Below are 72089 nucleotides of genomic sequence, written 5' to 3'. Positions count from 1 at the left end.
AGGGACAGGGCTTATAGGGATAATGGGCCAAATGCAGGATATTGGAAATAGCTGGGTGGGCACCGTGGCTGGCATGGCCATGGACTAGTTGGGCCATGGACTGGTTGAGCCATGGACTGGTTGAGCCATGGACTGGTTGAGCCATGGACTAGTTGGGCCATGGACTAGCTGGGCCATGGACTAGTGGGTGTCTTTGCTGTATTGTTCTATGACTCTATCCATCCATCTGTCCACACGTGAGGCTATAATGTACTGTACAAAGGGAGGAGTCATCCTGGGCTACTTGGAGTTCTTGTAACTGTTTGTTAAATGCCTATTGATATATGTTCACATTTCAATTGAGATTTTGTACCCTGAAATTGTGATGACATGAAGTTCGACATGGTTTTATGAATGGGGTCCATTGGTCAGCCACTGTCAATGGGTGGGCTCTTAAAGTCATCGCCATTGGCCAATGTGTAGCCAAAAATGCCTCAGCAACAATTGACACACCAATCACCACCCAACTGTCCCAGAGTACCTGCTCCCCTCTTGTCACCTCCCAATCTCCCCCATCTCCCTCTCATCACTTTCTCTCTCTCCTCTCCCTCACAAATGTACTGGCCCACATCGAACAAACCCACACATTCCCAATGTCAGTTTGGTACTGCCTCTCTTCTTGAAAGAAAAGAAATACTCAATGTTCCTGTTGTATTCTCGTCTGCACCAGATCACCTGGAATTTGCTGTGCAAAGCTCCATCCACCACCCTTGAGGACAAGGGCAGTGGGCACATGGGAACACCACCACTCACGGGTTCCCCTCCTGTTCACAGTCATCCTGACTTCAAAACACCAGATCAGTCCTCCAGTGTTGAAGGCTGTAAGTCCTAGAACTACCAGACAGGATGCCGTGGCGTTACATGCATCAGTGTTTGAAGGCTGGCAGTTACCACCACCTGTTCAAGGAGCAGTGTATGGATGGGCACGAGAAGTCCAAACCTCATCCAAAATCGAAAGCAGAATCCTGGCACTGGATTCTGAAAGCAGGAACAACGACCCAGCTCAACCCAGTTGACTTCAGCCTGGGTGTTGATGCAGAATTGGGTTGACTTCCGGCCAGCTCTTGACTGTCCATAAGACACAGAGCAGAATTAGGCCATTTAACCCATCGAGTCCACTCTGTCATTCAGTCCTGGCTGATTTATTTTCCCCCTCAACCCATTCTTCTGCCTTCTCCTTGTAACCTCTGACACCCTTACTAACCATGAACCCATCAACTTCAGCTTTAAATGTCCTCAATGACTTGGCTTCTGCATCTGTCTGTGGCAATGAATTCCACAGATTCACCTCCCTCTGGCTAAAGAAATTCCTCCTTATCGCTCTTCTAAAGCAGGGATTCCCAGCCTTTTTATGACATGGGCCCCTACAGTTAACTGAGATGTCCATGGACCCCAGGTTGGGAACCCCTGTTCTAAAGGGACATCCTTCTAGTCTGAGGCTCTGCTCTTTTGTCTGTGACTCTCACACTATAGGAAACATCCTTTCAATTTCATTTCCAATTTCTCTAGGTCTTTCAATATTCAATAAATTTATGAGATTTCACACCCCCCCCCACATTCTTCTGAACGCCAGTGAGTATAGGCCTAATGCCGTCAAACATTCCTCATACATTAACTCTGGTCCAGCCAGATGATGTGAAGCGCCCTCTTCTATTAGGTGGATCTTAAAGGCTGGCACAATATTATGGACCAAAAGGTCTGTTCTATATGCTCCCCGCGCAGCCCTACGGCTCAAGGATGATCAACATTCGACACAATGGAGGTGTTCAGTACCTTGGTCAGCAGCTGGTTCTGCTGCTTCAGTAAGGCCACAGTCCGTTGGTGGGATCGGTCATTCTCCCTCCTCCGTGGGCGCTGACTGCAGGAGATCTCAGTGGATTCGGGGGGCTGCAACACCTGGAGTGAGAAATGTCTGTTCAGGCCAAGCAATTTGGTCTCTTTTTTTGAGGTCCTGCTGAAGGATCCCGGCCTGAAATAAACTGCTTTATTCCCCTCCATAGATGCTGCCTGTCCCCGAGTTCCTCTAGCACTGTGTGCACTTCCCTCAAGAGTTTCAGCATGTGCCGAATCGCATGTTTATTTCTCAGATTATTGGAAAGTCTCCCCATCCTCACAGCTCCTTTATCTTGAAAGTCTGAACCCTCCAAACTGTAGTGTCATAGAATCACCAAGCTCTGAAGCAGGCTCATTTATACCAATTTAGTTTTGTGTTACACTGTCATCAACCCCTTAAATTCCCTCCTTCACCTACACATCCGGGGCAATCTATTGTTACCAGTTATCCTAGCAACACGTTCGTGTTTGGACTGTGGGAGGAAACCGCAGCACCCGAACAAAACCCATGCAAGTCACATGGAGAAAGTGCAGACTCCACACTGATTGTGCCTGGCTCATCAGTGCTGTCAGGTATCACCTCCATGATCAGAGAGGATGGGAAGAGTCAACAGATTGATTCTCAATTCCAGTAATGTTCATCCCAGAGCAATAAATTAGTACTTTGATGTGTGGAACACTTCAAGGTAAATCAATTGTTTCCTGCTACTTTCTAATGGTTGTGATGGATTAATCAGAATCTGATTTAGTTTCACTACATATATGACATGTTATTTGTTGTTTTGTGATAACACCACAATGCAAAGGCATAAAATTTTCCAACGACATATGGGTCGGTTTAGTGCAGGGGTGGGCAAACTTTTTGACTTGTGGGCCACAAAGGGTTCTAAAATTTGACAGGGGGGCCGGACCAGGAGCAGATGGATGGAGTATTTTGGTAATACACCTCATAAGAGAAAATAAAATATCATGGGATATGTAGAAAACATGTGCTTTAATTTCAATTGAAAATGAACAAATGCATTACAACAAAATATCTGTCTTTGAAGTCCCAGGGTATTTAGCTATTTATTGAAATGACTTTTAAAACACTGAAAATTAAATGAATAAAATACAGCTTTTTTTAATAGTAACAGTTATTATTTTAAAGCACTGAAAATTCTGTTATCCTTCAAGATATTATCATCATCACTCTCCTCCTGACTGTCTTTATTTCAAAAACGGTAGGAGATGCAGGTCTACTCGTCCTGCTCCTTCTTATTCAATTGTCCCCTGTGCCAAAACTCAACAACGACCAGCACAAAGACAGAACAGTGAAAGCGCACCAGTATGCGGCGCGCGTTATTTGATCTGGAGCGCATTTTTTATTTTGAGAACGTACGTGCAACTGCGCACTACTCATGTCCATCACTTAACAGAAATGACATATAACATGTAAGGATTATTGAAAAAATATTTTCAAATGCATTTTTACATAACACAACGAAGAAACTTATTTTTAATTTCAGTGGGAACAGTGTTGTTGGTCTCCCTTTTTAGCCAGCGCATCAAAGTCTGGATTTAGTTTTGTTGTGGCGATTCTCAGGATGGATCTGAGGTGTTGGTCAGTTAACTTGGATCTGTGGCTGGCTTTGTTGATGTTCATGACGCTGAACACCTGTTCACACAAATAGGTCGAGCCGAACAAAGAGTAAAGCGCAAATGTGGAGTAATACGCTGCACCTCAACAAAGGTCAATGTATATAGAGTGCGTCATCTATTGGGAAAACGACAGAATTGCGGGGAAAAAACGTTAACAAGGTTTATTAATATAATTTTGTCAAGTTCTGCGGGCCGGATTAAAAAGCTTAACGGGCCGCATATGGCCCGCGGGCCGTAGTTTGCTCATGCCTGGATTAGTGAGTGGTGGGCAAGCAATGTTGGCTCTGGAAGTGTGGCTGTCTCAGTGCATCCTCAGACTGTGCTGGTCATTGAAGCAAATGGCACATTTCACTCTGTTTCAACGTACATATGGCAAATAAAGCTAATCTATCTTTCTTCTAAAATCAAGTAAATAAATATTGCTTTTAAAAAGGGGATAACAAAGTAGCATTCTTGGATTTGGGGATTGTTCAGAAATCTGATGGCAAAACAGAAGAATCTTAGTACATTGAGCACTAGAGCACAGAAAAAGACCTTTCTGGCCCCAGCCAGCCTATTTTTCTGCCTAGTGTCATTGACCCCCACATGGACCATGGCCCTCCATCCCCCTCTCGTCCAAGTACCTATCCAACCTTCTCTTAAATGTTGCAAACGGTGCACCTCCACTTCAGCTGGCAGCTCGTCCACACTCACACCAGCCTCACAGTGAAGAAGTTACCCCTCAGGTTCCCCTTAAATATTTCACCTTTCACCCTTAACCCATAACTTCTAGATCTAGCCCTGCCCAACCTCAGTGGAGAAAGCCTGCTTGCATTTACCCTATCTATCCCCTTCGTAATTTTGTATACCTCTAACATGTCTCCCCTCATTCTCAGTGTGCTCTGTGGTATGGAGTGGGAGACGGAGGATATTATCTCTCAGGAGCTGGAATTGGCCTCATTGTAACCCTAAGGAAACAACAGCCAAGCCCCCGGCCCCCTGTCTGAAACTGCCTCATCTCCAAATTTCAGTCACTCCTTCCTCCTCTGTTTATCAACACTGGGTCAACACTGGGCACCACAGTTAGCGAGATGCTATTGCAGCTTGGGGCATCAGAGTTCGGAGTCCAACTTCGACGTCCTCTGAAAGAAAGTTTGTACTTTCCTCCCGTGTGCGCGTTGGTTTCCTCCAAGTGCTCTGTTTTCCTGCCATAGTCCAAACACATAGTGAATAATAGAGAGATCCCGTACAGAAATAGTCCGTTCAGCTCATCTAATCCATGCTGAAACCATTTAAACTGCCTACTCCTATCGAAATGCACCGGGACCATAACATGCCATACCCCGACTATCCATGTACCTATCCAAGCTTATCTTAAACATTGAAATTAGGCTCGTATTAGACACATGCTGGCAGCTATTTCGACACTCCCACAACCCTCTGAGTGAAGAAGTTTCCCTTCATGTTCCCTTTAAATTTTTCACCTTTCACCCTTAACGCAGGTTGTCTGGTTAGAGTCCCACCCACCTCAGTGGAAAAGGCCTTCATGCATTAACCTCATCAATTTGTGTTGGAATCCGTCTGTCTCAAAAGACAATGAGCGAAGATTATCATCATCACAAGCCAGCGCAGAAGGTAAGGAGATCCTGAGATGCCCAGTCATCAAGATTGCCCTCTCAGCCTCACCAGTGTGGACCAATTCCCAATTCCCATTCTGTCATGTCTGTCGATGATCTCCTCTACTGCTGCGATGAGGCCACACTCAAGTTGAAGGAGCAACACCTTATATTCCACCTGGGTAGCCTCCAACCTGATGGCATGAAAATTGATCCCTCAAACTTCCAGTAATGCCCTTCTCCACCAACACCACACCTCTCCTTCACCATTCCTCATTTGTGTTTCCCTCATTATGTTCCTATCACCTCCCTCTGGTGCTCCTCCCCTTCCCTTTCTTCCACGGCCTTCTGTCCTCTCTGATCAGATTCCCCCTTCTCCAGCCTTTATCTCTTTCACCAATTGACTTACCGGCTCTTTACTTCACCCCTCCCCCCTTCCCATTTTCACCTATCACTACTTCCTTATTTCTCCCACCCCTCCCCCACCTTCTCCCTCTGACCTCATCCTTTTCTCTCCAGTCCTGATGAAGGGTCTCGATTCAAAACGTCGACTGCTGACTCTTTTCCACAGATACTGCCTGGCAAATTAAAATAATAATTCACATCAGCAGATCCAACTGAAAGCAATTCAGTTTACAGTATCACTTGGAAGCAGATTGAAAACACCAAACATGGATGTTTCTCCTTCCTTGCCTCAGAAGACACGTCATTGAACCACACAAAGTGTGAGATAGTTCCTCTAGGACAGGGGTTCCCAACCTGGGGTTCACAGATGCCTCAGTTACTGGTAGGGATCCGTGGTATAAACCTCTGCTCTAGCATTTTGTGAACATACACAAAGTGGTAGAGGAATTCAGCGGGTCAGGAGGTATCCATGGAGGTGCTGTTGTCAAAAGGAGAAATGTAAATAATATTGAAAGAGTACAGAAAAAATTACAAAGGATGTTGATGTTGTGTTTGGAGTGAGCAGCGGAGTGAGAGGTAGCAGAGTGATAGGGCTTTGGCTCAACGGGCTGAGGCGGTAACGGGACGAGATGAGATAGGTTTACCTGTGTTAATTGCGGAAAGGAAGTCATATATGTGTGAGGCCGGATTTCTGTGCTCGATGTCAGGTGTGTGAGGTCCTGGAGTCTCCCATCCTCCCGGACGGCCACATCTGCACCCGATGTGTCGAGCTGCAGCTCCTAAGGGACCGTGTTAGGGAACTGGAGATGCAGCTCGATAACCTTCATCCGGTCAGGGAGAGTGAGGAGGTGATAGAGAGGAGTTATAGGCAGGTGGTCACACCGGGGCCATGCGAGACAGACAAGTGGGTCACAGTCATGAGGGGGAAGGGGAAGAAGCACCCCTGTGGCTGTACCCCTTGACAATAAGTACTCCTGTTTGAGTACTGTTGGGGGGGGACAGCCTACCTGGGGGAAGCAACGGTGGCCGTGCCTCTGGCACAGAGTCTGTCCCTGTGGCTCAGAAGGGTAGGGAAAGGAGGAGGAAGACAGCAGTGATAGCGAAGTATAGTTAGGGGGTCAGACAGGCGATTCTGTGGACGCAGGAAAGAAACTGGGATGGTAGTTTGCCTCCCAGGTGCCAGAGTCCGGAATGATTCAGATCGCATCCAAGATATCCTGCAGTGGGAGGGAAAACAGCTAGAGGTCATATTGGTACATATCGGTACCAATGACATGGGCAGGAAAAGGGAAGAGGTCCTGAAAAAAGACTACAGGGAGTTAGGAAGCAAGTTGAGAAGCAGGACCGCAAAGGTAGTAATCTCGGGATTACTGCCTGTGCCACGCAACAGTGAGAATAGGAATAGAATGAGGTGGAGGATGAATGAGTGGCTGAGGGATTGGAGCGGGGGGCAGGGATTCAGATTTCTGGATAATTGGGACCTCTTTTGGGGCAGCTGTGACCTGTACAAAAAGGACGGCTTGCACTTGAATCCCAGGGGACCAATACCCTGGCAGGTAGGTTTGCTAAGGCTACTGGGGAGAGTTTAAACTAGAATTGTTGGGAGGTGGAAACCAAACTGAAGTGACGGAGGAAGAGGCGGTTGGCTCACAAATAGAGAAGGCTTGGAGACAGTGTGTGAGGGAGGATAGGCCGGTGATACAGAAGTGACACGCTCAGACGGTTTGAGATGTGTCTATTTTAACACAAGGAGTATTGTAAACGAAGTGGATGAGCTTAGAGTGTGGATCATTACTTGGAGATATGATGTGGTGGCCATAACAGAGACTTGGATGGCTCAGGGGCAGGAATAGTTACTTTTAAGTGCCGGGTTTTAGATGTTTCAGTCAGAACAGGGAGAGAGGCAAAAGAGGTGGAGGCGTGGCACTGTTGATCAGAGATAGTGTCACGGCTGCAGATAAGGTGGATGCCATGGAGGGATTGTGCATGGAGTCTCTGTTGGTGGAGGTTAGGAACAGGAAGGGGCCAATAACTTTACTGGGTGTATTTTTTATAGGTCTCTCAATAGTAGCAGGGATATCGAGGAGCAGATAGGGAAACAGATCCTGGAAAAGTGTAATAATAACAGAGTTGTCGTGATGGGAGATTTTATTTTCCCAAATACCGATTGGCATCAAACTAGAGCAAGGGGTTTAGATGGGGTGGAGTTTGTTAGGTGTGTTCAGGAAGGTTTCTTGACACAATATGTAGATAAGCCTACAAGAGGGGAGGTTGTACATGATTTGGTATTGGGAAATGAACCTGGTCAGGTGTCAGATCTCTCAGTGGGAGAGCATTTTTGAGATAGTGATCATAATTCTATCTCCTTTACAATAGCATTTGGAGAGAGATAGGAACAGACAAGTTAGAGAATCATTTAATTGTAGTAAAGGGAATTATGAGGCTATCAGGCAGGAAACTGGAAGCTTAAATTGGGAACAGATGTTCTCAGGGAAAAGATGACTGTTGACTCTTTTCCACAGATGTTGCCCATCTCCCTGAATGACGGGTTTTAAGACGCCATTAACTCGCCTTTGCCCGTTCTCCAGTCAGTAGAAACGGTTCCGCCAGACTTAGTACATAAGCCGCATGTGAATGCCCGGATCTAGACTTGTTTGTCAGAGGTTATTGAAGATATAGACCATCGAGGGCATTTAATAGTTAGTGGGAGCTTAAACTCACTGCTCCCACCCCCCGGCTAAGACAAGCTTAAGGAACCGATAATCAGGTTTATTATCTCTGTAATATGTGATGTGAACAGGATGAGACCTGCTCACATTTCTTCGAACAAATGTCTCCCGGGGGGGGGGGAGTTCTGTGATTCACAGCCTTATGGAAGAGGAAATACTCGGTAGCATCCTCACAGACAGACCTACTGAGGATCTGTTGGTCCTTCTATAGCGGTCTGTATGACCGAAAGGGCACAGAGTGCACAGCCTCCCGAACGTCCTATCATCTATCACGCAGGGGTTAGACAACAGCAAGCGGGAGAGTCTGGACCAGCCACTGACACTGGAAAAGATCCATCCGGCTGAGTTGTGCTCGGCTCTGTTGGACTGGATGGGCCCAGACCTGCTGGATGTGTACAATGCTATGCTGCTAGCTGGCAGAATGTTGGAATCCAGAAGGAAAGGCATCATTACCCTCGACTGCAAGCAGAATGGGAAAGGGATAACATCAAGTATTGGATACATTTTGCTCTTTAATTTAGAATACAAAAACGTGTCCCATGCCATCGCCAACAGAGTCAAGGTGATCCAGGACATTCCAGGACGGGTGATCCACCCAGGCCAAACCTGCGCTCTACCTGGCAGGAAGATCTTTGACAGATTCGTGCTGCTGAGGGACACTATCACCTCCGTCCTGGACCGGGGGAGGAGGGGGGGAAGGTGGTCAGCTTGGAAGAGGGGAAGTCTTTGACAGGATATCACACACGTACTTGATGGATGGACTCTCCAAAGTGGGATTGGGGAGGGAGTCATCAATGGATCCTCTTTGGAATGAACCGATCCTGCACCTTCTGCATTATTCCCAGAAATACCTGCCATTGTTGTTCCACTGTCTTCCCTGCTAGGGTATTGTTCCATTGAACTTTGCCCAGCTCCTCCCTCATAGCTCCATAGTTCCCTTTGTAGATAACTCCCATTAGGGTTTTTCTACCCTTAGAATTTCTCAGTTCTATCCATACTGACTCTACATCCCCTGATTCTATGTCCCCCCTCGCAAGGGACTGAATATCATTCCTCACCAACAGAGCCACCCCACCCCCTGTGCCAGTCAGTCTGTCCTTTCGATAAGATGTATATCCTTGAATATTCATTTCCCAGGCCCTGTCCGCTTGAAGCCATGTCTCAGTTATTCCCACAACATCAAACTTGCCAATTTCCAACTGAGCCTCAAGCTCATCTTCTTTATTCCTTATACTTTGTGCATTCATATATAATACTTTTAATTCGGTACTTCCCTCTCCTTTCATATCAATTCCTATTTCGCTTGGCCATACTGTATGACCTCTTCTTGAGCTTTCTTCTCCATTGATTCTGATGTCCTTTTTAACTTTTCTTATTTTCACTTTCCCTTTAACTCCATCTTTATATTTCCAGTTCATCCCCTCCACCCACTACTTAGTTTAAACACATCCATGTTGCAGTGGCAAACCTGTCTACCAGAATGCTGGTCCCCTGCCTAATAAGGTGCAACCCGTCCCTTTTGTACAATTCATCCTTACCCCAAAACTTCTGTGCGCGTGTATAAATTAGGCTGTGACTATTGTTTTTTGAAAGACTTGGGGATTGCACCATCAGCAAGTTATTCTTCCCTTATTAAGGAGTAATGATATTCTCTAGTCACTTCAAAGTCCGTGTCCAATTTGTTATTGACAACTTCAATTGAAATTCCTTACCAAATTAATTTCCCTAACAGAGCACTTCATGGATGGTAGGGGTATGGAGAGCGATGGTCCAGGTGCAGGCTCATGGGACATAAGAAACAGAAGAAATAGGAGCAGGAGTAGGCCATCCAGCCCATCGAGCCTGCCCCGCCATTCTGTCCGTCTGGTTGTACTCTGAAGAAGTGAATGTGGCAACATGGTTGTGAGCGCCTCTGACTGTTGAAGTAAAATTTGAAGACATTTGAAGAACAAATGTCTGCAATTGTACTCAGATGCTCCTGCACCCCTTACAAAGTTGCAACTACTGCAGTGAACGCAGTGGATTGAGGAAGGAGTACGAGAGGTGTAAGGGCGGCAACCAAGCACTTCGTCGCCGAATCCTCCGTGATGGTCTTCCGTTCTTGGGGTCCTCTCCATGGAGCAGGATGAGACCTGCTCACATTGCTTCTTCCAAAAGGTTCACAGGCGGAGCTCTGTGATCCACAGCTTTATGGAAGAGGAACTACTCAGTAGCATCCTCACAGACAGACGTACTGAGGATCTGTACATCGTTCTAATAGCAGTTTGTAAGACAGAAAGCACACAGACAGCACAACCTCCCGGAAGTTCCTGTCATCTATCAAGCGGGTGTTAGATAACAGCAAGCGAGAGAGTCTGGACCCACCACTGACAGGGGATGAGCTCCATCCATTCCTTTGACTCGAATAAAACTCGCAGCAGTGACGGATTACCGGCTGAGTTGTGCTCGGCTCTGTTGGACTGGATGGGCACAGACCTGCTGGATGTGTACAATGCTATGCTGCTAGCTGGCAGAATGTTGGAATCCATAAGGAAAGGCATCATCACCCTCGACTACAAGCAGAAGGGGAAAGGGATGACATCAAGAGTTGGAGATCCATTTCGCTCTCGAATGTAGACTATAAGATCCTGTCCCATGACATCGCCAACAGAGGCAAGTCTATTCTGGGGTGGGTGATCCACCCAGACCAAACCTCTGCTGTATCTGCCAGGATGATCTTTGACATCTTTGTGCTGCTGAGGGATACTATCACCTACAAGCAGGACTGAGGGGTGGACGCCTCTTTGGTCAGCTTGGAAGATGGAAAGCCTTTGACAGGATATGACACACGTAGTTGATGAACGAACTCTCCAAAACGGGATTTGGGGAGGGAGTCAGGCAATGGATCCAACTGCTCCACACAGATATCAGTAGTGCCGTCAATTCAATGGGCGGGAGGCAGCTAGCTTTCCCATCAAGTCTGGAGTCAGGCAAGATAGCTCACTCTCCCCTGTCTTGTCTGTGTGCTTCAGAGAACACTTTGCAGAATCCACCAGGAAGGAAAAGAGCACAAGAGGACTGACACTGCTGGGTAGTGGAGGGACCCAAATGAACCCCTCCCTGTGCATGAACCGTCTTCTGCTCAGATCTGAGGTCAGTTTGCAGATTGATCAGCATCCTCGCCTAGTTTGAGACAGTATCGGGGGCCTAGGTTAACTACATGAAGGACGAGGCCCTGCTCTTAGGTAATTGTCTCAACTGATCCAGTGTCCTCTTCACCATCAGGTCCGATTACGCAAAGGTGCTGGTGATCTGGTTTGGATGGGTTGAGGTCTGTAACAAGAATTGGCTGGAGTGGACTGAGAATGTAAAACATAAATTGAGACTCTAGGGTTGGCGTTCTATGTCAATATCTGAAAACAACCTGGTCATCAGGTGTGAGGTGCTCTCAGGGCTGCTGTACCTGCTGCAGGTGTGACCCACGTCCTGCTCCTCCAGCTTTGGAATCACCCGAACCGTCTTCAGGTTCATCTGAGGATCCAAGATGGAGCAGACAGATGGATCACCGTGCACAAGTTCCTGGACAACGGGAGTGAAAATTTCCCAATGTTGTCCTCACTCTGGTAATCACCTTTGTGCTTGGCTGCACCAGGCTGTGTGTGGAACCCAAATACGTGCTCACCAAGTACCACTACTTATCAAGGTTCTGTTTGTCACCGGTTTTCCAAAAAATGGGTCTGGCGCATTGCCACACATTGCCCAGTCAGCTGGACAGTGCCACATACCTGTTCTCCATTGAAAAATTAGTCCACACCAACATCTTTGACCACAAGGCCATTAGGCAGTGGTCAGCATGGAACTTCCCACAGACACTGCAGGAGGAGGACTCAATGAACACGGTGGGGTGGTTTCCCTAACAGACTTCAAAACTTCTGGCAGAACTCCTCATCGCAGGCCTCACCAATCGGCCTAACCAACAGGCGCCATTACGTTGAGAGGGTCAGATCATTTCTGCCTGCCCAGACGTTATCATAACAACCCGCTGCCCGCCGGACGTCTGTAGCGGAGAAGAGACAGTAACCCCACTCTCTGCGGACTGTCAGTTTGTAAAAAGGGTCTGGCAGAATATGAAAGGGCCCGAGTCACTGCGTGACGAGGACTCTCTGATCTGCGGCGGTTCCCGGGGACGCACACGGAGACAAACATCAAGCGCTGCTGACAGATCATCAGCTCGTCGGAAGGTGCTCTTTGGTCATCCGGAAACTTGTTGTATCCCAGCACATCGAGATTTCCGAGGAAGAATTCTGACAACTGGCACATTCCAGGCTGCGGGAGTTTGTGCCGAGGGTCGCAGTGAAGCTCGGTGCGGCCATCGCGAGGGCTCGGTGGGGAAGGACCAGGTTGTAGAGTTCTTCTCCTACTGGAGAGGGAGGGGTCGGGTGGGGGGAAGCCCCTCAATGATTGTAGTATTTAATATAAAATACTCGGGGTTGCGTTGCCAGCGGCCGTTGGCGGGGGCGTCTTAATACGCTCGGCAGAGGATGGTGCTCGGAGAAGCTGTGCCGGAGGGGATGCTCGGAGGTTCGACGGACTTGGAGTCCGCTGCAGTCAGGTCGCTTTCAGTGTGTGCTGTGTCTGCGAGGCTGGGTTCGAAGGAGCTTTCATTGTGTGCTGCATCTGCGAGGCTGAGTCGGGTGGCGCCATGGAGGTCCATAGCGGGGGTATTCCCTTTTGCCGCCGGCGTGAGATGACGAGTCTATCGGGACCCTGAGGACTTGTGGAAACTGTGTGGTGGTTTTTTTGAATTTATAGTCTTTTAATATCTTTGGACTATTTTTACTGTGCCGATGGTCTGCTTTTTATCAATTATGGTATTGGTTGCACTGTTGTAACTATGTGGTTCTGTGCAGGTCTTGCAGTTTTAGTTTTTGGTCTTGTTTTGTCTGGTGGATTGGAGCTCCTTTCCGGGAAAAGCGCTAAGATGGTAGCATGATATGCAGCAGCCTCTCCGGACTCTGGGTTGGGGATTGCCAAACGTTATGTGGATTTTCTGGTGTAGTCTGTTTTGTCATATGCTTTTGTGATATCATTCCGGAGGAACATTGACTCATTTTTTAACTGCATTGCATTTGTGGTTTCTAAATGACAATAAACTGAATCTGAAAGTGCCACATGAATGGCCGCTGTCCCAGAACAGTCTGGGAAACATTGACCAATCTGTACGGAATAGAAAGGCATGGAGTGGTTTGTCCTTGTAAATGATTTTATTACGAATAAATTATCTTCTCTTATAACAACAATAAGCGAGAGACCGGGCCCCACAACACTCAGCCCCACCCGTCGTGGAAGGAGCCGCTGCTGCCCTGTTGATCGGTGTGAGGCTGGGCGGCAATTGGGGAAGCCGGCTCTCTGGAGATGAAGGGGTTCACAGGACAGGCCGAGGGAAACGATTTCCACGTGTGGGCACCGTTTCAAACAAGACCGGACCTTTTATTGGAACAGGGCTGTACACGGCTGAAGTCAGGAAACTTCACATGAAGAGCAGTAACAATCAGGACCTCAAGGATAAACTGAATGTTTTCACCCTGTGATGTATAATGTCCAGTCCTGTGCTTTCTCCTGCAGCCACATCTCGGTCATCACCACCGACATCTGTCTCCTCGCAACACAATATACTGTCCCCATCTCCAGTTCCATGGTACTAACTTCATTTAATAGTTGCTGTAAGTTTACACTGAACCACTGTTTTACACCCTGGTCTGACTCTCCTTGGTCCTCCAGCAAAAAAGTAACAGGAGGAAATCAGCGGGTCTGGTGGGATCTCCGGACGGAAATCGACAGCCAACGTTTCAGGTCGAGATCCTTCATCTGAAACATTGACTACCTGTCTGGCTTTTCAGGATTTGTCCCTTTCAGTCCTGCCTTGCAACGAACCAGCCTCTTCTCTCTGTTTCTTTTATATTCCGACCTGTTCACTGTGTTTCTGATCCCACCCTGGTGTTGTAATGGCCGTGGTTCCTTCACATAGAAAACCTACATTACAATACAGGCCCTTCGGCCTACAAAGTTGTGCGGAACATGCCCTACCTTAGAAATTACTAGGCTTACCTATAGCCCTCTATTTTTCTAAGCTCCATGTAACTATCCAAAAGTCTCTTAAAAGACCCTATCGTATCTGCCTTCACCAACGTTGCCGGCAGCCCATTCCAGGCACTCATCACTGCCTGTATATAAAACTTACCCGACATCTCCTCTGTACCTACTCCCCAGCACCTTAAACCTGTGTCCTCTTGTGGCAACCATTTCAGCCTTGGGGAAAAAGCCTCTGACTATCCACACGATCAATACCTCTCATCATCTTATACACCTCTATCAGGTCACCTCTCATCCTCCGTCGTTCCAAGAAGTAAAGGCCGAGTTCACTCAACCTATTCTCATAATGCATGCTGAGAATGCTTAAACACTTACAGAGATATGATGTTCATTCAACACGCACAGAATGTTAGAACTCAGGAGCCCGGGGAGCATCTATGGGAGAGAGTACAGTGGACATTTCAGGCCGAAACCCTTCAGCAGGACCGTTCATCACTGAGACCTGGCGCCTCTAGTGGACAGTCCCGGCACTGCAGGGATTCGGCAGCTCCCCGAAAGTGAAAGCATTCTGAATCAGGAAGTACCGGGAGCGAACATGGCTTTGAAAGGACAGGTCGAGAGTTTAACCGAGGAGGCAATTTGTCCCATCTGCCTGGATTTCTTCACTGAACCTGTCATTCTGGAGTGTGGACACAACTTCTGCCGCTCCTGCATCAGACAGTGTTGGGAAAGGGGGGAGAGAAACTCCTGTCCGGAATGTAGAGAGGAGATTGCGGACCGCACCCTCAGGGTCAATCGGGCCTTGGCAAATCTGTCTGAGAAAGCTCGAAAACTAAACCTGAATCCGAAAGAGAAGGAAAGTAAACGTTACTGCGAGGAACATGAGGAAGAGCTGAAGCTGTTTTGTGAGACGGACAAGACACTGATCTGCGTGATCTGTGCGACTGCGCGGGAACACAAGTCCCACAACTTCATGCCGGTTAAAGAAGCCGTTCAAGTCTACAAGGTAAAAACAAACCACTTTTGCTCGTCTGTTTCTGTTGTGCCATGTATTGTCCAATCTATTCACTCTTTAATTCCCAGGATCGGGTTAAATCTTCCTTCGACTCTCTCACAAAAAACAAAGCAGACTTCGAAGAAATGGAAAAGCAACAGAAGGAGAAGATTTCCGGAGTTCGGGTGAGTCTTCCTGAGCTGATTTTCCTGAATTTCTGATATTGTTTTTTGTAGATTTGTTCCCTTTAGTGTAGGATAGCTGAATATCGCAGATCCAGTGACCTGGGCTCAATCTGACATCTGGTGCTGTCTGCGTGGAGTTTGCATGTTCTCCCTGTGATCACGACAGTTTCAGATACATCTCAGAGACATGTTCTTTGAATGGTTAATTGGTTCCTGTAATTAACTCTGTTAATCACTTCAAAGACTGAACCGGTGATCCTCAGCGACGTTCTGTGTGCCGCTGACCAAACTTATGAATGTATTTCTTCTAAATTACTCTCACTGCAAACTGTAGTCTGAAATTTCCTTTTAAGTGACGTACTATCAAACGTTTTGATTAATTTGCAATTGTTCTATCTTCTGAAGCACTCCGTGTCAAACATGCCGTTCTGTCATGTTTATGTGGACGAAGGTTCATGGCCACGGCCAAAAGAGAGGGAGCAGGGGAGCATTCCAAGCCAGGCCGAAACACAGAGTCATAGAGGCTGAGAGTCATTGAGAAGTACAGCACAGGAACAGGCCATTTGCCCCATCTACTCCATGATGAGTCTATTTAAGCTGTCTACTCTCATTGACCTGTACCTGGACCATAACCCTACATATCCCTACTATGTATCTACCCAAACTCTCTTAAACATTGAAACAAGCTTGCATGGAACACTTGTGCTGGCAGCTCATTCCACACTCTCACAACCCTCTGACTGATTAAGTTCCCCCTTGTTATCCCCTTAAACTTCTCACCATTCACCCTTAAGCCATGACCTCTGGTTGTATTCCCACCCAACCTCCGTGGAAAAAGCCTCCTTGCATTTTCCCTACCTATACCTCTCATAATTTAATTACTATCAAATCCACTCTGAATCTTCTCCATTCTAAGGAATACAGTCAATATTTCAATATGGCCTGTTCAATATTTCCTGAGAACGCAGGGCCTCCAGACCCTGCAGCATCCTTGTAACCTACAAAGTATAACCATAGAACCATAGAACACTACAGCACAGTACAGGCCATTCAGCCCTCCATGTTGTGCCGACCCATATAATCCTTAAAAAAAGTATTAAGCCCACACTACCCCATAACCCTCCATTTTTCTTTCATCCATGTGCCTGTCCAAGAGGCTCTTAAATACCCCTCATGTTTTAGCCTCCGCCACCATCCCTGGCAAGTCATTCCAGGCACCCACAACCCTCTGTGGAAAAAACTTACCCCCGATGTCTTCCCTGAACTTCCCTCCATTAACTTTGTACATATGCCCTCTGGTGTTTGCTATTGGTGCCCTGGGAAACAGGTACTGACTATCCACCCTATCTATGCCTCTCATAATCTTGTAGACCTCCATCAAGTCCGCTCTCATGCTTCTATGCTCCAAAGAGAAAGGGCCCAGCTCTGGCTTTATATAACTTGTTCTCCAAACCAGACAACATCCTGGTAAATCTCCTCTGCACCCTCTCCATAGCTTCCACATCCTTCCTGTAATGAGGTGACCAGAATTGAACACAATACTCTAAGTGCGGTCTCACCAGAGATTTGTAGAGTTCAACATGATCTCTCTACTCTTGAACTCAATCCCCTTGTTTATGAAGCCTAGCATCCCATAGGCCTTGTTAACCACCCTATCAACCTGTGCAGCGACCTTGAAGGACGTATGGATTTGAAACCCAAGGTCCCTTTGTTCATCCACACTCTTAAGTAACTGACCATTAATCCTGTACTCAGTCTTCTGGTTTGTCCTTCGAAAATGCATCACCTCACACTTGGCCGGATTGAACTCCATCTGCCATTTTACTGCCCAACTCTGCAGCCTGTCTATATCCTCTTGTAACCTTCGACCACCTACAGCTCCATCCACAACTCTTCCAATCTTCACGTCATCCGCAAACTTACTCATTCATCCTTCTGCCTCTACATCTAGGTCATTTATAAAAATCACAAATAGCAGGGATACATCCCTGCGGCACACCACTAGTCACCGACCTCCAGGCAGAATACTTTCCTTCCACAACTACCCTCTGCATTTTTCCTTTAAGCCAACTTTTTATCCAAACAGCCAAGGTTCCACTTATCCCATGCCTCTTGACTTTCTGGATGAGTCTCTCATGAGGGACCTTGTCAAATGCTTTGCTAAAGTCCATGTAGAACACATCCACTGCCCTACCCTCATCAATTTCTTTTGTTACCTCTTCAAAAAACTCAATCAGGCTCGTGGGGCATGATCTTCCCATCACAAAGCCAAGTTGACTATCCATGAGCAGACTGTATTTCTCCAAATGCTCATAGATCCTATCCTTAAGAATCCTTTCCAGTAGTTTGCAGACCACCGACGTAAGACTCACTGGTCTATAGTTCCCAGGTTTCTCCCTATTACCTTTTTTAAAGAAGGGAACTACATTTGCCATTCTCCAGTCCTCCGGCACTTCCCCTGCAGCCAAAAAGGATTCTATGATCATAGCTAATGCTCCTGCGATCTCTTTTCTCAATTCTCACAACAACTTGGGGTGTATCATATCCGGCCCTGGGGATTTATCAATCTTAATGTTCTTAAGAAGATCCAGCACTTCTTCTTCCTTAATCTCCACATTGTTGTCATACTGGGGTGTTGTATCGAGACCCAAATGCAGGACGCAGTGACTGTAGTGCTAGGAACAGGGCAGGACGAGGGACTGGGAAAAAGGAGCCTGGGGTGGACTCCGAGCCCGAGACTGGACAAGGACCCAGAACCTGGGTCTTGCCTCGGGCTCGGACCCCCAAACCCAGGCGAGGACGTGACGAAGCTTGGCTAGGGACTTGGGGTCTTGAGGCTTGGCTAGAGATTTGAGGTGGGGGTCTTGAGGCTTGGCTTGAGGCTTGAGTCTGGGGTCGAGGCTTGGTTTGAGTCTTGAGGCTGGGGTCGAGGCTTGGCTTGAGGCTGGGGTCAAGGCTTGGCTAGAGATTTGAGGCTGGGGTTGAGGTTTGGTTTGAGTCTTGAGGCTGGGGTCAAGGCTTGGCTTGAGGCTTGAGGATGGGGTCGAGGCTTGGCTTGAGGCTTGAGGATGGGGTCGAGGCTTGGCTAGAGATTTGAGGCTGGGGTTGAGGTTTGGTTTGAGTCTTGAGGCTGGGGTCAAGGCTTGGCTTGAGGCTTGAGGATGGGGTCGAGGCTTGGCTTGAGGCTTGAGGCTGGGTTCTTGCAGCTTGGATAACTCGGAGGCTGGAGCTAGGAGGCAGACTAGCAACTGTACATCAACATGGAGCCGGGACTTATCTTTCGACAAGCCGGGACTCATCTTTAGCAAGACACTGACATAAGACTGGACAGTACATAGACATAGAGCCGGGACTTATCCACCGACAAGCCAGGACTCATCTTTGACTCCACACCAAGGTGGGGCAGGACCATCCGTCAGGTAACAGCAGAACGGCCGGACTTACCCGATGGAGGCAAAGACAAGACAAGACAGATTTCCCCCACAGGGGAATGGCAGAGCGGTCTGACTTACCCCATGAGGTGAGGACAGGAAGAGACAAACACCGAAGAATGGCAGACAGTTCTGTCTCTGTATCAGGGCTGCTCCGAGTAGCCGTTACGGCCAGCAACCTTGGCTGGCTACGGAAACAACCGGATCCCTACCTAGCTCGGAGTGGCTGATGGCCACCCAGCTAGCCAGGGAAACGACCAAATCCATACCGCAATGACAGCTCCGACTCCGACTCCGACTCAGACAGTAAGGCTCCAAGAAGCAATGGTTCCCCAACGCAACCTAAAGATGGCAAGTGGCTGTACCAGCCATTTGCTCCATGGGAAGCTTGACAAGATGACCTCCCATCCACACCCAATCCCAGGGCCACTTATATTCCCAGCCAACAAGATGTGCATCAGGTGTTTATGGTTTAGTCCAACCAAAACAAGGGACAGCTGGAGGACCCGGAGTTCGGAGCTCGCGGGCCGCGAACCAGAACGCGGACCCTGGACCATGACAATTATCTAGCACACAGGCCCACTCTACTTCGACCTCATCCTGATCAAGAGTCTTTTCACTTGTGAATACTGAAGCAAAGTATTCATTTAGGACCTCCCCAACCTCCTCTGCCTCCAGGCACATGTTGCCCTCTTTATCCTTTAGCTGTTCCACCTTTGTTCTCATCATCCTCCTATTCTTCACACGCATAGAACGTCTTGGGGTTCTCCTTAATCCTACATGCCAAGGCCTTCTCATGCCCACTTTGTGCTCTCCGAAGTCCTCCCTTTTGCTGCTTCCTGGCTACCTTATAATTCTCTTAAGCCACTCCTACTTCCTGTTTCTTATATCTAACGTATGCTTCCTTTTTCCTCTTGATGAATTGCCTCACATGTCTCGTCAGCCACGGCTCCCTTTTCCTACCATTTTTTCCTTGCCTTAGTGGGACAAACGTATCCTGAACCCAGCTCAAGTGGTCTCTAAACTTCTCCCACATTACTTCTGTGCTTTCCCCTTTGAACATCTGTTTCCAATTTACTCTTGCTAGTTCTTGCCTCATCCTTTCAAAGTTCGCCTTTCCCCAGTTAAGCGCTTTGCCGTTTCGTCATATTTTATCCCTTTCCATAGCTATGCTGAATCTAAGGGAGTTGTGGTCACTGTCACTAAAATGCTCCCCCACCAAGAGGCCTGTCACCTGACCAGGTTCATTACCCAGAACTAGATCCAGTATGGCCTCTCCTCTTGTCGACACAGTCCTTCTTGAACACACCTGACAAATTCAGCCCCATCCATCCCCCTTGCACTCAGGAGGTTCCAGTCAATATGAGGGAAGTTGAAATCACCCATAACTACTACCCTGTATTTCCTGTACCATTCTGAAATCTGCCTGCTTATCTGCTCCTCGGTATCCTGAGGGCTATTCGGGGGCCTATAGACTACTCCCAGCACAGTGATTGATCCCTTCCTATTTTTGACTTCCACCCAGACTGACCCCGTGGACACTCCTTCTGCAGCGTCCTTCCTTTCTATAGCCGTGATACTATCCCTGACCAGCAATGCCACTCCCCCTCCTTTTCTACCTCCCATCCTATTCCTTTTAAAACACCTGAACCCTGGGACCTGCATCATCCAATCTTGCCTTTCCTCCAAACAAGTTTCACTAACGGCCACAACATCGTAGTTCCACGTACTAATCCATGCTCTAAGTTCATCCTCCATGTTCCTAACACGCCTAGCATTGAAATAGACACATTTCAACCCCTTTAACTGGCTACAATTATGTTCTGTCCCCTGCCTGTCCTTCCTCATCAACTCAGAACTCTTAGCATCATGCCCTTGTCCTTCTACCCTAATCCCTGCACTCACATTCTGATTCCCACCCCCCTGCCAAACTAGTTTAAACCCTCCCCAACAGCTCTATCCAACCTGCCCGCCAGGATATTGGTCCCCCTGGGATTCAAGTGCAACCCGTCCTTTTTGTACAGGTCACACCCGCCCCAGAAGAGGTCCCAATGATCCAGAAATCTGATTCCCTGCCCCCTGCTCCAATCCCTCAGCCACGCATTTATCCTCCACCTCATCCTATTGCTATTCTCACTGTCGTGTGGCACAGGCAGTAATCCCGAGATTACTACCTTTGAAGTCCTGCTTTTAAACTTCCTTCCTAACGCCTTGTAGTATTCTTTCAGGACCTCTTCCCTTTTCCTACCTACGTCATTGGTACCAATATGTACCATGACCTCTGGCTGTTCTCCCTCCCACTGCAGGATATCGTGGACGTGATCAGAAACATCCCAGACCCTGGCACCTGGGAGGCAAACTACCATCCGAGTTTCTTTCTGCATCCACAGAATCGCCTTTTTGAACCACTGACTGTAGAGTCCCCTATCACTACTGCCTTCCTCTTCCTTTCCCTACCCTTCTGAGCCACAGGGCCAGAGTCTGTGCCAGAGGCACGGCCACTGTTGCTTCCCCCAGGTAGGCTGTCCTCCCCAACAGTACTTCCTCTGTACTCTTTTAGCCTTGTTGAAAACTTTCCTGTAGATAGATGATCAAAACTGCACACAATACTCCAAATTAACCCTCAGCAATTTGAACATAACAACCCATTTCCTGGACTCAAATCATTGATTTATGGAGGTGAATGTGACAAAAGCTTTCTTGATGAACCTGTTACCTGTGACCACTCTCAATGAATCATGGGCTTGTATTCCCAGATTCCTTTGTTCTATCACACTCCTCTGTGCCCAACCATTCACCATGTAGGACCTACCCTGGTCGTTCCCACTGAAGTGCAAAACTTCTGCAAATTTGCTGATCCAGTTAACGAAGGTTTTCAAAGGATTCAAAGGTGCATTTAATGCAGAGAAATGTATGCAATATATATCCTGAAATGCTATTTCTTCACAACCATCCACAAAAACAGAGGAGTGCCCCCAAAGAATGAATGACAGTTAAATGTTAGAACCCCAAAGTCCCTCCAAACTCCCCTCCCTCCCGTGCGTAAGTGGCAGCAAGCAACAATCCCCCCCCACCCCACAAGCAAAAAGAAGCATTGGCACCCACCACCGAGCACTCAAGCGTTCAGCAAAGCAACAGCAAAGACACAGATTTGCAGTTCCCCAGAGACTACTCGTTCACCTGGTAGTCGACATAGCACAGGCTCGCTTTCTCCCTAATAAGAGAGAAAGAGGTGTCTCCGTTTCACAGCGAGAGGGGAGACATAACAAACAACTCACTGGTTTACGATGCTAGAAGTCCGTTGCATCCCTGTAGTACACCACTGGTCACAGGCCTCCAGTCACACTCAACAACAACGTGATTGCACTTTGCACATTTAGTGGGAGACGTAACGTAAAGATTTTTACTCCTCATGTATGTGAAGGATGTAAGAAATAAAGTCAATTCAATTCATTTCAATACTGCCATGCTCTGGCTTCTCTCACAAAGCCAATGTTTAATCCAATTTACTACCTCATTCTGAATGCTGAGTGACTGAACCTTCCTGATCAACCTCCCATGGGGGACCTTGTCAAATGCCTTTCTAATGTCCATGTGGACAACATGCACTGCCTCACCTTCATCACCTTGTCTGGCTAGTTCCTAGATATAGTCCATAAAATCTGTTATCCATGACCTACCACGCACGAAGCCATGCCCACTTTCCTTTAATAGTCCATGTCAATCCAAATACTTGTATCTGGTTCCTTAGAAAACGTTCCAATGGCTTTCCCTCAACTGATGTCAGACTCAGCGGCCTATAATTTCCTCGTTTCTCTTCAGAGCCATTTATAAATACTTGGACAAGATTGGCTATCCTCTAATCCTCTGGTATCTCTTCTGGCACTGAGGCCCTCTGCTAGAATCCTGGCAATTCCTGCACTTGCCTCCTGTCAGGTCCGAGGGAGCACCTTGTCAGACCCTGGGGATTTATCCACCTTGATTTGACTCAGGTTAGCAAACACTTCCTCTTCAGTAATCTGTACAGGGTCCATGAAGTTGATGCTGCTTTGCCTCACTTGTATAGGCTCTGTATCCATCTCCCGAGGAAATACAGACACAAAGAATGCATCTAAGATCTCTCCCATCCACTTTGGCTCCACGCATGGATTACCATTCTGGTCTTCCAGAGGATCAATTTTGTCCCAGGCAGTCATTATGCTCTTAACATACCTGTAGAATCCCTTGGGGTTCTCCTTCACCTTGTCTGCTAGAGCAATTTCATCCCTGCTTCTTGCCTTCCTGATTTATTTTTTAAATGTTCTCTAGCATTTCTTGCATCCATTCACACCTCAGTTATACCTTGCTTATAGCTAGTATGCACCTCCTCTTTTCTCATAACCAGGGCCTCAATATCCCTCAGAAACCAAGGTTCCCTACACATGTTATCTTTGTGTTTTATCCTGACAGGTGCATACAAGCTTGGTACTCCCACTTTCCAAGTACAGCTTTGCTGGAAAACAGAGTGCCCCAGTCCACACTTGCTGATCATTCTGAGACCATCAAAACTGGTCATTTTCCAATTCTGAATCTGAACCCGTGGACCAGGCAGATCTCTTTTCATATTTACTTTGAAACTAATGGCTTTGTGGTCACCTGATCCAAAGTGTTCCCCTACACAAACTTCTGTCACCTGCCCTGTCTGATTCCCTAACAGCAGATCCAGAATCACACACTCTCTTGTCAGGACTTCTGCATACTAATGAAAGAAACTTACCTGAACACACTTGACAAACCCCGTCCCATCTAGTACTTTTACAGTATGGGAGTTTCTTGCAACAAATTTGTTCAGACTGTTGGGTGGTCGTTAATATATCCCCATTAGCATGGTCATATCTTTCTAATATCTCATTTCCACACATAGCACCTCACTGGTCAAGTTCCCCAGTCCATCCTGATGGAGCACTGCTGTGACGTGTTCGCTGACTAGTAACACCACCCCTCCTTTAATCCCTCCCACTCTGTCATGTCTAAAACTAGCATGTGGCATGGGGAATCCTGTGATCACAACCCTGGAGGTCCCGCCCTTTATGTTAGCAGCTAACTCCCAGAACTCCCTTTGCAGAATCTCTTCATTCATCCTACCTATGTTATTGGTACTGACATGAACTACGACTTCTAGCTGTTCACCCTCACACAAGAATGCTCAGGACTTGAACTGGGATGTCCCAGGCCCTGGCACCCGGGTGGGAACTTACGTTCTCACCCACCGAACCCCCTGTCCGTTCCCCTAACTAATGAATCCAGTGTATCCGGTGTAGTGTGGACGTTGCCTTAGGCTTGTTCGAAGAAGACTCTGCCTAATTATCATCAACCTATCACCTACAGCCCCAGGGGTCCCAACACTCTTGCCACTGTCACAACATGATGGAAAACTTACCATTCCATGCCTAGACCATATTTCAGGAAATCTGATCACTTGGCCGTCCTCCTCCGACCTGCATCCAGGTAGAGGCTAAAGAGCAAGACTCCAGAGATAAGGACAACAACAAGGTAGTTGCGGGAGACTGAGGAGCAGCTGCAGGATTGCTAAAGCTGGTAGACCTGGCTGAGTTCAAAATCTCAACAGACAACCTGAATTAATAAATCACGGTTATCACAGACTTTATAAAAGCAGCTGCACACGAGTGCAACACAGAATAATTCAGAATTTTCCCTTCCCAGAAATCTGGATGAATCAGATCAGTAACATTCTGGTCTGGCAAGTTACAAGTTTCAGTGGCTGAGATGGGAGAGATTGCGCATACAACAACCGTTGCCCGGGTGCTTCACCAGTCACAGCTTTATGGGAAAGGGGCAAAGTAAAAGCCACTGAAGGGAAAAAACTCACATGAAATCTCCCCTTGAGTTTGCGGGAGACTTGAGTCAGAGTCAAGTCAGAGTCCAGAGCTCAATCCAATTGAGAATTTGTGGCTGGACTTGAAAAGGGCTGTTCGCTCACGATCCCCAAGCACTCTGACAGAAAATTCATGTCCTAGGTCTCAATACATCTTTGTGCAACTAGATGCTCAATTTTCAGACCCCAGTCAATTCAGTTTAGTAAAAATATCTCTACCATTTCCCCCAGCTCAGGAACACCACAACATTATGTGTTAGTCCCCTGCTCTACTCACATTATGACTGGGAGGCAAAGTGCAACTCCAGTGCCATAGTTAAGTTTGCTGATAACACCACAGTCATTGGGCGAATGAAGCGTGCTGACAAATCAGGATACTGGAGGGACTTGGAAAATATGGCTGAGTGGTGTCATTACAACAACCTCTCACTTAATGTCAGCAAGACCAAGGAGAAGATTATTGAATTCAGCAGGAAGAAACTGGAGGTCCACAAGCCAGTTGTCATTGGCATCTCAGAGGAGGAGAGGGTCAGCAACATTAAATTCCTACGTGTTAATATTTTTCAGAGGATCTGTTCTGGGTCCAGCATGCCATTACAAAGAAAGCACGGCAGCACCTCAACTTTCTTAGAAGTTTCTGTATATTTGGCATGACATCTAGAACTGTGACAAAATTCTATAGATGTGTGGTAGAGACTATATTTCCAGGTTGCATTGTGGCCTGATATGGAAATACCAATGCCGTTGTACAGTAAAACCTACAAAAAAGAAGTGGATATGACCCTGTCTATCATGGGTGAAGCCGTCCTCACTATTGAGCACATCTACTTGGAGCATTGTCGCAGGAAAACAGCATCCTTCATCATGGACCCAAACCGCCTGGGCCACGCTCTCTTCTCACAGCTGCCATCAGGAACAAGGTACAGGAACTTCAGAACCTGCACCACCAAGTTCAGGAACAGTTATTACCACTGAACCATCAGGCTTCTGAACTAGAGGGGATAACTTCACTCACCCCATCACTGAACTGTTCCCACAGAACTAGACTTACCACATTACTTTATTGTCGCCAAACAATTGATGCTAGAGCGCACAATCATCACAGTGATATTTGATTCTGCGCTTCGTGCTCCCTGGACTACGTCGATAGTAAATATAATAAAAATTAAAAATATAAATCATAAATAAAAAATAGAAAAGGGAAAGTAAGGTAGTGCAAAAAAAAAACAAGAGACAGGTCCAGATATTTGGAGGGTACGGTCCAGATACCGATCAGGATCCGTTCAGCAGTCTTATCACAGTTAGAAAGAAGCTGTTCCCAAATCTGGCCGTACAAGTCTTCAAGCTCTTGAACATTTTCCTAGAGGGAAGAGGGACAAAAAGTGTGTTGGCTGGGTGGGCTGTGTCTTTGATTATCCTGGCAGCACCGCTCCGACAGCGTGCGGTGTAAAGTGAGTCCAGGGATGATCAAAGACTCTTCATCTCATGTTCTCTGTCTTTATTGTTTGTTTGTTTATTTATTTATTATTATGGATTTTTTTCTTTCTTCTTGTACTTGGACATTTGTTGCTTTTTCTTTGCACATTGATATTGTCCACCCCGTTGGGTACAGTCCTTCATTGAGTCAATTGTGATTCTTGTATTTAACGTGACTACCTGCAAGAAAAGGAATCTCAGGGTTGTACATGGTGACACGTCTGTACTTTGATAATAAATTTGCATTGAACTTTGAGCTTGAGATGGGGTATGTGACTCAGGTCAGAGTTAATGGGCACGTGAGGTTGAAATGAGTTCAGGACAACATGAGGAAATGGGATTAATAGGATTGTTCTGAGAACCAATATATATTTGATGATTTGAACACACATCTTCCATGTCAGAAGGAAATATATCAAAGGAATATAGTAAATTAATCTTCACCTTTCACTTGACAGGAACAGTCACACATCCTTCAGTCCCACGTCACATCACAGTTTGCTGAACTGCACCAGATTCTCACTGAGAAAGAGCAGCAGGTACTCAGAGATCTCAGGGAAGAAGAGGAGAGGATTCTAAATCCAATGGAGAAAAATCTTCAAGAGATACAAAAGAATTTAAATTCTATCCAGGAGGAGATCTCAAGGTTACAGGAACAGATGGATCAAAAAGAGAGTGTGATATTTCTCAAGGTGAGAGATTATATTTCTTTTGGCTTTTGTAAAAGTAGACAAAATTGGGATCAATATGTTTGAAGAAACTGTGACATTTACAAATGGTTGTGAACTGATTTAAGACAGAAAGATGTTTCAGAAGTTCAGGACTGTTGTTGTCCCAAAACTGGACTTCCACAATATTTGTATGTCACAGGACCATCTGCAATCCTCTTGTGAATGAGTTACTCTGAACATAACACTGAACTGTTCATTGTTTCCTCAATTCCCATATCAAACATCCCTGAAACTCACATTAATATCCAGTTCCAGTCACATGTGTCTGGTACCGTGGGTGAGACGGTCTCTCTGTCAATCAGTGAGAACAAAGGATCAATTCCAGAATGTGACCCACACATCAGATTTATCATCAATAGGGAAATGTGCTTTCCATTAGATTAGAGAATTAAGGGAAACCTACACTGTTTCTTTACATTTTCAGAAATACTCCTGGTCATTTACCAAGTGGTTCTGTGTTGTCCGTACATCCGTGTGACTGTAGGAATGTGAATTTACAACATCTAGTAATGATTTGGATGAAATTCAGGATGAGGACTGCAAGTCTCAGTCTGTTCAGATTTGTGTTTTATTTATTTCAGGAGGAAACTCGTCGGAAGAGGAGGTAAGATATGCTCTTTGCTGAATCTCTGAATGGATTTGTAAACTAGTTCAAAATTGCAGTTCATAACCAACAATTTTGTATTTGCAGAATTACTGACAACATCGAGCAATTGTCAGTAACAGACGGTGCCCTTCCAGTTGAAAAATTCGATCATCTCTATTTATTGAACAGTGCGTTGAGAGAAACACTTGATGACATTAATCGAGGTAAAACTTACACTGATTCATTTGTCCTTGTTTATGAGACACAATTCATTAGAATTAGAAGCAAAGATTGTCTGTAACAATGGACTGAAGGGGAACTGTAGTTTTATTCCAGCTTCAGACCCCTGAACACACCGACACAGGGGCACAATACAACCAGTACACAGGACTGGTAGATTTGTTACGTACCCTGTAACTGGGTTGACAGACCAGCAGAAATAGAAGAATCCGTTGGAGTCTGGTGGTACCGAAAACTAAAGGTGTTTATTAGTAAAATAAGCAAAACAGTATCAATAATACAAATATACATATAAAACAGGTTAGCATTAATAAACATAGAAGTGTAGGAATAATAATCAACAATAAGAAACAAGCTCTATCAATGTCTAGGGGTAAATAAATTGTCATAGAAGAATATAAAGTACACGGGACTGTTAGATTAAACACTGCATCCTGGTTCCATCCAGACTGTACAAACCCGACTGGACACGAGTGTGAATCCGACCACATAAACTGTGGAAGTAATATTGATTTAATGATATTATAGTGAATAAATGGCAGGCACTGTAGCGTAGTGATTAGTGCAAAGTTATTCCAGCTCTGAGTGTCAGATTTCGAGTTCAATTCCAGGGCTGTATGCAAGGATCACAGTTCGTAAGTTAGTTGGACATTGAAAATCGTCCTGTGATTAGACTAGTGTCAAAAAATTTTGGGTTGCTGCTCAGTGTGGCTCATTGGGCTGGAAGGGCCTGTTCCGTACTGTATCTCTAAATAAAATAAAATAAAGCTTGGATCGGAGTGGTATCCAGTATTGTCAGAAAGATGCACACGAGACCCTCGTGAGCCACTGACCCTGTCTGACCTGTCTGTGACTGCAGACTCAGGTCTGCCCCCTGCTGGACTCACATGTCGCGCGGTTGTTATGAAACCACCACATTTTCTCTCGAGCAAACACGAGGAAATCTGCAGATGCTAGAAATTCAAACAACAACACACACAGAATGCTGGTAGAACACAGTAGGCCAGGCAGCATCTATTGGGAGAAGCGATGTCAACGTTTCGGGCCGAGACCCTTCGTCAGGACTGACATTTTCTCTCTCTCTTTATTCTCTCTCACAATCATTCCTTGCCCTCTGGTGCTACACTCCCCCTTTCTTTCTCCCTAGGCCTCCTGTACCATGATCCTTTCCCTTTTCCAGCTGTGTTTCCAATCAACTTTCCAGCTCTCAGCTTCATCCCTCCCCCGCCTGTCTTCTCCTGTCATTTTGGGTCTCCCCCTCCCATTCCCAGTTTCAAATCTCTTACTATCTCTTCTTTCAGTTAGTCGTGACGAAGCGTCCCAGCCTGAAACGTCGACTGTACTTCTTCCTGTGGATACTGCCTGACCTGCTGCTTTCCACCAGCATTTTGTGTGTGTTGCTTGAATTTCCAGCATCTGCAGATTTCCTCGTGTTTACGTTGAATCATTTTTGGATTGAGCCGGGACACACCAACCAGCATTGACCTCGGTCGAGATTTCACCAGCACCTCCTCATTTGTAATGTGATATGTTCCAAAATGTCATTTCCTGAACTTATTTTCCTCAATTCCTTGGTTTCCGTGACCTTCTCCCTGGGAAATACAGATGAGAAATATTCACTTAAAACCACTTCCCTCCACAGTGGCTCCAGATTGTTCCTTAAAGAAAGCAATTGCTAGGAACTTTCAGACTATTCTAGTGGTGTTTAGTAGTGTGGCCTTCCGAAGATTTACAGAAATATTCCTGTGTCGGCCTGATTTTTTTAGTGCTATGATGTGGTGACTTAAGGATGATACCAGTTGTAGACATTACTATTGGGACAATATATTATTATTATTTTTAATAATAATAATACTCCAAAGCCAAAAACAAGCAGTTGGAGGAACTCAGCAGGTCAGGAAGAGTCTGCCGAGACAAAGAGATGGTCAAAATTTCAGGTGGAGACCCTGCATCAGATTCCTGCCTCTCTAATCTCTTGTGAGGCCAAGTGAGACCTCACCAAAGTTTCTGTAGCTGCAACAGGACTTGCCAACTTCCACACTCAATGCCCTGACTGGTGAAGACAAGCTTGTCCTACTCCTACCTGACCATACTCTGCACTTGTGTTGCTACTTGAGGGAGCTGTGCTCTTGGACTTTAATATCCCTCTGTCATCAACGTTCCCAGGGTCCTTCCATCTGCTCTATAACTTTCCCTTACACTTAACCTTCCAAAAGGTATCCTCGCTTACTGCTTCAGGTTAAACACTATCAGCCATTTCTCCATCCAGATCTCTAACTGATTTATGTCCTACTGTATCCTTCAACAACCATCTTCACTATCCACAACTCCACCAAATTTGTGCCAATTCAAGTGTACAGGCCACACATATCACTCACCAACAGAGTTACCAACACTGAACTCTGTGAAATATCTCTGGTCACAGACCTCCAGGCAGAATAAGACTCCTCCACCATAGACCCCTGTCTTCTGTGGCCAAGCTAATTGTGAATCCAATCTACATTCCTCTTTTGTAATATGGATACGTTCCAAGACATAACAACTCATTTGTCTTAATTCCCAACTCCCATACCTGTCCCCATGTAAAATACATAAACAGACTCTCCCATCTCCTGTGACTCCAGATATCAATGACGACATTGATCCTGAATGGGCTGACACCCCGGATCAGGACTGAGAGTGGAATGTGGGTGATGGGGTGGTGGAGGAGGGTTTGTGGCAAAGGGGACAAAGATCTTCTGTTTCCATCTGCATGAACAGTTCATCCACACACTTCTCACCATGGCCCATCCGGTTCTGGTTCAATCTGTCATTCTTCTCTTTCCTAATGGTTCTCATTATCACCTCCTTCACTGACAAGATTCCTTCACACAATCTCCTTGCTCCATCTCCTTCTCATTTTATCCTCTGTATCTGTCTCCCAACTCCAGCCCACACCCCACCCCTCCCCTACCTGGAACAAACTGCCTGTCACCCTCCTCAGTCCACAGTCACCTCAGACTCCTGTCTCATCACTCCCCTTCTCCTCTGTGTACCGGCCATCTCCCCTCTCCACTCCCAGTCCTGATGTAGGGGTTCGATCTGAAGCGTCGACAGTCCCTTTTCTCCCACGGATACTGCTCGACCCACTGAGTTCCTCCAGCAGATTGTGTGAGGCCTGATAACTGGATATATTCAAGGTGGGGTTAGAAAGACTTTTGAAAGATTGAGAGATTGAGGTTTTGGGGATCTGGTACAGAAGAGGAATTGATGCCGGTATCGATCAGTCACTGTCACATTGAATGAAGGGCCTGTTCCTGTGTCGTACTGTTCCATGTTCTCTGTTTAGATGAATGAGAGGAGATTGCAGGGAAACGCAAAATTCTTCCCGGGTTCAACAGACAGGATGCAGGGAGGATGTTTCCCTTGTCTGAGGAGTCGAGGGATGGGAGAACCCTCAGAGAATGGAGTATCTTTGGAATTCTCTGCACCGGAGGCTGTGGGGTCTCAGTCATTCAGTTCACTTAAAGTCACAGAGTCATCGTCTAACAGCACAGAAACAGGCTTTTCCACCCATCAATTCTGTGCTAACCTATTTACCCGTCTATACTCATCCCATTGGCTGGCATTAGGTCAGTCTCCTTCTGTACCTTGTCTATTGAAGTGTCTGTCTGAGTGTCTCTGAAACACAGTGATTGTATCTGATTCCATCACCTCCTCTGGCAGCAAGTTCCAACATCACCCACTCACTGTTCAAATACACTCACCTTTAACCTCCTTCCTCCCACCTCAGACATGTGACCTCTTCTATTTGATCCCACTCCTCTGGGAAAACAATTTCAACCATCTGATCAATCTACTCCCCTCATAACCTCATATATTTCTGACAGATCACCCATCAGCCCATTTACCAGCATTTGGCTGGTATCTTTCTCAACCTTCCCTGTCCCAAGCCTCAACTCCTCTTCTGTGGCAGTTCCACAGGGTCCTCAATTCTCCCGTGTTACAGAAGATGATTGAACTCATTTTCTACCACATTACAGAAGCAAATGTGCTGCAGATCCTAAAATGCAGAAAAGTCGATAAATCCCCAGGTCCTGATCAGGTGTATCCCAGGACTTTGTGGGAAGCTCAGGAAGAAATTGTTGGCCCCCATTTGGAGACGTTTGTTCTGATCCCCCAACATCGGGAACGTGTTTCCTGCTTCTAGTGTGTCCAATCCCTTAATAATCTTATATGTTTCAAACAGATCCCCTCTCATCCTTCTAAATTCCAGTGTATACAAGCCCAGTCACTCCAATCTTTCAACATATGACAGTCCTGCCATCCCGGGAATTAACCTCATGAACCTACGCGGCACTCCCTCAATAGCAAGAATGTCCTTCCTCAAATTTGGAGACCAAAACTGCACGCTATACTCCAGGTGAGGTCTCACCAGGGCCCTGTACAACTGCAGAAGGACCTCTTTGCTCTCATACTCAACTCCCTTTGTTATGAAGGCCATCATGCCATTAGCTTTCTTCACTGCCTGCTGTACCTGCATTCTTACCTTCAGTGACTGATGAACAAGGACACCTAGATCTCATTGTACTTCCCCGTTTCCTAACTTGACACCATTCAGATAGTAATCTGCCTTCCTGTTCTTGCCACCAAAGTGGATAACCTCACATTTATCCACATTAAACTGCATCTGCCCACACACCCAACCTGTCCAAGTCACCATGCATTCTCATAACATCCTCCTGACATTTCACACTGCCACCCAGCTTTGTGTCATCAGCAAATTTGCTGATGTTACTTCTAATCCCTTCATCTAAATCATTAATGTATATTGTAAATAGCTGTGGTCCCAGCACCGAACCTTGCGATACCGCACTAGTCACTGCCTGCCATTCTGAAAGGGTAATCCCTGCTCTTTGCTTCCTGTCTGCCAACCAATTTTCTATCCATGTCAGTACCCTACCCCCAATACCATGTCCTCTAATTTTGCCTACTAATCTCCTATGTGGGACCTTATCAAAGGATTTCTGGCTCTCCCTTGTGCATTTTCATAGTTACATCCTCAAAAAATTCCAGAAGATTATTCAAGTATGATTTCCCCTTCATAAATCCAGGCTGACTGGGACCGATCCTGTTACTGCTATCTAAATGTGCCACTATTTCATCTTTTATAATTGACTCCAGCATCTTCCCCAACGCTGATGTCAGGATAACTGGTCTATAATTCCCTGTTTTCTTTCCCTCCTTTCTTAAAAAGTGGAATAACATTAGCTACCCTCCAAGCCACAGGAACTTATCCTGAATCTATAGAACATTGGAAAATGATTACCAATTTCCAATTACCAAAATCCATGATTTCTAAAGCCACCTCCTTATGTACCCTGGGATGCAGACCATCAGTCCCTGGGGATTTATCAGCCTTCAGTCCAATCAGTCTACCCAACATCATTTTCTGCCTAATGTGAATTTCCTTCAGTTCCTCTGTTACCCGAGGTCCTCTGGCCACTATTACATCTGGGAGATTGTTTGTGTCTTCTCTAGTGAAGATAGATCCAAAGTACCTGGTCAACTCATCTGCCATTTCCTTGTTCCCCATAATAAACACACCCGTTGCTGTCTTCAAGGGCCCATCTTTGGTCTTAACTGTTTTTTCCCTCTTCACATACCTAAAGTTTTTACTATACTCCTTTATATCCTTGGCTAGCCTACCTTCGTACCTCATCTTTTCTCCTCGTGTTGCCTTTTTAGTTATCTTCTGTTGCTCTTTAAAAGTTTCCCAATCCTCTGGCTTCGCGCTCATCTTTGCTATGTTATACTTATTCTCTTTTATTTTTATACCGTCCTTGACTTCCCTCGTCAGCCACGCTCGCCCCTACTCCTCTTAGAATCTTTCTTCCTCTTTGGAATGAACTGATCCTGCACCTTGAGAAAATCTGCGGATGCTGGAAATTCAAGCAACACACACAAAATGCTGGTGGAACACAGCAGGCCAGACAGCATCTATAAGGAGAAGCACTGTCGACGTTTCGGGCCGAGACCCTTCGTCAGGACGAAGGATTCCACCAGCATTTTGTGTGTGTTGTTTGATCCTGCACCTTCTGTATTATTCCAAGAAATACCTGCCATTGTTGTTCCACTGTGATCCCTGCTAGTGTATCCTTCCAGTCAACTTTGGCCAGCTCCTCTCTCATAGTCCCCTTTGTTCAACTGTAATACTGACACTTCTGATTTTCCCTTCTCCCTCTCAAATTGTAGATTAAAACTTATCATATTATAGTCACTACCTCCTTTATCTTCCCTTATCAAGTTCATTACACAACACTAAATTGAGAATTGCCTTCTCCCTGGTAGGTTACCTCCCTGGTCACCTAGCCCTCTATTTTTCTAAGCTCCATGTACCTATCCAGGAGTCTCTTAAAAGACCCTATCGTATCCGCCTCCAACACCCTCACCAGCAACCCATTCTATGCACTCACCACTCTCTGCAGAAAATACACCTTACTCCTGACACCTCCTCTGTACCTACGTCTAAGCACATTATAACTGTGCCCTCTAGTGTTAGGCATTTCAGCCCTGGGAAAAAGTCTCTGACTATCCACACGATCAATGCCTCTCATCGTCTTTTACACCTCTATCAGTTAACCTTTCAGCCTCCGTCGCTCCAAGGAGAAAAGGCCAAGTTCACTCAATCTATTCTCAAAAGGCATACTCCCCAATCCAGGCAACATCTTTTCTATGGTTTACACATCCTTTCTGTAATGAGGCGACCAGAACTGAGCACAGTACTCCAAGTGGGTTCTGACCAGGGCCCTATATAGCTGCAACATTACCTCTCAGCTTCTAAACTCAATCCCACAATTGATGAAGGCCAATGCACTGTGTGCCTTCTTAACCACAGAGTCAACCTGCGTAGCAGCTTTGAGTGTCCAATGGACCTGGACCCCAAGATCCCTCTGACCCTCCACATTGCCAAGAGTCTTGCCATTAATGCTATATTCTGCCATCATATTTGACCTACCAAAATGAACCACCTCACACTTATCTGGGTTGAACTCCATGTGCCACTTCTCAGCCCAGTTTTACATCCTATCAATGTCCCACTGTAACTTCTGACAGCTCTCCTCACAATTCACAACATCCCCAACCTTTGTGTCATCAACAGATATACTAACCAATCCCTCCACTTCCTCATCCGGGTCATTTATAAAAATCACGAAGAGAAGGGGATCCCTGAAGCACACCACTGGTCACAGAACTCCTTGCAGAATATGACTTGCCTAAAACCACTCTTTGCCTTATGTGGGCAAACCAGTTCTGGATCCACAAAGCAATGTCCCCTTGGATCCCATGCCTCCTTACTTTCTCAGTAAACCTTGCATAGGGTATCTTATCAAATGCCTTGCTGAAATCCATATACACTACATCTACTGGTCTACCTTCATCCATATGTGTAATCACATCCTCAAAAAAATTCCATCAGGCTCGTAAGGCACGACCTGCCTTTGACAAAGCCATGCTGATGATTCCTAAACATATTATTCACTGCAAATGTTCATAAATCCTGCCTCTCAGGATCTCCTGTCAACTGAGAATAAGAACTCAGTTATTTAAAACAGAGTTGAGGAAGAGCTTCTTCTCCCAGAGAGTTGTGGAGGTGTGGAATGCACTACCTCGGAAGACGGTGGAGGCCAATTCTCTGGATGCTTTCAAGAAGGAGCTAGATAGATATCTGATGGATAGGGGAATCAAGGGATATGGGGACAAGGCAGGGACTGGGTATTGATAGTGAATGATCAGTCATGATCTCAGAATGGCGGTGCAGACTCGAGGGGCCGAATGGTCTACTTCTGCACCTATTGTCTATTGTCTATTACCAATCACTGAAGTAAGACTCACTGGTCTATAATTTCTTGGGCTATCTCTACTCCCTTTCTTGAATAAGGGAACAACATCTGCAACCCTACAATCCTCTGGAATCTCTCCCAACCCCATTAATGATGCAAAGATCATCGCCAGAGGCTCAGCAATCTCCTCCCTCATCTCCCACTGTAGCCTGGGATACATCTTGTCTGGTCTCGGTGATTTATCCAACTTTATGCTTTCCAAAAGCTCCAGTACATCCTCTTTCTTAACATCTATATGCTCAAGCTTTTCAGTCTGCTGTAAGTCATCCCTACAATCACCAAGATCCTTTTCCGTAGTGAATACTGAAGCAAAGTATTCATTAAGTATCTCTATCTCCTCCGGTACAATACACACTTTTCCACTGTCACACTATATTGGTCCCATTCTCTCACATCTTACCTCTTGCTCTTCACGTACTCGTAGAATGCCTTGGGGTTTTCCTTAATCCTGTCTGCCAAGGCCTTCTCATGGCCACTTCTGACTCTCCTAATTTCATTCTTAAACTCCTTCCTGCTAGCCTTATAAATTTCTAGATCTCTATCATTACCTAGTTTTGTCTCCAAAATGCTCCCCCCTCTGGAGAGATCTGACAACTGACCAGGTTCATTTCCCAATACCGATCAAGTACAGCCTCTCCTCTTGTAGGCTTATCTACATATTGGATCAAGAAACCTTCCTGAACACAGCTCACAAACTACACCCCATTTTAACCCCTTGCTCTAGGGAGATAACAATCAATATTTGGGAAATTAAAATCTTCCACCACGACAACCCTGTTGATTGCCTATATGATTTATATAATTTATATAAATTTACAACCCAATGTGATTTATAGGGAGGCTGCTTGTTCGGTTTTATTTTGGTGTGATTTCCTGCAGGTCAAGACACTCAGAATCTGTAGTGGAGCATTCCAGACTACACCAAGAGATGCATTTGGGGTTGAACTAGGAGAGATGCCTCTTGACCAGCAGAGGGAAATTTTGAGCCTTGCATAGGGGACTTTCGTAGTAAGGTGTGGGACATCCCATTTGATGAATTTGGATTTAATGAATTGCTGGGGATATACTAACAGAGATTGTGAATATTTTGGGTGGGCAAGTAGGGAATAGGTGCGGGAGTATGGTCTTGACAATTTGCAGATTAGCCCAACAATGGCCGGGCCAGGAGGTCAAATTTGGAAATTTCCAGACGTGGAAATAGATTTGTCATTACTGGGGGTAGACAGGGTCTTGTGGGTGGTGAGAGGGTGTCTGGTCATTTATGGCAGCAGTATTTTTCCCTTTTGCCTATGTTCACAACTCAGTCAGTAAATGGGTGGCTCTGGAATAAATATCCCCTGGATTAATGTTGAGAAGGGAAAAGGCTGACAGGTGGATTATCCGTCAATACGGCAGAATTTATGGCCATTATCATTAGTTTGCAATGGGTGGAACAAGTTAAACCAAAAAGAGTTGTGATCTGTTCAGACGCTGCCTCGGAACTGCAGAGTTTGGAAACGAGGCGTTCAAGGAGACCTGATCTGTTGATGGAAGTGTGCAACAATTTGTATGTTCTGGAGAGAGTGGGAATAGTAGTACAGTTTTGTTGGGTCCCAGCACATCTGGGTGTATCGGGTAATGAAAGGACAGACGTTAGAGCAAAGCCAGCACTTACTAAGTCAGAGGTAGATATTATAGTCAATATCAGAAAGTATGAAGCCAAATCTTGTATTAGATTGTTGGGATGAGAAAAGGCAGAATTTGTGGGATAGCAGTGGGACTGGGAGGTGACATTATAATTTGGTTCCATCAGTCTGGGGAGGTTCCTGAAGTTGTCATAGCTGGGGGTGGTAGTGAGGATAAGCTCCTGTTACTTATAAAGCATTCCAAATGGCTTGCATCTCTAACAGCCTCTGACAACCAAGTCCAACTATTGGCCCGGCAGAACTGTTTCCAATGCCAAAGGAAGGGGCAAAGGTGGACTACTGGCTTCTCAAAACCAGTTGCTTCAGGCAGGTGGGGCCCATCTGCATTGGAAGGCCAGGAGAAGGAAAACTCTGGTTTTTAACCTCCACTGCCTTGTGGCCAAACCCACCCATGGGAGAGGCTTCGGGAGTGAACCCTGAGGAAGAAATCCAGAACTGGGTCCCTGAGGCAGTTTGATGTTTACAACCTCACTCTGGCAACCTCTGTGATGACACTGGTGCCAAGTTGTATCGACACTTGTCCTTCCCTTGGACTACATCAGGGATGTGGAGAGGGGGAGCCCACTGCATGGGCAACAGCTAGTTCTTCAAATCTTCCCACCCAGGCTTGCACCCTGGAGAGGACACAGTCCACCAGAGGCACAAACCCATAATCCCCTGGGATTGATGGCTTTCTATGAGTTCAGGGGAGGCACCATTTGGGAAGGAATAGGAGGGAAGATGCATGGTTGGCGAGATTGAGTTTCAGACACACAGATCTGCACTCCACTTTGGCACTTGTTGGTAAGTATGGGAATGAGATGTGTCATTTTGTAAGGTACCAGAAACAGTGGAACATGCATCATGTTGTGACCCAGATATTCGGCATAATGTAGGAAGCTGTTTAATCAATTATTGGGTAGATCTGAGGTCCCTACACTGCAGGATATTCTGGCACCTGAAGCAGGGATGGATAAGTCATGTCGGGCCCTGGTGAACTTCTTAATTTAAAGAGGTTTGGGGGGGTGGGGGGTGCAGGACCTGATTCCCATGACAGCTCCTATCACACTCCAGTCCAGTAGGTGGCGGTAATGCACCGTCCTGATAGGTGCGAGCTGCCATTAGCACAAAAGTCAGTGGATGAAGAAGGTTTGGTGCTCAGTTGTCAGCTGGACTCTGGATCCTTGTCTCAGTCTCGTATCGTGTATAGATTCTACTCTTGGACACTCCAGCACTCGGGTCCTTAACGTCCTCGCCTCGGACTCTCATCACTATACGTGTACCATCAATAGGTATGGGTGAGGGGCCAGAAGACTGGAGGCTGGTTATTGTTGAACATTTATTTAAGATAGACTGTTGGGAAAGCCTGGGATGTACGGACTGGTGAGCCTCACATCAGTGGTGGGTATATTGATGGAGGGGATTCTGAGAGTCAAGATCTATATTCATTTGGAAAGCCAAGGACGAATCAGGGATACCCAGCCTGGCTTTCTGAATGCATGATGGAAATGCAGTAGAGAAAATCTACATGGACTTTAGCGAGATATTTGACAAGGTACTTTATGGTAGAATATTCCAGAGAGTTAGATCACATGGGATACAGTACAATCTGGCCAATAGGATACAGAATTGCGTGGGATGAGGCCTGGGTCCAGTGGTGTTCTGCAGGGATCGGTGTTGGGTCCACTGTTTTTCATTATTCATATGAATGATTTGGAAGTGGGAGTAGGTGACATGTTTTGCATGTTTGTGGAGGACACTAAAATTGTTGGACATTGAGGACAGGAGGTCTTTTATAAGGAGAGGCCGGATAGGCTGGGAATTTCCCTGGAGCTTAGGTGGCTGCCAGAGGAAGTGTAGAGTTGGGTGCTGTTAAATACTTTTAAAGACATTTGAACTGGTCCGTGGGTAGGAAAGGGGTAAAGGAATAATGGGCAAATGGGACTAGCTCACTGAAGCAAGTTGCTCAGCACAAGTAAATTTGGCTAAAAAGCCTGCCTTACCTCCTCTTTGAAACCCTCCAGTGTTCACTCAGCACATCCTCATCTGAATCCAGTGTTGCCCCACCCCTTCCTCACACCAGTTTCCTCTGGCTATCCCCCGTCTTTCTTTCCCTTCCTGAGTATAGAAGAATAGATTATCATTTAAATGGTGGAAGATTGCAGCATGCTGCTGTGCAGAGGGACTTGGGAGTGCTTGTTCATGAATCACAAAACGTTGGCTTGCAGGTACAACAGGTTATTAAGAAGGCACGCGGAATGTTGGCCTTCATTGCTGGAGGGATTAATTTCACGAGCAGGGAGGTCATACTGCCACTATACAGGTTACTGGTGAGGCCGCACCTGTGCAGTTCCGGTCTCCATACTTGAGAAAGGATATACTGAATTTGGAAGCAGAGATTCACCAGGTTGATTCCAGGGATGAAGGGGTTAACCTATGAGGAGAGATTGAGTCGCCTGGGACTATACTCATTGGAGTTCAGAAGAATGAGAGGGGATCTTAGAGAAACATATAAAATTTTGAACGGGATAGATAAGATAGAATTAGGAAAGTTGTTTCCATTGGTAAGTGAGATTAGAACTAAGGGACATTGCTTCAAGATAAAAGGGAAGAAGATTTAGGATGGAGTTGAGGAGAAACAGTTTTCCCAGAGAGTAGTGAATCCAGAATTCTCTGCCCAGGGAAGCAGTTGAGGCTTCTTCACTAAATATATTTAAGATTCAGTTAGATAGGTTTTTACATAGCAGGGGAATTGAGGGTTATGGGGAAAAGGCAGGTAGATGGAGCTGAGTTTACGGACTGATCAGACATGATCTTACTGAATGGCGGGGCAGGATCGATGGGCCGGATGGCCTAATGCTGCTCCCATTTGTTATGTTCTTATGTGAAACATCCACAGTCGATCTCCCTCCACATCTGCTGCTTAAACCACTGTGTTTCTTCAGATTCTGTGTACTCTGCTCACCATCCCAGAGGAAAAACCTCGGGAATGTTTTCATTGTCCATTTGCTGTAAAATCCCGGGAAAGGTTCCTGTCGGCCACCCGACTGTGCCTGAGGCCCAGCGGCCTCTCCCCGATCCCCGGGGCCGCGCTGTCCGAGTCTCCCCCCGATCCCGGGGACTCTCTAATTCTCTGCTTCTCCCCCCAGTCTGTGTCACCCTGGATGTGGAAACGGCGCATCCGTGTCTCGAGGTGTCTGAGGATCGGAAGAGTGTGAGATGGACCGGGACCCGGAGGAATCTCCCTGACACCGGGAAGAGGTTCACAGTCCGGGTTTGTGTACTGGGATCGGAGGGATTCACATCGGGGAGACATTACTGGGAGGTGGAGGTGACGGGGAATCGGGTCTGGGATCTGGGAGTCGCCGCAGAGTCTGTGGAGAGGAAGGGAGGGGTCAAAGTGAGTCCGGAGACCGGATTCTGGACCATCGCGCGGGTTGATGACGAGATGTGGGTTCTCACCTCCCCTGCGCCCCGTCTCCCTGCCGGTCCCATCCCCGGGAGGGTGGGAGTTTATCTCAGTTACGAGTCCGGGACAGTTTCATTTTACAACGCGGAGACCAAGTCCCATCTCCACACCTTCACTGGGAATAAATTCACGGAGAAACTTTATCCTGCATTCGCGATTGGATATGAAAACGAGTGGCTGAGAATCTGCTCCAGTTCCGCTCCGGGTCTGTAAACGGGTCGGGTCCGGGATCGGCGTCCGGAGTAAATCAGTGGAAATATAAATGTGCAGAGAGTGAAATAAACACGATGTGAGAATTATCGATCCATTAATTTTAACTGGTTCACCACATCCGTCAACGGAACAGAAACACGGCGGATTCAGCAGCAGCCGCGGGCTGCGGGTCCTGAGCTCCCCGGCTCCCCCGGGTGCTAAATCCACCGGGACTGACAGGGTAACTGGGGCAAGTGGTGGTGGTGCTGACTGGAAGGGGGAGGTCAGGGTGAATCTTGATAACACGGGACTTGTAGAGTGGTAACACACAAAGCGCCGGATATTCACAGCGTATCTACGAACATCTCAACAACAGTTATATCACTTTGGATACTGTTGTGGGGGATGACCTGGCAGAGGAAAGTCACCGCGTAGGGTCTCTGGCACTGAGTCTGCCTCTGAGACTCTGAAGGGAAACCGACAGAAGAGCTGCGCTGTGTGATAGGGGGTTCATCAGTTAGGGGAACATAAAGGAGGTTCTGTGGGTGAGAATGAGATCCCCGGATGGTATGTTGCCTCTCGGTGTCAGGGACCAGGACATCTCACATCGAGTCGTCAGCATTCTTCAGTGAGATGGTGAACAGCCAGATGTCGTGGTCCACGTAGGTACCAATGATACGGGTATGACGAGTGACAGGTCCTGCACAGGGAACTCTGGGAATTCGGTGCCAAGTTAAAGGGCAGGACCTGAGAACTAGGAAGATGATACAGTTTAACTCGTGACTAAGTAATTGGTGTAGGGGGAAGGGCATGAATTTTCTGGATCACTGGTCTCTCTTCCAGGGGAGGTGGGACCTGTACAGCAGGAACTGTTTGCACCTGAACTGGAAGGGGATTCATATGCTTGGAAGACAGTTTGTTAATGCTACATGGTGGGGTTTGAACGAGAGTTGCAGGGGATGTGGAGAAGTTGTTGAGATAGAGGTTGGTAAGTCCTGGGAACAAGTCAGGAATGAAAATGTTGAGCAGTAACTGGTATCCTGAGCTGTGTAAATATCAATAAATGAAGTGCCGTAGGAAAGGGGAATGAGCTCAGGGCATGGATCAACACCTGGAATTATGATATTGTAGCGTACTGGGAGGGGTGTGGTCGCCTGCTGCTGAGAAATAAGAAAGGTCTTAACACATTAATGGGATTATATCACAGACCAGCCAACCATCCTGGGGATTTAGAGGAACAAATTTGTAATGAGATCTCAGACCGTAGCAACAAATATAATGTTATAGTTGGTGATTTTAACTTTCTACCTAGTGACTGAGAATCCCAGATATTGACTGGGTACCAGAGGACTGCAGGATAAAAAAGCCTCAGGACTCGCGCCACCAAGTTCAAGAACAGTTACTACCCCTCAACCATCAGGCTCTTGATCAAAAGGGGATAGCTACACTCATTGAAGGACTCTGTTATATTGTTATTTCATGCTTGTTTATTGCTATTTATTTATATTTGCACAGTTTGTTTACTGTTTACAGTTACTGTTCTATGGACTTGCTAAGTATACCCACAGAAAAAGTATCTCAGGGTTTGTAAGTGGTGACATGTATGTACTCTGATAATAAATTTTACTTTGAAGTTTGAACACTGAACCAGTTTCCAGTCTGCCCTGATGGAGCATGAGGAGCTCTTCCTCCAATTTATGAGATAAATCGAGCCGGGATCCCAACCGGTTTCCACACAGAATCAGTTACTCTGTTTTGGACCCATTTCATCCCCATGAAATGCAGGGAAAATAACAGCCGATCCAGAGAGAGAAATTGAGTTTGCGTTCCACATCGATGACATCTTCTGGAATTCATTCAAATGCTGCCTGGCCCTCTGTGGCTTTCAAGTATTTCCTGTTTATTTTTAGTTCATTGACCCTTGGATTCAAACAAACAAACTGAAAAATTAACTTTTGTTACAGGGAAGCTACTGGCATTCATAGAGTATTGGCTGAGAGACAGGAGGCAGTAAGTGGGAATGAAGGGGCTTTTTCCATTTGGCTGCCAGTGTCTAGCGGTGTTCCCCAGGGACCGCTACTTTTCACGTTGTCAATGATTTACATAGAAAACATAGAAACAGAAAACCTGCAGCACAGTACAGGCCCTTCGGCCCACAAAGCTGTGCTGACCATGTCCCTACCTTAGAAATTACTAGGGTTACACATAGCAACACACACAAAATGTTGGTGGAACGCAGCAGGCCAGGCAGCGTCTATAGGGAGAAGCACTGTCAACGTTTAGAGCCACGACCCTTCATCAGGACGTCAGTTCCACCAGCATTTTGTGTGTGTTGCTTGAATTTCCAGCATTTGCAGATTTCCTTGTGTTTGAGGGTTACACATAGCTCTCTATTTTCCTAAGCTCTATGCACCTATCCAAGTCTGTTAAAAGACCCTATCATATCCGCCTCCACCACTGTTGCTGGCAGCCCATTCCACGCACTCACCACTCTGAGTGAAAAAACTTACCCCCTGACATCTCCTCTGTCCCTACTCCCCAGCACCTTATCCTGTGTCCTCTTGAGCCAGCCATTTCAGCCCTGGGAAAAAGGACTATGCAGACAATCAATGCCTCTCATCATCTTACACACCTCTATCAGGTCACCTCTCATCCTCCGTCGCTCCAAGGAGAAAAGGTCAAGTTCACTCAATCTGTTTTCATAAGGCATGCTCCCCAATCCAGGCAACATCCTTGTAAATCTCCTCTGCACCCTTTCTATGGTTTCCATATCCTTCTTGTAGTGAAGCGACCAGAACTGAGCACAGTACTCCAAGTGTGGTCTGACCAGGGTCCTATGTACCTGCAACATTACCTCTTGGCTCCTAAACTCAATCCCACGATTGATGAAGGCCAATGCACCGTATGCCTTCTTAATCACAGAGTCAACCTGTGCAGCATCTTTGAGCGTCCTATGGACTCGGACCCCAAGATCCCTCTGATCCTCCACACTGCCAAGAGTTTTACTATTAATACTATATTTAGATAATAGAGTTGATGGCTTTTTGGCAAAGTTTGCAGATGACACAAAGATAGGTGGAACGGTAAGTAGTGCTGAGGAAACAGTGCGATTGCAGCAGGACTTGGACACATTGGAAGAATGGGCAAAAAAACTGGCAGATGGAACACAGTGTAGGGAAATGCACGATAATGCATTTTCGTAAAAGGAAAACTAGCCTGGACTATTATCTAAATGAAGAGATGGTTCCAATATCAGAGGTGCAGAGAGACTTAAGAGTCCCATGAAAGACTCCCAGAAGGTTAATTCTATGGCTGAGTGCATGGTAAAGAAGGGAAATGCAATGTTGGCATTTATTTCGAAAGAAATAGAATATAAAAGTAAAGAAATAATGCTGAGCCTTTAAAAGACACTCGTCAAACCACACTTAAACAACTATTAACAATTTTGGGCCCCACAACTCAGAAAGGACATGTCATTGGAGAGAGTCGAGAGGAAGTTCACAAGGATGATTCTGGGAATGAAGGGGTTAAATATGAGGAGCGTTTAGCAGCTTTGTGGCTGTTCTCAATGGAATTTAAAAGAGTGCGGGTGGATCTCATTGAAACCGATCGAATGTTGAAAGGTCCAGATGGGGTGAATGTAGAGAGGATGGTTCTGCTGGTGGGGGTACAGTAACCAGAACTAGAGGGCACAGCCTCAAAATTGGGGAACGAGATTTGAGAGCAAAGATAAGGAGAATTTCTTTTTTAGCCAGAGGTGAACCTACGATCTTCTGCCGCAGACTGCGTGGAGGCCAAATCTGTGGGTAAATTTACGGCGCAAGTTGATAGTTTCCTGATCTGTCAGGGCATGAAAGGATATGGCAAGAAGGCAGATGTATGGGGTGGAGTGGTGTCCAGAATCAGCCATGACATAATGGCAGAGCAGTCTCAATGGGCTGAATGGCCTATTTCTACTCCTCTGTCTTATGGTCTATCTGACACAAGAGATTCTGCGGATGCTGGAAATCCCGACAATGCCCATCTTACCCATTCTTCCAATTTGTCTAATTCCTGCTGCAATCGCAATGTTTCCTCAGCACTTGTGATCAGTGAGGCCAGGTGAGTGGGTGGGGGAGGGAGCATGAAGGAAGAAGCAGGGAGGTGGAAAAGGTAAAGAGGTGAAGAGAATCTGATGTTGAGGGAACACTGGAATAAAGGGAAGGATGGGGGTTCCAGAGGGAGGTGATAGACAGGTGCGGAGAACAGAAGGGAACAGTGAAACTAGAATGGGGAGTGCAAAAAGAGGGGGAAGTGGGATAAATTACTGGACATTGGAAAAATGGATTTTCATTCGGTCAGGTTGTAGCTACCCAGACGGCGTGTTACGTGTTTCTTCTCCAACCTAAGTGTGTCCTCATCGTTGCAGTAGAGGAAGCCATGGACTGACATATCGGAATGGGAATGGGAATGGGAATTGAAATGGATGGCCACTGGAATCCCGCCTTTTAAGGCGGATGGAGAAAAGGCACCCGATGATATGGTCTCCCATTCTATGCCGGATCTCACTGATGGATCAGGGAGTCGCAAAGAGATAGATCCGAGTGGATAGGCTGGCAGATAATTGGCAGATGGCATTTAATGTGAATAAGTGTGAGTTTATCCACTTTGGGAGTAAGAACAGGAAGGCAGATTATTATCTGAATGGTGTTGAGTTAGGTAAGGGAGAAATACAAAGAGATCCAGGAGTCCTTGTTCATCAGTTACTGAAGGTGAATGAGCAAGTGCAGCAGGCAGTGAGGAAGGCTCATGGAATGTTGGCCTTTATTACAAAGGGAATTGAGTACAAGAGCAAGGAAATCCTCTTGCATTTGTACAGAGCCCTGGTGAGACCACAGCTGGAGTATTGTGTACAGTTTTGGTCTCCAGGGTTAAGGAAGGACATCCTAGCTGTAGAGGAAGTGCAGCGTAGATTCACGAGGTTAATTCCTGGGATGTCTGGACTGTCTTGCGCAGAGAGGTTAGAGAGACTGGGCTTGTACACGCTGGAATTAAGGAGATTGAGGGGGGATCTGATTGCAACATATAAGATTATTAAGGGATTGGACAAGATAGAGGCAGGAAATATGTTCCAGATGCTGGGAGAGTCCAGTACCAGAGGGCATGGTTTGAGAATAAGGGGTAGGTCATTTCGGACGGAGTTAAGGAAAAACAACTTCTCCCAGAGAGTTGTGGGGGTCTGGAATGCACTGCCTCGGAAGGTAGTGGAGGCCAGTTCTCTGGTTGCTTTCAAGAAGGAGCTAGATAGGTATCTTATGGATAGGGGAATCAAGGGATATGGGGACAAGGCAAGAACCGGGTATTGATAGTAGATGATCAGCCATGATCTCAAAATGGCGGTGCAGGCTCGAAGGGCCGAATGGTCTACTTCTGCTCCTATTGTCTATTGGAAAGCTGAGGAAAAGATTCCTACAGAAAGTTGGAAAATTAGTCAGCTCCATTATGGGGACAAGCCTCCGTAGTATCCAAGACATCTTCAAGCAACGGTGCCTCAGAAATGCAGCCTCCGTTATTAAAAATAACCATCAGCCAGGACACACCATCTTCTCAGTTTTACACGCCTGAATGCCCACACTCAGCGATTCAGGAACAGCTTTTTCCCCCTGCCATACTTCCTCTGATTCATTTTTTTTCTATATTTATCATGTATTGCATTGTCCTGCTGTCGCTAATTTCACGACCTGTTCCGGCGATGTTAAACCTGATTCTGTTCCAGGTGAGTTGCAGTATTTGGTGTTTCGGCTCTTCCTGCAGTACCGGTTACCAGCAGCAGGTGGGGATCTTCTCCGTGAAGTTGACCTTCGGGCCGCTCGCTATCCCCATCGTCTGGTTGAAAGCGGTACTGCGATGAACTGAACTTCCAAACATTTTTCAGTTGGATTGGCGGAGTCCTGAATTAAGAGCATTAACAACGGATGACCGAGGTGGAGGGTCACCCTTTCCTCTCACACCCCTCCTCCATGTGATCGGCAAATCAGTGCCTTCCACTCGCTCACTCACTTACTCTCGAGTCCTGTGAACCTCACTGGGAGCCAAAATGTCCCCAGCAAGGAATGAGGTGCCAAAGGCCTTCACACACTGTTCCACATTGTGGATTTCTCTCTGCCCATCCCTCACTTAGTGTTCGACCATAAGATATAGGAGCAGAAGCAGTCTATTCGGCCCATCGAGTCTGCTCCGCCATTCAATCATGGGCTGATCCAATTCTTCCAGTCAGCCCCACTCCCCTGCCTTCTTCCCATAACCCTTTGATGCGCTGGTTAATCAAGAACCTATCTATCTCTGCTTTAAATACACCAATGACTTGGCCTCCACAGCTGCTCATGGCAACAAGTTCCACAGATTCACCACCCTCTGACTGAAGTAATTTTTCTGCATCTCAGTTCTAAAAAGACATCCTTCAATCCTGAAGTCGTGCCCTCTTGTCCGAGAATCCGCTACCATGGGAAATAACTTTGCCATATCTGAACTGTTCAGGCCTTTTAACCTTCGGAATGTTTCTATGAGACCCCCCCCCCACCCTCATTCTCCCAAACTCCAGGGAATACAGCCCAAGAGCTGCCAGACGTTCCTCATACGGTAACCCTTTCATTCCTCACAAGATCACAAGACAAAGGAGCAGAAGTAGGCCATTCGGCCCGTCGAGTTTGCTCTGCCACTCCACCATGAGCTAAACTATTCTCCGATCTAGTTCCAATTTCCAGCTTTTTCCCATATCCCCAGATACCCTGACTGATTAGATACCTATCAATCTCCTCCTTAAACACTCTCAATGATTGGGCTTCCACAGCTGTATGTGGCAACGAATTCCATAAATCCATGACCTTCTGGCTAAAAAACAAAATCTCCTCATCTCTGTTTTAAATGGGTACCCTCTAATTCTAAGACTGTGGCCTCTTGTCTATGACTCACCCACCAAGGGAATCAGCCTTTCCACATCAACTCTGTCCAACCCTTTCAACATTCGAAATGTCTTTATGAGTTCCCCTCTCATTCTGCTATACTCTAATGAATACAGTCATATGTTAGAGTAATGAATACTCTAACATATGAAGTTAGCCCTTGCATTCCAGGAATCATCCTCGTAAATCTTCTCTGAACTCTCTCCAACATCGGTACATCCTTTCTAAGATTGGGGGCCCAAAACTGCACAGAGTATTCCAAATGGGGTCTCACCAGTGCCCCGTAGTGCCTCATCAACACCTCCTTACTCTTATACACTATTCCTCTTGAAATGAATGCCAACATAACATTCGCTTTCCTTACTGCCGATACAACCTGGTGGTTAACCTTTAGGGTATCCTGCACGAGGACCCCCAAGTCCCTTTGCACTTCCGATTTTTGAATTTTCTCCCCGTCGAAATAATAATCTGCCCGATTATTTCTTTTTCCAAAATGTACAACCATACATTTCTCACCATTGTATCTCATCTGCCATTTCTTTGCCCACTCTACTAAACTGACCAAGTCTCTCTGATAACGTCTTCCATTGTGAAGACTGATGCAAAATACTCATTTAGTTCCTCTGCCATCTTTTTGTTACCCATTATAATATCTCCAGCATCATTTTCAATCAGTCTGATATCTCTCACCCGTGTCACTCTTTTATTATATATTTAAAAAAACTCTTAGTATCCCTTTTTTATGTTAATTGCCAACTTCCTTTCATAATTCATCTTTTCATTCCTAATGACTTTCTTAGTTTCCTTTTGTAAGTTTTTAAAAGTCGCCCAGTCCTCAGGTTCCCCACTAATTTTTGTTTCCTTGTACGCTTTCTCTTCTGCTTTTATTTTAGCCTTAACCTCTCTCGTTAGCCACATTTGTGCCATTTTTCCATTCATGATTTTCTTTTCTCTTGGAATATATTTTTTCCTGCACTTTCCTTATTTCTTGTAGGAATTTCATCCAATTCTGCTCTACTGTCCCTCCAACTAGTTTACTTTTCCAATCAGCTTGGGCCAGTTCCTCTCTCATACCACTGTAATTTCCTTTGTTCCACTGAAATATCAATCCACCTGATACCAGCTTCTCCTTTTCAAATTTGAAACTGAAGTCAAGTCAAGTCACTTTTATTGTCATTTCGACCATAACTGCTGGTACAGTACACAGTAAAAATGAGACAACGTTTTTCAGGACCATGGTGTTACATGACACAGTACAAAAACTAAACTGAACTACGTAAAAAAAAAACACAGAGAAAGCTACACTCGACTACAGACCTACACAGGACTGCATAAAGCACACAAAAACAGTGCAGGCATTACAATAAATAATAAACAGGACAATAGGGCAAGGTGTCAGTCCAGGCTCTGGTATTGAGGGGTCTGATAGCTTGGTGGAAGAAACTGTTACATAGTCTGGTCGTGAGAGCCCGAATGCTTCGGAGCCTTTTCCCAGATGGCAGGAGGGAGAAGAGATTGTATGAGGGGTGCATGGGGTCCTTCATAATGCTGTTTCCTTTGCAGATGCAGCGTGTCATGTAAATGTCCGTGATGGTGGGAAGAGAGACCCCGATGATCTTCTCAGCTGACCTCACTATCCACTGCAGGGTCTTGCGATCCGAGATGGTGTAATTCTCGAACCAGGCAGTGATGCAGCTGCTCAGGATGCTCTCAATACAACCCCTGTAGAATGTGATGAGGATGGGGGGGTGGAAGATGGACTTTCCTCAGCCTTCGCAGAAAGTCGAGACGCTGCTGGGCTTTCTTTGCTATGGAGCTGGTGCTGAGGGACCAGGTGAGATTCTCCGCCAGGTGAACACCAAGAAACTTGGTGCTCTTCATGATCTCCACCGAGGAGCCGTCGATGATCAGCGGGGAGTGGTCACTCCATGCTCCTGAAGTCAACAACCATCTCTTTTGTTTTGTTCACATTGAGAGGCAGGTTGTTGGCTCTGCACCAGCCCGTTAGCCGCTGCGCCTCCTCTCTGTAAGCTGACTCGTCGTTCTTGCTGATGAGACCCACCACAGTTGTGTCATCGGCGAACTTGATGATATGGTTGGAGCTGTGTGTTGCACACAGTTGTGGGTCAGCAGAGTGAACAACAGTGGACTGAGCACACAGCCCTGGGGAGCCCCCGTGCTCAGTGTGATGGTGTTGGAGATGCTGCTCCCGATCCGGTCTGACTGAGGTCTCCCAGTCAGAAAGTCTAGTATCCAGTTGCAGAGGGAGGTGTTCAGGCCCAGTAGGCTCAGCTTTCCAATCAGTTTCTGAGGGATGATTGTGTTGAATGCTGAACTGGTCTATGAACAGCATCCGAACGTATGTGTCTTTTTTGTCCAGGTGGGTTAGGGCCAGGTGGAGGGTGGTGGCAATGGCGTCATCTGTTGAGTGGTTGGGATGGTACGCGTGTCACCACTGTCCTGTATGTAACTGTGGATTAGCTGGGCATGTGCATGCTTTGCCCCTCTGATGGCTCAGGACAGTTTGGCCCTTGCTGTTGTTAGAGCTGCCTTGCCGCCTGATCTGAAAATGGATTCGCGGGACCTCAGCAGCGCATGCACCTCTGCGGTCATCCATGGCTTCTGTTTTTTTTTATCAAAGAAAATATACTTCATTCAAAAATGAATTGTGTACAATACACCATTCAAAGACTTTCAATACTTTACAGTTATTTCCATTACTGTCTTTACATTCTCAAAATTGTCCTCTGTCACGCAGCTGCTGGGGATGAACCTCGACACCGTCCCTTCCATCCTCCTCCACACCTTCTCCGCGAACCCACAGTGTGCAAAGAGGGGGGGTCACTGACTCCTCCTCACTGCAGTCCTCCCATGGCCAGAGGGGTGTGGAGCCGACGTTCCGGGCGTACAGGAGGGATCGGACTGGGAGGGCCCCTCTCACCGCCAGCCAGGCGAGGTCTTGGTGAGGTCTGGCGATGAGGCATTTTGCCGGATGAACTGGACGGTCTGCTCAGGGAACCACCCCACTGTGTCCATCTCATCATTCTCCTGCAGTGCCTGCAGGACCTTACGTGCTGACCACTGCCTGATGGCCCTGTGGTCAAAGGTGTTGACCTGAAAGAACTTCTCTACGAAGGACAGGTATGGCGGCATCGACCAGCTGACAGGGGTGTTGCGTGGGAAAGGGGCCAGACCCATCCTTCGTAGCCAGGGCGACAGGTAGAACCTGGGCACGTAGTGGTACTTGGTGCCCACGTACCTGAGATCCACACACAACCTGATGCAGCCACACACGAAGCTGGCCATCAGGGTGAGGGTGACATTGGGGACGTTTTTTCTCCCGTTGTCCGGGGACTTGTGCATGGTGGTCCATCTGACCCACTCCATCTTGAGATTCCCAGACGAATCTGAAGATGGCTCGGGTGATTTCCGAGCTGAAGGAGCGGGGGACTGGCCACACCTGCGCCAAGTACAGCAGCCCTGAGAGCACCTCACACCTGATGACCAGGTTCTTGCCCGCTATCGATAGGGAGCGCCCTCCCCACAGCCCCAGTTTCTGTTTCATCTTGGCAGTCCGCTCCTGCCAGTTCCTGTTGCACGCCTCGGCCCCCCCGAACCAGATCCCCAACACCTCCAGGTGATCAGCCCTGAGGGGGAAAGGGACGCTGGATCGGTCGGGCCAGCAAGGCTTCGCTCTTCGTGCGGTTGACCCTGGCCCCCGACGCCTGCTCGAACTGTTCACAGATGCTGATCAGCCTGCGAACTGACCTCAGATCGGAGCAGAAGACGGTGACGTCGTCCATGTACAGGGAGGTTTTGACGTGTCCCTCCACTGCCTGGCAGCGTCACCCCTCTAATGCCCCCATCCCTCCTGATGGCTTCGGCAAAGGGTTCTATGCAGCACACGAACAAGACAGGGGAGAGAGGGCAGCCCTGCCTGACTCCAGACCTGATGGGGAAGCTGTCTGTTTCCCACCCGTTGACCTGGACTGTGCTACAGATGTCCGTGTAGAGCAGTTTGATCCAGTTCCGGATTCCCTCCCCAAATTCCGTTTTGGAGAGTACATCCGCCATGTACGTGTGCGATATCCTGTCGAAGGCTTTCTCCTGGTCCAAGCTGACCAGGCAGGCGTCCACCCCCCTGTCCTGCACGGAGGCGATGGTGTCCCTCAGCAGCGCGAGGCTGTCTGAGATCTTCCTGCCCGGTACAGCACAGGTTTGGTCCGGGTGGATCACCCGCTCTAGTGCAGACTTGACCCTGTTGGCGATAATCTTGGACAGGATCGTGTAGTCTACATTCAGGAGAGAGATGGGCCTCCAATTTCTAATGTCTTCCCTCTCCCCCTTCTGCTTGTAGATGAGGGTGAAGGTGCCCTTCCTCATGGATTCGGACATGCTGTCCGCCAGGAGCGTAGCATTGTACACTTCCAGCAGGTCGGGGCCCATCCGGTTCCACAGAGCCGGATACAACCCGACCGGTAAGCCGTCGCTTCCGGGAGTCCTACCCGACTCAAAGGAGCCAGTCGGCTCGTCCAGGGTCAGTGGCTGCTCCAGACTCTCCCGCTTGCCGTCGTCTAAGACCTACGTGATAGACGACAGGAAGTTGCGGGAGGCTGTGGAGTCTGCGGCCTTTTCTCCGTACAAGCTGGCATAGAAGGACCTGCAGATCCTCAGTATGTCTGTCTGCGAGGACGCGACTGAGCCGTCCTCCTCCTTAAGGTTGTGGATCACAGAGATCCCCCTGTGCACCTTTTGGGAGAAGAATCGTGAGCACGTCTCGTCCTGCTCCACGGTTTGGACCCTCGATCGGAAGATGATCTTGGGGGACTCGGCGGCAAAGTGCTGGGCCTGCCGGCCTCTCACCTCCCGCAGTTCCTCCCTGACATCCACCCCCCTCGACTGCAGAAGGAGGAGTTGCTGCAACTCTCTCTGGAGTTTACAGAGTTCCCTCTGCCCCTGCCTTGCTCTCTGGATGCCCTTGCGTATGAAGAACCTCTTGATGTTCTCCTTGGTGGCTTCCACCAGTGAACCGGGGAATCAAAGAAGGTTTTCAAGGTTCTCCAACCTGTGTAATCCTTCTCTAGTTCCTCGATGTTCTCTGCGGTCAGCAGCTTAATGTTCAGCTTCCACATCCCCGTACCTGCCTTCCGGTCCTCCCGCAGGTGACAGGTGGCTCGCAGGAGGCAGTGGTCAGAAAAGAACACCGGCGTGATGTCGGTGGTTCTGACCGTGAGGGGCTCTGACAGGAAGAGGAAGTCGATCCGGGAGCGGGCTGAGCTGTCCGGTCGTGTCCAGGTGGCTTGTGGGGGTCCCAACAAGGTTGACCACAAGGACCACCTGTGGTGATCTTTACCGTATCCATCAGGAGTCCGGAGGTACTGTCCAGCCTGCCGTCGGCGCCGCCGGATCGTCCAGCCGCATCAATGGTGCAGTTGAAGTCTCCGGGCAGAACGCCCGGCCGGGCCGTCACCAGCAGCGGTGGGAGCCGCTCGCTCCGCACGGGGGAGGCGGACACGGTGATCAGCCGGAGCGGAGTGCCCCGGTATTTGAAGTCTGCTACCAGGAGGCGCCCCGCAACCACCTCTTTGACTTGGGTGATTGAGGAGTTGCCTCCCCGTAGCAGAATCCCCTGGCCGGAAGCGCGACAGTCGTTGCCCCCCGACCACACCGACAAACCCCGGGTCCACCAACGCGACCACCTCCGGTAGTTGCCGAGGTGTGGCAGTCCGCACTCCTGGAGGAAGGTCACGTCGGCCTTGACCGAGTCCAAGTACTGGAGCGTGCTGACGCATCGCCCGGTACTCTTCAGACTGCGCACATTGACAGATGCCAGTGAAACGTCCGCCATTTAAAGTTCTTTATTTCAGAAGCACACTGTCCTTACCTTCGCAGTCCTGAGCCTTCATGCCCACGGCCTCTGCGAAGTCCTTCACCTTCTGTGGGCTCAGGAACTGCAGGTTATTCTCCCCTGGGTGTGGCAGTTCCTGTTCTGTGCCTGGGGGCTGGTGTCTCCCAGGCCTGCTGCCCTTCAGGCTGCGAGGCGCCAGACGTGGCTCCGCTCCCGGGTTCCCGGAGCTGGGGGTCCCTGGTGGTCTCCGCCTCCTGTGCTTGCGCTTGGGTGGGGGGGCAGCAGACTTTCCCCACTCTCTCTCCTCCTCTCCACTGCTTTTGTCCGCTGCTTCCTCTGCGCTGCTGGCCTCCCCCAACTCCTTCCTCCTCCGAAGTGGACAGGTTGCTGGAGGCTGTGTGGCCTCTTGTCTGTTCCTCTCACGATGGAATCCCCTACAACTGCATTTCTCCTTGCTCTCTTGATCACGGAACTGGGCAGGGTGTCAGAGTCCCGTTCGTTGTGGTCTTCCTCTGTCTGGTCAACTTCCCCAACAGCATCTAAAACTATATATCGATTCCTGACAGGGACTGTCACAGAGGTGCTGTCCACTATTTCTCTATAGGTACTATCGATCACCTCCTCATTTTCTCTAATTAGCTGAAGGTAATCAAGTTGCAGCTACAGATCTCGAACACTGTCCTTAAGGAGCCTCACCTCAATGCACCTAGTGCAGATGTAGTCCTTGGGGAGGCTGGGAGTCTCCCAGGGTCTCCACATCTGGCACACCAAGCATAACACTAATCCTAGATGCAAACCTCTCATGCTACTGTTACTACTAAATAAATAAACCTGTAACCTACCCCTTTACTATAAGACTCAACTGTCGCAGGAAGCCTCTTCCCATTTCCACCTAAGTCCATTGAGCCAAAGCCCTATCACTCTGCACCCTCTCACTCCGCTGCCCGCTGGATATGGTGGTGTTCTTTTTAAACCTTACGCACTCTGAGGTCACGTGCCCTTGCAGTTGTGCCTCCTTTAACCCAGGTAGTTAAAAAAATTCTGAATTTTCTCCCGAAAAATGACGACTTACTCCGCTCAACGAGTCTGTCCATCAGAGAAAGCAGGATCTCCCAGTGGCCACACATTTTAATTCCACGTCCCATTCCCATTCTGATATGTCTATCCATGGCCTCCTCTACTGTCACGATGAAGCCACACTCAGGTTGGAGGAACAACACCTTATATACCGGCTGGGTTGCCTCCAACCTGATGGAATGAACATTGACTTCTCTAACGTCCGTTAATGCCCCTTCTCCCCTTCTTACCCCATCCCTGACACATTTAGTTTTTTTTCTCTCTGCCCATCACTCTGCCTGTTCTCCATCTCCCTCTGGTGCTCCACTCCCCCTTTCTTTCTCCCTAGGCCTCCCGTCCCATGATCCTTTCCCTTCTCCAGCTCTGTTTCACTTTTGCCAATCACCTTTCCAGCTCTCAGCTTCATCCCACCCCCTCCGGTCTTCTCCTATAATTTTGCATTTCCCCCTCCCCCTCCTACTTTCAAATCTATTACTATCTTTCTTTTCAGTTAGTCCTGACAAAGGGTCTCGGCCCAAAACGTCGACAGTGCTTCTTCTTATAGATGCTGCCTGGCCTGCTGTGCTCCACCAGCATTTTGTGTGTGTTGCTTGAATTTCCAGCATCTGCAGATTTCTTTGTGTTTGACTTACTCCACTGCCTGCTTGCTGTGAATAAAAAAAAAGATTCCTGGAATCATTCTCGTGAATCTTCTCTGAACCCGCTCCAATGTCGGTATATCATTTCTAAAATAAAGACCCCAAAACTGCACACAATACTCCAAGTGTGGTCTTACGAGTGTTTTATTCTTAGATGCTTAGAGATAGGATCTTTGGACATTTAGAGAATCGTGGTCTGATCAGGGACAGTCAGCACGGCTTTGTGAAGGGCAGATCGTGCCTAACAAGCTTGATAGAGTTCTTTGAGGAGGTGACCAGGCATATAGATGAGGGTAGTGCAGTGGATGTGATCTACGTGGATTTTAGTAAGGCATTTGACAAGGTTCCACACAGTAGGCTTATTCAGAAAGTCAGAAGGCATGGGATCCAGGGAAGTTTGGCCAGGTGGATTCAGAATTGGCTTGCCTGCAGAAGGCAGAGGGTTGTGGTGGAGAGAGTACATTCAGATTGGAGGGTTGTGACTACTGGTGTTCTACAAGGATCTGTTCTGGGACCTCTACTTTTTGTGAATTTTATTAACAACCTGGATGTGGAGGTAGAAGGGTGGGTTGGCAAGTTTGCAGATGACACAAAGGTTGGTGGTATTGTAGATAGTGTAGAGGATTGTCAAAGATTGCAGAGAGACATTGATAGGATGCAGAAGTGGGCTGAGAAGTGGCAGATGGAGTTTAACCCGGAGAAGTGTGAGGTGGTGCACTTTGGAAGGACAAACTCCAAGGCAGAGTACAAAGTAATTGGCAGGATACTTGGTAGTGTGGAGGAGCAGAAGGATCTGGGGAGTACATGCCCACAGATCCCTGAAAGTTGCCTCACAGGTAGATAGGGTAGTTAAGAAAGCTTATGGGGTGTTAGCTTTCATAAGTCGAGGGATAGAGTTTAAGAGGCGCGATGTAATGATGTGGCTCGATAAAGCTCCAGTTAGGCCACACTTGGAATACTGTGTCCAGTTCTGGTCATCTCACTATGGGAAGGATGTGGAAGCATTGGAAAGGGTACAGAGGAGGTTTACCAGGATGCTGCCTGGTTTAGAGAGTATGGAATATGATCAGAGATTAAGGGAGCTAGGGCTTTACTCTTTGGAGAGAAGGAGGATGAGAGGAGACATGATAGAGGTGTACAAGATATTAAGAGGAATAGACAGAGTGGACAGCCAGCATCTCTTCCCCAGGGCACCACTGCTCAGTACAATAGGACATGGCTTTAAGGTAAGGGGAGGGAAGTTTTTCACTCAGAGAGTGGTTGGTGCGTGGAATGCACTGCCTGAGTCAGTGGTGGAGGCAGATGCACTAGTGAAGTTTAAGAGACTACTGGACAGGTATATGGAGGAATTTAAGGTGGGGGGTTATATGGGAGGCAGGGTTTGAGGGTCGGCACACCATTGTGGGCTGAAGGGCCTGTAATGTACTGTACTATTCTATGTCCTATATTCTATATAGAATCTAAACATCACATCCCTGCTCTTATATTCTATACCTCTACAAATGAATTACAACATTCTTCACAACCGACTTAACCCGGAGGTTAAACTGTAGGGTATCTTGCACAATGACTCCCAAGTCCCTGTGCATCTTTGCATTTTGAATTCTCTCCCCATCTAAGTAATAGTCTGCCCATTTATTTCTTCCACCAAAGTGCATGACCATACACTTTCCAACATTGTATTTGTTTTGCCACTTCTTTCCCCATTCCCCTAAACTATCTACGTCACTCTGCAGACGCTCTGTTTCTTCAACATTACCCGCTCCTCCACCTATCTTTGTATCATCAGCAAATTTAGCCACAAATCCAATAATACTGCAGTCAAAATCATTGACATACATCACAAAAAGCAGCAGTCCCAACACCGACCCCTGTGGAGCTCCACTGGGAACTGGCAGCCAGCCAGAATAAGGCCCCTTTGTTCCCACTCTCTGCTTTCTAGCGACCAGCGAATGCTCCACCCATGCTAGTAATTTCCCTGTAATTCCATGGGCTAAGCAGCCTCATGTGCGGCATCTTGTCAAAGGACTTCCGAAAATCCAAGTACACCACATCCACTGCATCTCCTTTCTACCCTGCTTGTAATTTTCTCCAGGAATTGCAGTAGGTTAGTCAGGCAGGATTTTCCTTTCAGGAAAATTTTCCTTTGGCCTTTCTTGTCATGTGCTTCCAGGTATTCCGTAATCTCATCCATAACAATCGATTCCAACAACTTCCCAACCACTGATGTCACCTACAGTTTCATTTCTTTTTCCTTTTTCCTTTTCTTTTATACTCCCCCAACCAACACATACTCCACTCTCCCCTCCTACCCCTCCTCACAGCTCCCCACCCTGCTCTCATCACTACACCCCTCCCACACCCGAAACCACCACAGTGGGCTTCACAGCTGAACAGGTGAGAAGACAGCTGAAACGTCTCCACCCAAGCAAGGCTGCAGGCCCGGATGGTGTCAGCCCCAGAGTGCTAAAAGCCTGTGCCCCCCAGCTATGTGGGGTACTTCACCATGTCTTCAACCCGAGCTTGAATCTCCAGAGGGTTCCTGTGCTGTGGAAGACGTCCTGCCTCGTTCCTGTACTGAAGACGCCGCACCCCAGTGGCTCCAATGACTACAGACCAGTGGCATTGACCTCTCACATCATGAAGACCCTGGAGAGACTTCTTCTAGAGCAGCTCCGGCCTATGGTTAGGCCACACTTAGACCCCCTCCAGTTCGCCTATCAGCTCCAACTAGGAGTTGAGGATACCATCTTCTACCTGCTGAACCATGTCTATGCCCACCTGGACAAGCCAGCGGGCACTGTGAGGGTCATGTTTTTTGACTTCTCCAGTGCGTTCAACACCATCCGCCCTGCTCTGCTGAGTGAGAAGCTGACAGTGATGCAGGTGGATGCTTCCCTGGTGTCATGGATTATTGACTACCTGACTGGCAGACCACAGTACTTGCGCTTGCAACACCATGTGTCAGACAGAGTGGTCAGCAGCACTGGGGCTCCACAGGGGACTGTCCTGTCTCCCTTTCTTTTCACCATCTACACCTCGGACTTCAACTACAACACAGAATCTTGCCATCTTCAGAAGTTTTCTGATGACTCTGCCATAGTTGGATGCATCAGCAAGGGAGATGAGGCTGAGTACAGGGCTACGGTGGGAAACTTTATCACATGGTGCGAGCAGAATCATCTGCAGCTTAATGTGAAAAAGTCTAAGGAGCTGGTGGTGGACCTGAGGAGGGCTAAGGCACCGGTGACCCCTGTTTCCATCCAAGGGGTCAGTGTGGACATGGTGGAGGATTACAAATACCTGGGGATATGAATGGACAATAAACTGGACTAGTCAAAGAACACTGAGGCTGTCTACAAGAAGGGTCAGAGCCATCTCTATTTCCTAAGGAGACTGAGGTCCTTTAACATCTGCTGGACGATGCTGAGGATGTTCTACGAGGCTGTGGTGGCCAGTGCTATCATGTTTGATGTTGTGTGCTGGGGCAGCAGGCTGAGGGTAGCAGACACCAACAAAATCAACAAACTCATTAGTAAGGCCAGTGATGTTGTGGGGGTGGAACTGGACTCTCTGCCGGTGGTGTCTGAAAAGAGGATGCTGTCCAAGTTGCCTGCCGTCTTGGACAATGACTCCTATCTACTCCATAATGTACTGGTTAGACACAGGAGTACATTCAGCCAGAGACTAATTCCGCCGAGATGTAACACTGAGTGTCACAGGAAGTCATTCCTGCCTGTGGCCATCAAACTTTACAACTCCTCCCTCGGAGTGTCAGACACCCTGAGCCAATAGGCTGGTCCTGGACTTATTTCCACTTGGCACGATTAACTTATTATTATTTAATTATTTATGGGTTTATATTGCTATATTTCTACACTATTCTTGGTTGGTGCAGCTGTAACGAAACCCAATTTCCCTCCGGATCAATAAAGTATGTCTATCTGTCTGTATGCTGCCTCCCACACTCCTTAAATAGCAGAGTAACATTTGCAATTTTCCAGTCATCCAGTACAATGCCAGAATCTATTGATTCCTGAAAGATCATCATTAATGCCTCCGCAATCTCTCCAGCTACTTCCTTCAGATCCCAAGGGGTGCAATCTATCAGCTCCAGGAGATTTATCCACCCTCAGACCATTAAGCTTCCTGAGCACCTTCGCAGTCGTAATTTTCACTGCACAAACTTCACTTCCCTGACACTCTTGAATGTCCGGTATACTGCAGACATCTTCCACTGTGAAGAGTGATGCAAAATAAGCATTCAGTTCCTCTGACATCTCTGCATCTCTCATTCCAATATCTCCTGCATCATTTTGTGTTGGTCCGATATCTACCATCAACTCTCTTTTACCTTTTATATACTTAAAAAAGCTTTTAGTATCTTCTTTGATATTAGTCATCAGCTTCCTCTCATAATTAATCATAAAAAGATTTAACACTGAGCATCATCGGAAGTCATTCCTACCTGTGGCCATCAAACTTTACAACTCCTCCCTCGGAGTGTCAAACACCCTGAGCCAATAGGCTGGTCCTGGACTTAGTTTTCCAATTGGCATGATTAACTTATTATTATTTAATTATTGATAGTTTCATATTGCTATATTTCTTCACTATTCTTGGTGGCGCAGCTGTAACGAACCCCAATTTCCCTCAGGATCAGTAAAGTATGTCTGTCTGTCTGTCTTCCTTCCTAATGACCTTAGTTTCTTTCTGCAAGTTTTTAAAAGCTCCCCAATCCTCTATCTTCCCACTAGCTCTGGCTTCCTTGTGTGCCCTCTCTTTTGCTTTTACTTTGGCTCTGACTTCACTTGTCAGCCACGTAGTGTCCTTCTTCCCTTTGAAAATTTCTTATTATTTGAATATATCTGTCTTGCATTTTTCTGATTTTTTGCAGAAACTCCAGCCATTGCTGCTCTGCTGTCCTTCCTGCTAGCGTCCCTTTGCAGTCATCCTTGGCCATTTCCCCTCTCGTGCCATTGTAATATCCTTTATTCCACTGAAATACCAACACATTGGAATTTAGTTTCTTCTCAAATTTCACAGTGAATTGGATAATATTGTGATCACTGTTCCCTAAGTGTTCCTTACCCTTAAGCTCTCTTATCATCTCCGGATCATTGCACAACACCCAACCTAGCACAGCCAATCCCCTAGTGGGCTCAACAACAAGCTGCTCTAAAAAGTCAATCCTCAGACATTCTACAAATTCTCTCTCTTGAGGTCCAGTACTGGCCTGGTTTTCCCAATCCACCTTCATGTTAAAATCCCCAATGATTATCATGACATTGCCCTTCTGACATACCTTTTCTATCTCCGGTTGTAATTTGTAATCCACATCCAGGCTGCTGTTCAGAGGCCTGTATACAACTGCCACTAGGGTCCTTTTACTCTTGTCATTTCTTTACTCAACCCATAGAGACTCTGCACCTTCTGATCCTATGTCATCTCTTTCCAATGATTTAATATTATTTCTTATACACGGAGCCACACCACCCCCTCTGTCTACTAACCTATCTTTCCGATACACCATTTACCCTTAGATGTTCAGCTCCCAATGGCAACCATCCTTTAGCCAAGTTTCAGAGATGGCCACAACGTCATATTTGCCAATCTGTAGCTGAATTTCAAGATCATCCATTTTATTCCTTTTTCTGCATGTATTTAAATACAACACTTTCAGTCCAGTATTTGTTGCTTTCTGTTTTAACTGCATCATGCCTCTATTGCCCTGTAACTCGTGCCACTGGCTGTGACTAAGCCTCATCTCCTACCTGTTCTTTCTATAATCTCTGTTGCACGCTATCTTTGATTAATTTCTGTTTTCTCCCTCCTCAGCCTTATCAGACCAGTTCCCTTCCCCCTCCCAAATTAGCTTAAACCCTCCCTAAGATTTGCCCGTTAGGAAATTGGACCCCTTTGGGTTCAGGTGTAACATGTCCTTTTTGTACTGGTCTTACCTCCCCCAGAAGAAGCCCCAATGATCCAGGAACCTGAAGCCCTGCCCCTACACCAGTCTCTCATCCACACATTAATAGGTCTGATCATGCACTCACTAGCAAGTGGCACAGGCAACAGACCTGAGATTACTATCCTAGAGGACATGCTTTTCAGCTTCCTACCTTACTTCCCGAATCCTCTCTTCAGGACCTCCTCCCTTTTTCTACCTATGTCATTGGTAACAACATGTACCAAGACTTCTGGCCATTCCCCCTCTCCCATCAGAATACTTTGCACCCGATCCGAGACATCCCGTACCCTGGCACCTGGGAGGCAACGCAACATGTGGGTATCTCTGTCAGGCTGACAGAACCTTCTGTCTGTTCCCCTCACTATGGAGTCCCGTAGGAATACCGTATTCCTCATCTTCCTCTTTCCCTTCTCGTTCCAGTGCCTCGTTCGGTCCATCCGTCACTCAGCCTCACTCACATGATCATTGGGGACACGTGTTACCTGAACAAGGATTGAATGAGACACTTAGGTGGGGAGGAGAGGCCAATGCAGGGTCACAGGAAGCTACCACGTAGTGAACAGGGTGCAGCAAATGGAGCAGTGGGCAAGTGTTGGAGGCATGAGGTCTGAGAAAGGGTGCAAACAGGGTGAGGTGCAGGGGAAATCCTGGAGGAGAGGATGAGATTGATTTTTATTTTATTTATTTATTAATGTGGAATAGGCCCTTCTGGCTCATCACTCCTCACTGCTCAGCTATCCCCAGTCGAATCAGGGAACAATTTACAGTGACCTACCAACTTGCCAACTAGTATGTCTTTGGATTGTGGGAGGAATCCTGAGGTCTTATCAGGGAGAGGGCAGGAGATTGAAGGGAAATGGATCAGTCGTGATGAAACCCCGAAGCAGACTCAATGGGCCGAATGGCCTAATTCTGCTCCTATATCTTTATGGTCTTGTGGTCACTCAGAGGAAACCGACGCAGTCGTAGGGAGAACCTACAAACTTGTTACAGGCAGCAGCAGGAATTGAACCTGGGTCGCTGGTAGTGTAAAGTGTTGTGCTAGCCACTATGCTACCGTGCCACCCTGGACCAAGGGTGAGGGAGGATTAGGTGAGTCTGGGCATAAGTGAAGACAAGGCTTGGATAAAGATAAATGCCTGAGCTCGTGTGTTGTGTGTGTAGCACAATACAGGCTGTTCAGCCCACAAGGTTGTGCCGAACATGTCCCTTAGAAATGCCTCTATTGCCCTGTAACTCGTGCCACTGGCTGTGACTTAGCCTCATCTCCCGTCTATTCTTACTATATATCTGTGGCATGCTATCTTTGATTAATTTCTGTTTTCTCCCTCCTCAGCCCTATCACTCCAGTTCCCTTCCCCCTCCCAAATTAGTTTAAACCCTCTCTAAGAGCTTTTTAAAATTTGCCCACTAGGATTTTGGACCCCTTTGGGTTCAGGTGTAACATGTCCTTTTCGTATAGGTCATACCTCCCCCAGAAGAAGCCCCAATGATCCAGGATTCTGAAGCCCTGCCCCCTACACCAGTCTCTCAGCCACACATTAATATGCCTGATCATGCACTCACTAGCACGTGGCACAGGCAGCAGACCTGAGATTACTATCCCAGAGGACCTGCTTTTCAGCTTCCTACCTTACTCACTGAATTCACTCTTCAGGACCTCCTCCCTTTTTCTACCTATGACATTGGTAACAACGTGTACCAAGACTTCTGGCCATTCCCCCTCTCCCTTCAGAATACTCTGCACCCGATCCGAGACATCCCGTACCCTGGCACCTGGGAGGCAACACAACATGTGGGTATCTCTGTCAGGCTGACAGAACCTCCTGTCTGTTCCGCTCACTAACATTAGAAACTACTAGGATTACCCAAAGCCCTCTATTTTCCTAAGCTCCATGTACCTATCCAAAAGTCTCTTAGACGACCCTATCGTATCTGCCTCCAACACCGCTACCCGCAGCCCATTCTACACACTCACCACTCTCACCGTAAAAAAACTTACCCCTGACATCTCCTCTGTACCAACTCCCCAGCACCTTAAACCTGTGTCCTCTTGTGGCAGAATGACTGAGACGTCTCGGCTTTCCAGGTAAATGCAGATTCAGCACTGGTCCGTTTTCCATAATTATTTTTAAACTGTTTGAAAGATGCTCACTGGGGTAAAGTACTTCCCCACTGACATGTTAACCCTTTCCCAGACACACTTACTGTGAGGTGTCAAGTGTACTCCAGTCAAGCTATCTACATATATCTTGTCAAAACAATCAGAAACACATTTTACAAATTATGCCCTGTCAAATCCCTCAGCACGATGACTATCCCAGTCAATATTAAGGATGTTAAAATTGCCTCTTATTGCAATTTTAATATTTCAATAAGTATTTAATATTCCCATTCCAACAGGGATGTGAACCAGGATGAAGGAGTTGAGGATGAGCCAGCAGGTTTACAAGTGGATGATGGGTGTAACATTAGTGTAAGGAAGGACAAGCGAATGATTGGGTACAAATGCAGACAGAGCAAAGAGTTAAATTGTACCACAGAGGCAAAATTCAAAAGGGCAAAGAAAGCAGGATGGATGGTGGGGTATTAAAATGCACGTGGCACTCGGAATATGGTGGACAATCTCGTGGCGCAACTAGAGATTGTTCGGTATGACATTGTGGGCATCACTGAGCCCTGCTGTGGCTGAAAGAAGGCCATACTTGGGAGCTTAACACCAAAGCATATACTTTGTATGGAAAGGACAGGCTGGAAGTCAGAGGCAGTGGTGAGGCTCTGTTGGTAAGAGATGGAATTATATCTTCAGAAAGAGGTGACAAAGGGTTAGAGAATGTTGAATCTTTGTGGGTGGTGTGAAGAAACTAAAAGAGTGAAAAAAAAACATTGCGTGAATTGTATATAGGCCTCCAAGATGTAGGGTTAAGATTGCAGAGAGAACTGGAAAAGGAATGCAATAAGGGAAATTGTAATTACCAATTGTAATGGGGGATTTCAATATGCCAGGAGATTGGGATAATTAAGATGTTGACTGATCTCTATAGAGGGAGTTTGTTGAATGCCTACGAGATGGCTTTTTAGAGCAGCTTGTGCTTGAACCTATTTGGGAAAAGGCTATCTTAGATCAGGTGATGTGTAATAACCCAGGACTTATTAGGGAGCGTAACCTCAAGGAACCCTCAGGAGCCAATGATCACAATATGACTGAATTCATACTGCATTTTGGGAAGGAGAACCACAACTCACATGTATCACCATAGAGGAATAGAGGGAATGACAGAGGCATCAGAGAGGAGCTTACCCAAGTGGATTGATACTGTTGGGGATGATAGTAGAGCAGAGATAGCTGAAGTTTCTGGGAATAGTTCACAGGGCGCAGAATTGAATCTTTTAAAATTCAACAAGAAGCAACTAAATAAGCCATGAGAAGGGAAAAGATGAAATATGAGGTTAGACAAGCCAATAGCATAAAGCAGGGTACCAAAGGTTTTGTCAGTTATAGAAAGAGTAAAAGGGAGGTTAGAATTGATATTAGACCACTGGAAAATGATGCTGATGAGGTACTAATGGGGGACAAAGAAATGACAGATGAACTGATGAACTTTAAATCGATCTTCGACACTAGCAGGGTGCCAGAGCTCTGTGAGTGACAGGGAGCCGAAATGACTGTCATTGCTATACAATGGAGAAAGTGCAAGGCAAACTCAAAGCTCTTAATGTGGAGAAGTTACCTGGGCCAGATGGACGGCATTCCAGAGTCTCATGTCTGTTTGCTGAAGATATAATTGTCATGATCTTTCATTTCATGATCATTTGCCTCTGGCATGGTCCTGGAAGACTGGAAGACTGCAAATGTCTCTCCACTCTTTAAGAAGGGAGGAAGGCAAAATAAAGGTAATTATAGACCAGTTAACCAAACCTCAGTGGTTGGGAAAGTGCTGGAGACTGTTATGAAGGATGAGGTTTTGTGTGGTTGAGGATGCATGGAGGTGGGGTGAGAGAGGAGGGGGAGTGAGTGGTCTGTGCGAGGAATGCCGGAGGAGGAAGCAGGATGTGGGGTTGTAGGAGAGAGGGTCTAAGCGAGGCTGCATGGTAATTGAGGTGTAGGGAAGAGTCTGAAGGAGGATCAAGTTCCAGAAAGTTAGAGGCAAGTTGGGAAATGTCAGGAGGAGGCAGTGGGTAATGTTTCTGTCCCTCAGCCTAGCTGTGTGTGTCTGTGTGAGTGTGGTGTGGTGAGCAGCCAGTGTTTAGAGTGGCTTTGGCTCATCCGGCTGGGGTGAGCTTAAGTATTTGGTAGGGTTCTGTCCTGGGAGATTGAGGAGGTGATAGGAGGTACAGCGAGGTAGTCAGCCCTGCAAGAGCAGAGAGGGGAAGAGGACTGCAGTATTGAGGGGGGATTCCATTGTTAGAGGAACAGTGATGAGATACTGTGCGTGCGATAGAGACACCCAAGTGTTATATTGCTTCCCAAGTGATAGGATCAGGTATGTCTCAGATCAGGTCCATGGCATTCTCAAGGCTGAGGGTGAGCTGTCAGAAGTCCAAGTAAATATTGGTAACAATGAGAGGGGTAGGTAAGCTGAGGAGGTCCTCAAGAGAGATTTTAGGGAGATAGGTAGAAAGCTGAAAACAGGCCCTCCAGGATTGTGATTTCTGGATTGCTGCCTGTTCCACGTGCCAGTGGGGGTAAGAATAAGATGATGTGTCAGGCAGGTAATCTAATTTGGTAGATGAATGATAGAGCTGAGGATGAGGTTGCTAATTTACAAACAGAGGTTATCTGTAGTGAGACTTCTAGCAAGAAGTGGCAGATGATAGGGCAAAATTGTTGTCAACAGGAACAGTTGCAATGTGAAAGGCAGGTAAAGTCAAAAAGAGTGAACACAGTACAGGAGATGTTATATTTGAGTGTGCAGTATATGGAACAAGGCAGATGAATGTGTAGCCCAGTTATAGATCGGCATGTATGATATTTGTAGGCATCACTGAATCCTGGCTGAAAGAAGATTATAGCTGGGAGCTCAATGTCCAAGGATGCACATTGTATCAAAAGGACAGGCAGGAAGGCAGAGGGGGTGGCATTGCACTTTGGTCAAAAAATGAAATCAAATCAATAGAAAGAAGTGCTATATGGTCAGAAGGTATTGAATTATTCTAGATAGAGCAAAGGAACTGCAAGGGTAAAAAGACCCTGATGGGAGTTCTAGAGCCAAAGAAAGTATTCAACCCTCCACCCAAAAGTTTCCATGTTTTACTGTTTTTCAACATTGAATCACAATAGATTTAGCTTGGCTTTGACATTGATTGACTGAAAAAAGACTATTTTGTGTCAAAGTGAAAACAGATCTCCACAGAGTGATCTAATTAATTACAAATATTAAACACAAAATAATTGATTGCATAATTATTCACCCCCCCCCCCTTCAAGTCAGTATTTAGTAGATGCCCCTTTGGGAGCAATTACAGCTTTGAGTCTACATGGACAGGTCTCTATCAACTTTGCACATCTGGAAACTGCAATTTTTCCCCATTCTTCTTTACAAGACTGCTTAATCTCTGTCGGATTACACAGGAATCATGAGTGAACAGCCCTTTTCACATTGAGCCATAGCTTTTCAATTGGATTGAGGTCTGGGCTCTGACTTGGCCACTCTAGGACATTAACATTCTTGTTTTAAAGCCATTCCTGTGTAGGTTTGTCTTTGTGCTTGGGTCATTGCTTGCTGGCAAGCAAATCTTCTCCCAAGTTGCAGTTCTCTTGCAGACTGCATCAGGTTTTCCACCAATATTTCTCTGTATTCTGCTGCATTCATTTTACCCTCTAACTCCATAAGTCTTCCAGGGCCTGCTGCAGTGAAGCATCCCAACAGCATGATGCAGCCATCATGATGTTTCTTGGCGGGGATGGTATGTTTCTGATGACCTGTGGTATTTGGCTTATGCCAAACAGCAAATAGTCTGACAAATTTTGGTTTCATCAAACCACAGAAACTTCTTCCAGCTGACTTCAGAGTCTCCCACATGCCGTCTGGCAAACTCTACCCAAGATTTCATGTGAATATTTGTCAACAGTGGCTTTCCCTTTGCCACTGTCCCATAAAGCTGCGACATGTGGAGAGCCTATGAAGCAGGTGTATACACCGTTTCTCCCATCTCAGCCACTGAAGCTTGTAACTCCTCCAGAGTCGTCATCAGTCTCTTGGCGGCTTCTCTCACTAGACCCCTTCTACACACTCACTCAGTTCTTGAGGACTGCCTGGTCTTGGCAGATTTACAGCTGTGTCATATTCTTTCCACTTCTTAATGATTGACTTAACTGTGCTCCAAATGATATTCAGTAACTTGGACATTTTCTTGGATCCATCTCCTGACTTGTTTTTTCAATAATCTTTTCCTGGTGTTGCTTAGAGTGTCCTTTTCTCTTCATGATGTAGTTTTTGTTAGGACACTGAACTACCAGAGTTAGTCCTTCCAGATACAGGTGTATTTTTACAACAATCAATTGAACCACCTTGACTGCACACAGGTGACCTCCATTTAACCAATATTGTGACTTCCAAGATAAATTGGCTGCACCAGTGATGATTTTGTCTGTCATATTAAAGGGAGTGAATACTTATGCAATCAATTACTTTGTGTTTTATATTTGTAAATAATTTAGTTCACTTTGGAGAGGGTTGTTTTCATTCTGACATGACAGTCTTTTTCTGTTGATCAATGTAAAAAGAGCCACTGTGATTGAATGATGTAAAACAATAAAACATGAAATCCCAAAAGGCTGGTCAATACTTTGTATAGGCACTATATATACAGACCCCCAAAGAGTACTTAGAATGTGGTCTACAATTTATGATGGGAAATAGAAAATGTATGCCAAAAGAACAATGTTACAATGGTCATGGTGGATTTCAATATGCAGGTAGATTGGGATTGGTGCTGATAACAAGAGGGGCAATATCTATAATGCCCATGAATGTTTTTTAGAGTAACGCATGGTTGAGCCCACTAGGGGATCATTTATTCCGGATTGGGTGCTGTGCAATCAACAGGAATTGATTAGAGCGTTTAAGGTAAAGGAACCCTTAGGAGTAAGTGATCACAATATGATTCAATTCGGACTGAAATTACAGAAGCGGAAGATGAAGTTAAATGCATTAGTATTACAGTGGAGTAAAGGGAATAACAAAGGTATGAGAGATGAGTTGGCCAAAATTGATTGGAAAAGAACACTGGCAGGGATGATGTCAGAGCAGCAATGGTTGCAATTTCTGGAAGCAATTTGGAATGCACAGGATATATACGTCCCAAAGAGGAAGAAGTATTCTAAAGACAATATACCACAACCGTTGTGAACAAGAGATGTCAAAGCCGACATCAAAGCCAAAGAGAGGGCATATAGGAGTCCAAAGATTAATGGGAAGTTAGAGGATCAGGAAGCTTTTAAAAACCAACAGAAAACAACTAGAAAGACATTAAGAAGGAAAAGGTGGAACACAAAAGAAAGCGGGACAATAATATTAAAGAGGATACCAAAAGTTTGTTCAGATACATAAAGTGTAAAAGTGTAATCGGCTGGAAGCCGATGCTGGACAGGTAGGAATGGGGCACAAGGAAAAGGCCGATGAACTGAATAAGTATTTTTGCATCAGTCTTCACAGTGGAAGACACAGCCTGTACGCTTGAAGTTCAAGAGTGTCAGGGGGCAGAAGTTTGTGAAGTTGCCATTACTAGTGAGAATGTTCCTGGGGAAACTGAAAGGTTAGAAGGTAGATAAGTCACCTGCACCAGATGGTGTAAACACCATGGTTCTGAAAGAGGTGGCTGAAGAGTTTGCGGAGATATTTGTAATGATCCTTCAGAATCACTGGAATCTGGAATGCTTTCAAAACAATGGAAAATTGCAAATGTCAGTTCACTCTTCAAGAAGGGGGAGAGGCGGAAGAAAGGCAATTATAGGCCAGTCAGTCTGACCTCAATGGTTGGGTAGATTGAATCAATTGTTCAGGATGTGGTTTCGGGGTACTTGGCATCACATGAGTTTCCTTAAAGGAAAGTCTTGCCTCACAAATCTGATGCAATTCTTTGAAGAAATAACAAGCAAGATATACAAAGGAGAATCTTTGGATATTGGGTATTTCTATTCTCAGAAGACCTTTTCCAAGTTTAGGCTGGACTATGAGTGGTCCACTCATCCTCCAGGTTCGAGGTAAGCTCAGGGCTAAAGACCCTGGCTAGTCCAAAAACAATTGTTACAGAAACAGTAATAAAAATCCTCCTATCATGGAGGACCTTCCTTGCTGCTCTCAACGCCAGTGGTGTAACGGACGGTGATAAAAACAAATTGAGAAGGTGACACACATGAGGCTGCTTCACATGGTCAGATCCCAGTGTATTACAGGAAAGATACTAGCGTGGGTAAAGCAGGGACTGACTGGCAGGAGGCAAAGAGCGGGAATAAAGGGAGCCTTTTCTGGTTGCCTGCCGATGACCAGTGATGTTCCTTAGTGACCTGTGTTGGAAGTGCTTCTTTTTACCTTAGGAACTTTGGTGTATTGTTGCAGTGCATCTTGTAGATAGTACACACTGCCTCAACTGTTGGTCAATGGTGGAGGGATTGGTTGCTTGTGGAAGGGGTCCCAATCAAGTGGTTGCCTTGTGCTGAATTGTGTCAAGCTTCTTGAGTGTTGATGGAACTGCACTCATCCAGGTGAGTGACGAGTATTCCATTACACTCCTAACCTGAGCCTTGTAGATGATGACAGATTCTGGGGAGTCAGGAGGCGAGTTACACGTCGCAGGATTCCTAGCCTTTGACGGTGTTTATATGACTGTGTGGAGAGAACTTTGCACTGTTTCTCCACCCTTGGACTGTGTCGAGAGAGCTTTCCTCTGTGTACCTAACCTGGGAATGTGTGGGGAGAGCTTTCCTCTGTGTACCTAACCTGGGAATGTGTCAGTAGATCTTTGCACTGTGTACCTACCTTGTGAGTGTTGATGGAGCAGTGCAGAGGGAGATGTTTTCTGTATCGCCTGTGCACTCAGATTGTGTGTAACCACTGACACCGCACATTGCTGCTTTCAAATGACAGAGTTTCCATGTTTGGAAATTATTCTGCCAACAGGGAGTGGCAGTAATTTGGGGAATTTGCCAAAACAAGTCAGTTTTAAATTTGGAACTGATATATTTCCACTCACCCGAGTTATGAAGGGTTCCAGAGGTGAATTTTAAGTCACCCATGATCCTGTTTGAATGATGGGATGTGGTAGAGGGGCTGATCCTCCTACAGTCTCTCCACCTCACCTGAATGTATCTGTGCAGTGCATCCTGAGATGGATTTGACTTTATCCTTTCCTTCCCAGTTGAAGCAAAGCGAAATGGAACCGCAGAAGTGGGAAGAGGCCATGAGGAACTTTCAGAAGATGATCTGACCTGTTGAGTGCAGCAGGGACCGTGCCGGGGATTTTAACTGCTCACCTGCGACTGCGTATGTCTGAAAGATGGTGAGGCAATTCTTCGCACTGGATCTGGCTTGAGCTTAAACTCAGCTCGGGTGTGGATGGGTTGGTGATGGGTTACATGAAGTGCCTGCTGTCTCCATCCCTTATGTTTAGTTCCAGTTGTGCACCGTTCCCCACCGTTCCCTGACCTTCGGGTGACAGATTTTGGTCCATTTCTCCTCAGTGGGATAGACTTCCTCTCACTCTTTCCCACTCCCCCTTGTTCCTGCTCTCCCTCTCATATTGGCATGTGTTCTATACCGCTAACCCTACCTCTGTATCCCTCTTCGCGTCTTTCTCTAACTCTTCATCCTCTTCTCTCCGCTTCTCTTTTCTTCCTTTAACCTTTCTCTATTTTTACTTCTCCATTGCTTTCCTGACTCCCTCTCTTTCCTCTCTTTCCGATTTCTCCCTTCAATCTTTTACCTTCGCTTTCTTGTTGTTTTACCTCAGTGCCTCTGTTTCTCTCTCCATCTCATTCATTTCCCCAAGTTCTTGTCTGTTTCCCCACCTTTTCCCTCCTTCTCCTATTTCTCTATTCCCTGTCTTCTTTCCTTCTCCTCGTTTACTGAGGCCATGCAGCCCTGCAGGCAGACCTGGAGTCCAGCTCCTAACCAGCCCACCACAAACTGTCGGCAAACTTGTGCCCTCCTGTTCTCCCTCTCACTCTCCCCTCGAGATGGTCTCCAGGTTTCATGTTTCTGGACTTCATCTGAATGATCTGCCATAGAGGTTTATTGTGGCAAATCAGTTAACCTATGCTCATTTGGAAGAAGAGGGAGAAGGGAAGCAACAAGCTTCAGTAGCTAATGGACGTGGGGAAGAGGGGGCTACCAGTGATTTCCATGTGAGGTGGGGGAGTAGGAACTGGTTAGCTGCCAGTTGCCGGGGGTTCCGGATCAAATCCCGGGTCTGGAGCTGTGATGCAGCGTCTCTACTTGCTGCGCCACGGAACCACGAGGCATCTTTCAGAGGGGGTGGGCTTGGATTTCAGCCCCACTCTGTCTCCCCCTTCAGTTTATCCAGATGATGGCTTGTTGCCCAATGCTGTGAACATCCCCCAGCCACAAGCCCCT

General features: G+C 46.7%; 1 protein-coding gene across 1 annotated transcript; it reads left to right on the top strand.

Annotated features, from left to right (window-relative positions):
• The first annotated feature begins 14893 nt into the window (after positions 1-14893).
• LOC132394608 (zinc-binding protein A33-like) lies at positions 14894-42665 on the top strand. The gene is made up of 6 exons (XM_059970949.1): positions 14894-15320; positions 15398-15493; positions 26734-26967; positions 27588-27610; positions 27698-27816; positions 40529-42665. The coding sequence occupies exons 1-6, from the start codon at positions 14910-14912 to the stop codon at positions 41059-41061; spliced, it is 1416 nt and encodes a 471-aa protein (XP_059826932.1). The 5' UTR covers positions 14894-14909; the 3' UTR covers positions 41062-42665.
• Positions 42666-72089: the final 29424 nt, after the last annotated feature.

This window comes from Hypanus sabinus, chromosome 5, assembly GCF_030144855.1.
Source record: "Hypanus sabinus isolate sHypSab1 chromosome 5, sHypSab1.hap1, whole genome shotgun sequence".
Lineage (NCBI taxonomy): Eukaryota > Metazoa > Chordata > Chondrichthyes > Myliobatiformes > Dasyatidae > Hypanus > Hypanus sabinus.
This window is presented reverse-complemented; position numbering and strand designations above follow the sequence as displayed.

Bases quoted from the DNA above. Each gene is read 5' to 3' on its own strand.
- LOC132394608 (XM_059970949.1), top strand. From the start codon at position 14,910: ATGGCTTTGAAAGGACAGGTCGAGAGTTTAACCGAGGAGGCAATTTGT. The intron at 26,968-27,587 runs GTGAGAGATTAT...TATTTATTTCAG, and splicing joins AGAGTGTGATATTTCTCAAG to GAGGAAACTCGTCGGAAGAG. The intron at 27,611-27,697 runs GTAAGATATGCT...TTGTATTTGCAG, and splicing joins GAAACTCGTCGGAAGAGGAG to AATTACTGACAACATCGAGC.